A 63,391-nucleotide genomic window follows, 5' to 3' on the forward strand; every position below is an offset into this window, starting at 1 on the left:
CTTGCTGTGTCTCATTATGCCAGCAGGTGGCAGCACGTTAGTCGAGTCGTCTGTGTGGCTGCTCCGTCCACGCGCAGAATCATGTCAGGAAAAGTCGGAAGAAAGCGCCAGAGTCCAATTTGGGATTACTTTGAATATGACTGTGTTTTGGATAAAGCAAGTGTCCTGTAGTGGAAACAGACAAATCATGAGGGACATTTCTAAAGGGAAAAAATCCCACAAACCTTAAAGTGCACTTGAAAAGCTCACACAAGAAGGCTAACCTAGCTTACCTTGAGAAGGTAAGGGAGCACACTCAACCCTCATCCCCAGAAAACAGAAGCTAACCCCAGGCAAGGCAGCGTGATGCATCCCGAGACAACAGGACGGGGATATCTACACAACTGTGTGAGTCAATTACCTTCAAAAAGTTTATCAATTCACTTGAACCACAATTACGAACACACGGTGCTGCGAGAGTTAATAGTCTCATTGGGGCCAAGATATACATTTTATAGTTGCCTGGTATCAATGGTTGTTCATCTGCCTTTATTTATTTATTTATTTAAAGAACCCATAGGTGGGAATGTGAGTTGTCTGTCTCTGCATGTTAGCCCTGCGACAGACAGGCGACCTGTCCAGGGTGCAGTATGGTAGCTGGAATAGCAACATACCCAAGGATGAGCAGAATGACTGATATGATGAAACTGGGATTTTGTTACACTTAATTATTGCAAACACGACTAAAACTATAACTGAAACTAATCAAAACTAAACTGAAACTAAGGATTTTCAAAAAAATAAAAACTAAACTAAACTAGCAAACAATTGGTAAAAACTAATTAAAACTGATATAAAATTGAAAATCTGAAGTCAAAACTAAATAAAAATAAAAACGAATGAAAATTGCAAAACTATTAAAACCCTGAACTGAAGAGTTCATTTTGTGGAGGAGCAGCAAGACTTTCAGTGTTACTCTCAGGAGAAAGCCTCCCAAATGTCTGTTGTCTTAATAGTGGAATTATCTGGAAAATGAACCAGTTCTTATAAGCTGCTTTTCCACTTCTTTTTCTAACAATGACACTATGATGGATGCATCGGAGAGCAAGTCGGGGTTCCATGTCTTGCCCAAGGATACCGTGGCGTGCAGACTGGAGCAGCCAGGGATCAAACCTCCAACCTTCCAGTTAGTAATTCTACCTGCTGAGCTACAGTCTGCACTGTTAACCTTTGCTGTATTTTTCACAGTAAAATACCACAAAATGCCCAGTAACTTACCTGAAAACATTTCTACAGTTAATTACTGTAATTTGCTTTGCATTATGGGTATGTTAAGGTTATTTACATTTACTTACTGTATTTTTTAAAATTGCGGTAGTAGTTATACCTACCGTTAACACATTAGCAGTAGTGCTACTGTATTATGTGATTTGAATGGTTCATCATACTGTTTGTGTATTTTTACTCTTTCAGTGGTTGGTTGCAATAGTGCATTACATTTTAACTCTTTCACTGCCAACCATTTCCAGATTTTCCTCCAACCTATGCCATTTGTCAGTATGATACCAGTGAAAGTATTATGGTTTTGACTTTTTAGGGGACTTGCCTGTGTGTAAGGTTCAAGAATTCTGATCATCTAATCTGCTGCATGCAGTTGTATGCACATGCACAGCTGCTGCAAATGTGTGCTTGCCACTGCGTTGCCATAGAGATCAATTCAAGTGACAGCTGCTCCTGGGGAGAGGGAAAAGAATGCAGAAAGGCCTCCTTGTAGGGAAATTTTATAAAGCAAGGTTCTCCAAATCTCTCCCAAAATTCTGTGTTTTCTTAATTGACTTCCATTCATATGTAAAGACTATAAGGTTAACTACAAATAAAAAAAGCAGAATTCACATTGCTGCATCTCCATCACTTATCTCTGATTAACCCTGAACAAGATTCACACTTCCTTTTGTTAATTTCTTTACTTGCCACTATTCTGTTGTTGGATTTCACTTAGGTTGTTGCTGCTGTCTGTTTTTGTGTAATTTTGTACTTGTGACAAGTAGTGAATAAAGTTATTTAAAAAAGACGCAGAAAGGCGAACTTCAGTTAGTGGAGAATATTGTAATAATTTGGCGGAGGCTTCTCAGTCGAGCAGTAACTGAATTGCTCATTTACTGAACGTGCAACATGTACAGAACTCTTCTGGGAACTAGTCAACCCAACTTAGTGAAACACACACTGAATGCATGCTGGCCCCGCCCACCCACCTACCTCTACCAACCACCACTCCATATCCTGACTGACATGACCTGTGATTCAGTGATTGACAGGAGAGGAAAGACAGGCCAACTTTGTTAACTCTTCGTTACGATATGCTCGAGAGGACAAAAGATTTTGCACCTCGTTATTGTTGGACCTCTGTGTGAAAACTGCAAACGGGACGTCATAAGGTAATGCAAAGGACTCTCCTACCTAACATACTCGTTTATTAATTTTTAAGAGCATATATATTTTTTGTGTGTGTGGGGGGGGGGGAGGGGGGGCTTAAAATCGGTGTTAGCTTGGTCGAAATAGCACATTAGCTGAATTATTCTGGAAAAAATAGGTTGTGTGTGTTTTTTTCTTTTCTTATTTAAATATATATTTAGATATATATTTTCCACGGGGAGGGGCGAGGAACACAGGCGCAACGACAGTCTTTGTCTTTTTCCCGCCAAGTGTGGTGCATTGTCCTCCTGGCTTCTGTTCTATGAGAAGCTGGCCATGCTAACAGTGGGACATTTAGCTTCAGCTCTTTGAAAGACAGGACAAAGCAGCAGGTAAAAATACACATTTAATGAGAATAAAGAAAGACAACTTTTTTTTGGAAATTTAGAGACTGCTAAAACAATCTTATCCAGTTTTGAGCTTGCTCATGTAGGTTAGCCTGCTTTATTTAATTTTGTGTGAGCTGCAGTACACAACATTAAAAAGTTAATATAACATTAGGTTGGTGGCGCGAGGAACTCCAACCTAAGTTTAATATTTATAATTTTTTTAAGTGGGAAGGGGTGCATGTTTTTTTTCCTTTAATACAATGTCTTCCAGGGTCTTTTTCATAGGAAAACCATGTAACATCTGTGTTAGGTTGGTCAAAAGAGCAATTAGTTGAATTATTCTGGAAAAGATGGGTTGTGTGTTTTTTTTCCTTTTATTTACTTATGTAAATATATTTTTCAAGGGTTAAATAAATGCAACATTAAATTAACAATTGTCTCTCTGTCTTTTCCCGCCCAGTGTGGTGCATTGCTGTCCTCCTGCCCTTGCTGGCCGGCTGACAGTGTGATGTAGCCTCAGTTCTTTGAGAGACAAGACAAAACAGCAGGTAAAAAGACATATTTAGTGAGAATAAAGGTAGACAACATTTTTTTGGAAATTTAAAGACTGCTAAAACAATCTAACCCAGTTTTGAAGTTTCTGATGCAGGTTAGCCTGCTCTAATCTCAACTGTGGTTTATTGTTTCATAGGTTCCATTTAAAAAGCAAGACAGTGTAGTGGTCTGTAAATTAGTCGCAGTTAGTTGCAGTGCCATTGTTAAGGGGTTTAACGTCAGCTTGACAGACCCTCCAAAATTTTTCCTCCAGTGTTTCAGGGTCTGCATGGTTTAAGTTAATAACATTGATCTATAGATAGTTTTTCTTTTAACTTTTTCCCATTTTTTGATGCAAACCAAGCAATGTAGATCCCTTCTTTAATAATAGAACAAACAGATAATAGATTGAGATGTTTTTCAGTCACTGTTGTGTTGTTGCCATGCTCTTTGCAAATTAAAAGTTAAGTCAAATTCAGACACATGCAGCCATGTACAGGTGTAAATTTTGTGGTGTTTGTAGTTCAGAATTAAGACAATTTTGTTATCGTACGAAGAAACATCAGCACACAGCTAATTATCGATTCACATGTGGAATAGAGCAATGTCCTTCTTCCTATCGAACATTTTCTGCATTCAGATCCCATATTTACAGGAACCACCGCTATCGCAGGGCTCAGACTAAACACACCCATTTTAAAGGAAATCTTGCTTGTGGAGTTGAGGCATGTTTCTATGTGGCAGAGAATTTTTCAGCATTATGCACTCACTTGAGATTTCATATTAAAGATGGCAAGAAAGTTGTCTGTCCTTATGATGACTGCCACAAACATTTCAGAGTGCGCTCATCTTTTGCCACACATTTATCCATAAGCATAAGCCAGTGATAACAACTCAGGTGTCAACTCTCCCCGAAAATATAGACTGTACTGAGCCTTCTGAGGAGAATCTGACTCCAACTCCATGTGATCATCTAGAGGAGTGTGACAATCAACAAGAGACATTTTTACATAATTTGGCTCTTTTCTACCTGAAAATGCAAGCCAAGATGCTGTTGCCAGCGAGCACAATACAGTGTATTCTTGATGGATTTCAGCATGTCCATAGCAGTTCTTGAAAATAATTGTAAATTAGTTATTTTGAGAGTTATTTTGAAATTGTACTTTATTTTTCAATTCATAGTTCATAAAAAAATCTAGCTTTCAAAACTAAAACTAGCTTTCATTGCCATTGGTATTATTTCTCCAACACTCTTGCTTTTGTGTCTCATATAAGAGTATTACTCAATAAATACTCCAAAAAACCCATCTGTACATAGTTAATGTGGAATTGTTCTGCTGTGTTTATGTGTGTGTGTGTGAATATCGACGACCAAGTGGAGTCTGGCTCTTCAAACAACCCAAAGGAACCTGAAACCACCTGCTCAACAACTGTGCAAGTGCCACTACAGGGTAATTCACTCTGTTCTGCACAAGCATCAGGTCAACTCCCTTCCACACAACCAAATGTAAGCAACACCTCCTGGATCAGCAATTTTTCAGTTCCCTGGGAGAAGATGCCAACAAGACTTTCACAGGCCTTGGCATCTGGTGGAATGGCTCACCCAGAAGACAGGAGAATAATGATTAGGACTGTTGTAGAAGGAATGCGAGTACACTGCCCCAACCCTAACAGAGCTGCTTGTGGGGAGGTAGCTAGAGCTATTGTATCTAAGTATCCCGCTACCTTTGCAGATAAGACTGCAGAAGGTGAGCAATTAGGCTGTGGTTATTATTCCCTACTCAAACAGCTTAAAACAAGAGTTGAACATGTAAATAGAGACAATGTCAGCAGCAGAATCCGGGAGCCAAGGAAAAGGTCTACCAGGGAAAACAATGAGGGTGATGTTGCCATCAAAAGGGGGAGATCTGAACTTGATAGCTATGGTTGCATCAACTGGCAACCCACAACCCTACCAGAAGGAGAAACGACTGAAACTTTGGAGACAAAAAGACAGACTATGTCAACTGTCTTCAGATCAGCAGGTCCTCAAGCAATTGAAACAACAGATGTAAATACTTATATGTCTTTGACTTATATTTACCAGAGGCACATGCTTAATTCTTGGCCTGCCCCCACCTTATGTGAGGTTCAAGAGCATTGGCCATTTCTTTTTACTAAAAGAGGCCTCTACACTCACTTCCACACACTCACAGATATTGAGGTAGAGACACGTCTCAGTGAAGCCCTTCTTACGAAAGGAAGGAGAATTTTGAACTTCTTTCAAGGCCAGAGACTTCAGTGGAACAAGGAGATTGAACATCTGCTACGTGAGTGCGACAGTGCAAAGCTGAACCACAACCAGATCGCCACAGCAGCCATCCTTCTTCTGATGAAGTACTTCCAAGAAAAAGAGGACTCAATCTTCATCTTGGCTGATGTAATTATATTTAAAATTTTACACATGCACTCTCAATACTGTCAACATAAACAAAGGAAAAATATTTCAATGATTTTGGGTATCATCATTCAAATCAGTTCCTTTTGTGTTTTAAAGGCTTTTTCCACCAAGATGTCTGTTGAGAGAGAGATGACCTTACCCATCACACCAAGGGTAATAGCGCTTGGTAAGTAAATAGTTTCAATCCTCTTGTAATATTTTTGTAAAAAATCTATGTAATTATTGTGGTATTTGTACCCACAACAACTTACTTAACAGGGGTTTGTCTGTTTTATATTGTATAAAAATAGAATACACACAGTTTGCTGCTGTTTCTCTTATTATTTATTATACACAATGACCAACAGGAAAAAACAGCCTAACATGCCAAAACATTAGGCAGTTTTTTCCTGTAATTGATCATAATTTTCATTACATAATAAATAATAAGAGAAATAGCAGCAAACCATGTGGATTCTATTTTTGTACAGTGTGAGGCCTGCTATCCAGCATTCTTGTGGAAACCTTATTTGTAAGGGTGAGCACATTGTCTTATTGGACTCTTGTCTGTTTTTAGGGAATAATTTCATGTCTGCAAGCCGCTGGATGATCAGTTTGGAGGGCAAGGTATTTTATGAGCCTGAGCAGATGCATGACTTTGCCAGCACCCTTGCTGTCTTCTTTGCGTCATACTACGTTTTCAACCTTGAGTATCAGGAGTCAGCGTCCATCACACTGGAGATGATACAGAGGTAAATACTTTACACCATTAAAGCTTACACCATTTAAGAATGAAATATATATGATAGCTTGACTACAGTTGCAGAAACATATAGGTGATTGCTGTAATGTATGTTTTAATTTTGAAATTAAAGCAGACTTTTTTCCGTTAAAAGGTTCTTTGTGAGGATCAATCCAGACATGGGAACAAAATGCCCTGCAAAACTTGGTACAAGCTGCAAGACAGGTCGTGTCGTAAAGAGGAAGGTTACAAGCATCAGCCCTCGGATCACCACCTTCCTCCAGCGGCTCTCTGAGTTTGAATGGAGGACTTCCAACTAGGTAAGAATACAGAGATGATAATATTTTTTACATAGCTGATAATTATATACATACTGTACACACATCCATACAACAGTATGAATGATCTCAGACAGATGTGAACAAGTGAATAACCTGAGCAAACATGAATATTGATGATGTGTCTTTGACAGGTGGTGATAAAGACTACGCTGAACCTGACCATCCTGGTAACGGAAATCTAAATCCCATGTCACATTCTATTTCCTGGGACCCACTGATAATTATTACATTTTGTAAATGATTTTTGTTTTACAACTGTAATAGTTTATTTAATGTTCATGCTGGTGGGTTTGTCCTGTTTTTAGTGGAATGAAAAACTGTTTTCCTTAAAAAAATCAGACACAGAAAGGTGAAGGACTGTGTAGTTTTCATGTACGCTTCTATTTATTTTGGTTATTGACATTGTTTTTATTCAGTTGAAAAATGTTTTTCTTGTTAAAATTTTTTTATCAACAATAAATGTTGGTTTAATTCACTATTCTGAGACTACTTTATTGAATTATATTGTTTTTTGTAAATGTTCTTATATTGAATATGAATGTTAATATTATTTTATATGCTGTAAAACATAATTACAGTCTACACAAATTATACTGTACACAATTACAGTGTTATACCATAAACCACATTTGCAGTACAGTGATACTATAAAACTTAATCACGGTAAGTCTTTCTAACTGTAAACCACGTTTACAGTAAAGCTGCATTACCGCAAACAACATTTACAGTAAAGCTGTTATACTGTAATATATGTTTACAGTAAAGTGGTTGAACTGTAAAACATCACAACAGTAAAGATACTATAGATCAGTAATTACAGTAACTTACTGGCAATAGTGTTGCCAGTAAGTTAATGTAAAAATACAATAAAATGTCTAACAGTGTGTACTTCCTGAACAACACACCCTCCTTTTGTTTCTTTATTTCCAGTAGCAACCAGGACCATAATGAACCCTGACTCAACAGACACTCAGGATCCACCTGCCCAGTAAGTCACCCGCTAACTGTAACTATCAGAGCCCTGACCTTCTGCAGAGACGAGTCACACTGAACACAGCAAGTCTCCCTGCTCTCAGATACAAAACCTGCCTTTAAAAGTTCAGAGTAATGAAATTAGCAGTTCTGATTCTAGAATTTGTAGTCTCACACACTTGTGCACTTTTGTTGTTTTGGTTCAGAGCTGCAGAGTAAACCGGTGGTGTGTGTGCAGCTCTTCTTCTGGAACGTCCTGGACCTCCTCCGGTATGCACCGCAGGTTTTATAAGGACGCAGCTGCATTTGAACCCAATAATGTAGTTTTACAGTGATGCACAAACACATCGGCTTTTCAAACTTCAACTTTACTTTGATAAATCGTTTTAAAAGCACACAGGATGCAGAGCTTTAAGAAGCTTTTAGTTCCTTACAGTTGAACAGCACTCCCTGGACCTGACCTCTCAGCATTAATGTAATTATTTTACTAATGTGTCAAACTATCTACATTTTTAAACCATGACGTCTTACTTTCCCTCTAAGCAGATACCCAGGGCAGGAACCCTCCCCCTAAACAGCCAGTTTACATTCCAGTGTAGGATCCACTGATATCAGGTCGCAGTGGAAATATTTTTGGTTATTTCTGTGAAAAAGAAACCACTTTGTGACATGTTGATACATGATGTTTGATTTGTCTGCTAGATGGAAAATATTAAGTTGGTGATGTCTGAAAGGGACACGCCGTAGTTCATGAACAGTAACAGTAGTTATTGATAAAGTTATAACTGCACATACGCAAGAAAGGAGAAAACAAATACTTATTTCATTTAATAATAATCGAAAAATTAAGTACATTAAAAAAAAACAGGGCAACCAAGCATATCTGACTGGAGCTTTAATGAGTTTTCATTATTTACACCAGCGGTCCCCAACCTTTTTGGCACCACAGACCGGCCTTTAAGGTGTTGCAGATAAACACAACAAAATGAAACCAGTACCGAAGATTTATTCATAACACAGGAAAAAAACCAGAGTAACAATAAAAACCCTGAAAACCACAAATGTCAGAGCGGAGCCTCAAACGACTCATGCACCGGCCCGTGACCCGGGCGTTGGTGTTCTGGTTCATGGTGATCACCATAACACCAGGCCTGAGGAGGGAGCGTATTTACACACACACATAATACTAATATTAACAATGATGATGTGTGTATCAGTAGAAGGTTATGAACGTGCACACACGCTCACATCGAAATATTTGAAGTGCAAACATCCACATTTGTTCCAGTGTTGTGGACAGACTGACTGTTCTGAAGGCAGAACTTCAACAATGTCTCTAATAATAATAATAATGATAATAATAATAATAATAATAATAATAATAATAATAATAATAATAATAATAATAATTAGGGATGCACCGATACGATACTGGTATCGGGTATCGGGGTCGATACTGTAAAATGTGTGTGTACTCATACTCGTAAAAGTTAACCAATACCATGAACCGATACCGACTTATTTCATTAATCAGAGGGTGGCTGGTCATTTCTGTTGTTGTTTTTTAGATTGGCCACTAGGGGGATATCCCGCGCTAAACAGGCACAGGGTTAGGCGAGTGAGACTGGCGGCTCCAGATAAAAAAGAGAAACTGGAGGCAGCTGTAGCTAGGCTAAACAAAATGTCAGCAGTGTGGACCGGAACAGCCAACTTTAACTCAGGTTTTGGAAAAGCGAAGAAAATGTCAAGAGAAAATCAGTTAAAATAACAGAGGCTCTGACTCATTTTATCGCTCTGGATGACCAGCCAATGCCGGTCGTGGAAAACATAGGATTGAACCGTCTTCTCAGCATACTCGAGCCGCGATATGAAATTGGACACTCTGCAATAATTTAAAAGTTTATTTTATTCCAAACAGAAGTGTTTATTTATTATTCTGAAAGCTCGAGACAGTGCCAATAGTTCAGTGATATTTTGTTAAATTACAATGTGGAGACTCTGCAATAATTTAACAGAAGTGCTTATTTTTCACTTGAAATTTTTTTGTGGTCATTTTTATTAAGATATTATTTATTATCGGCAGAGAATAAAATAAAACCTGTCTTCCAATTCATTGCATTTGTGTGTGTGTGTGTGTGGTAGAAGTATCGGTTTTTGTACTCGGTATCGGCAAGTACTCAGATCCAAGTATCGGTATTGTATTGGTTTGAAAAAATTGGTATCGTTGCATCCCTAATAATAATAATAGTAATAATATCCTTAATGCCGTATTCGTACTAGACGTGATGATTTGAGTACATTCGTAGTTCCAGTGGATTTCCAGATGCAAACATTGTTTCTCGTCCAATAAGTTGTGCCTGTGGTTTGATGACAGGTATCCTCACGAGCTGCTGTGTGTCATGGAGAAGCTGTCCATCACCATGCTGTGGACACGCTCTGGATCCCCTTATACATCCTCACAGTCATCGTTGAAGGTGTTAAATCATCGAGTTTCCATCTTTTATTCCAACAAACTGAAAGCTGAGCTCATAAGTACTTTGACTTCTCAACATTACGAGGTTCATTGTGTGGTCAGAGTGTTGTGTAAGGGAAGTGTTGGGAGCCAACAGGAAATGGGTTAGCCAAGCAGAGCTGATGATATGAAGCCAGGAAATGAGCACAGTGCATTCCAGCTGCAGTGAGTAACCTCTGTGCTGTAAGCAGAAGTGCTGGAGGAACGTTCTGTATATCAGCGACACACAGGCCAATAACACTGTGATAGTGAATGAAGTAAAAGCACAGCAAGTGAAGCGTTTGTTCCCCTTTTTGTTTCTCTCTCAGCTGCCACCATCTATCAGGCGCTGCCTTATGTTGAGCAAACGGCCTCCCAGTCGTGTCCACTCAACTCAACAACAGCTCCAAACAGCCACCTGTCCGTGGTGCTGGCGCTCTACCTGCCTGCAGTGTTGGGTAAGTTACTTTAAAATAGTAACTTAGTTACATTACTAGTTACTTCTATCAAAAGTAACTCAGTTACTTCAAGTTACTCGTTACTTTCAAAGTAACTAGTTACTAGGGAAAGTAACTTTGGTTTTACTCAGAATTCTCTTGTTAATGTGTTGCTTCCATAACTTTGCCAGTCTTCTAGCTTGCTTACTTGCCACAAGTGCACTGTGCCACCTACCAATAGAAAGGAAAAGATAATGTGCATATTTCCACAAGAGAAATCCCACGCCTGGACCGTCACTGACTGCTGCCATGATTCTAGCCTACGTCACACCGTCATGTGCGCCTTTTACATCCAACACAAAAACTGCAGTCGTGGTGCTTTCGATTGTACTCAGAACTCAGAAATTCTGCCTTCTGAATAGGAAGATGTAGGTAACACCAGACTGCAGATGAGCTGCATACAGGGCTGGACTGGGACAAAAAAATCGGCCTGGGCATTTTGACTAGAAACTGGCCCACCATTATAGGAAAGATCATAAAGCCTTTGAATGAAAACAAACGCTGTTGTGACAGTGATGTACACTGTTTTGATGGTATATATGCATCAATCTATCAATCCTTTGTTGTAAGATTCAGATAATTTTTTTTTAAAAGCTAGACATTTTAAATGAGAATAAGAAAGAAAAGTATTTCTTTGTGCCCCCCTCTCCCTGTTAATGCCCAACCTGGCCCCCCTGGCAAAACTTTGCTAGATCCGCACCTGCACAGTTACCAGCTGTCAGCTACCTAAAAAAGGATCCTGGGGTTATCTGTCTCTCAGAAACAGTTCATAACTTCCCTTCAACTCATTCCTGTCACCTAAAAGGTAAACCTGTTTCTCCATCACCTGTTCAGCTCTGATGATTCAGTAAGGACATCTCCTGGTTTCATCTTCATGTTTCCCTCTCACCAGATAACCAAACCGATATCATGACCAGCAGCTTTTTTGCAGCTGTGGCTCCAGCAAACATCAGCTGATACTAGAAATTAATATTAAATAAATTCTAACAACAGCTGATCAAGCTTAAACGTGCTGCTGTTGTTTAGCGCGACATTCGCTAGTTTCCTGTTTCTGGCGCAAAGTGGGCGATAAACAAGCAAGAGAGCCGATCAGCTGATCATTGATCAGTTTTCATGATTGAAGTAGAAACGGGAGAGGGAGGGGAGAGAATGAAAGAAGAAGAGGCAGCTGTGCAGCGTAAAGACAGAATAACTCCAGTTTTGTGTCTTTTTCATTGTAGCTGAAGTCCGGGACAAACTGTTCCTTTTCACCTCAATAAGAAACGCGTAATATTTTCTCTGAATACCAGACGGGACGGTTGGCAACTCTAATAACTTATGGACAAAATAAAGTTCAACATCATTAACTTCATAGCACCCACCCAGCTGTATAGAAACTCCGTCATGCTAGCTAGTACGCAGTACGGAAAAAGTCAGCACAACGAAAATAAACTCCACCTAAACTTGGTTTATATCTGACCCAGATAGACTGCAGGTCATAACTTCTTACCTGAAGTTCACACTTGGACCGGCGGCTGCCTCGGGTCTCTTTTCCTTCTGCGTCCCCTTTCCCTCATCCACCTGCTGGCCTCCACCACTTGCTAATGTTACAGAATCTGTGGAAGCTCCGCGATGCCGCCACACGAAGTAACGAGTAACGACCCTATCTAAATCCCAGTAACGACTAACGCGTTCCTGATTTTGGCATAATAACTAGTTACCGTGCTCGTTACCACAATAATAACGTAGTTACTGTAACGCGTTACTTAATAACGCGTTAGTCCCAACACTGCCTGCCTGTCCTCACTCTTGGTAAGACGGAGAACAAGCCATTGTGACATTACAGTCACCTGATGGACGTGCTGCACAGGAGCACGTTTGTTTGAGTCCAAGCTCCTCCTTTACATTTATGGTCACTGCAGTCGTCTTCAGTCAGCCACTACTTTCATTAGCTTTGGTTGTTTCAGCTTCTGCGTGCAGCCACGTTAAAGTTTTTCTCGATAAATCAGACTCACTTTTGGTGAACACTGATCTGATTCTGTCCATATTTACACACATCTTCCCTGTGCAGCTCTGGGCCTTTTTACATTGGAGTCAGTTTGACTCTGACTAGTTGCTTCATGTAAATACAGAACAAATGATACTTAAAATGACTGAAAGCTCTGATACCAGTGAGGTTTTCTGAGTAATTATGTGGATTAAACTTAATAAAAGCTGTAAGATAGATTAAACTATACATTTCATACTTGCAGCATAGGCCACTGCAACGTTGCAGAGACAGTTTTACTTTTTTCTTTAGATACTGCATAATCGTTACATAACTAAGAAATATGTTACCACTATTAGTTTTTTAACATGAGGTCACTCTTGTGGTCCTCAGTCGCTCGTCCTTGTATGTTAAAAATGCTGGTTGGATGAGGGTTAATGAGACGGTTAGTCGTGCCGTTGTGAGGCTGATGTACAGCAAACACGTTTAGACGAGAACCTTAACTGAGACAAAAAGATGTTAGACACAGAGGTTGGTCGCTTCACTAACATGACCTAAATCCAGCTGAACTAGAACAGACTGAAGGAAAAGAACACAAAACGTTCTCAGGTTCTCCTGATTTGTTACTGTTGGGAAAACTACGGGTGACAGTTTCCTGAGGAAGACTAGGACGATGAAGAACAGTTACAGGCCTCACTGTCATATCATCATAGTTGGTGTCCGAGTTTTCTGACCAGGTCTGTGGTGACAACACTGAGGAGGGTCTTCTATCTGGGGATGTTAAATTGGTGTCATGAATGAAGTTACTGTGTAACTGTAGTGTAACTGTAGTGTAACTGTGGTGTACCTGTGGTGTAACTGTGGTGTAACTGTGGTGTAACTGTGGTGTAACTGTAGTGTAACTGTGGTGTGACTGTGTAACTGTAGTGTGACTGTAGTGTGACTGTGTAACTGTAGTGTGACTGCGTAACTGTAGTGTGACTGTAGTGTGACTGTGTAACTGTAGTGTGACTGTAGTGTGACTGTAGTGTGACTGTAGTGTGACTGTGTAACTGTAGTGTGACTGTGTAACTGTAGCGTGACTGTGTAACTGTAGTGTAACTGTAGTGTAACTGTGTAACTGTAGTGTGACTGTAGTGTAACTGTGTAACTGTAGTGTGACTGTGTAACTGTAGTTTGACTGTGTAACTGTAGTGTAACTGTGTAACTGTGTAGTAACTGTACTGTAACTGTGTAAATGTGTAGTAACTGTAGTGTGACTGTGTAACTGTAGTGTGACTGTGTGACTGTAGTGTGACTGTAGTGTGACTGTAGTGTGACTGTGGTGTAACTGTAGTGTAACTGTGGTGTAACTGTGTGACTGTGTAACTGTAGTGTGACTGTAGTGTGACTGTGGTGTAACTGTAGTGTGACTGTGTAACTGTAGTGTGACTGTAGTGTGACTGTGTAACTGTAGTGAGACAAAAAGATGTTAGACACAGAGGTTGGTCGCTTCACTAACATGACCTAAATCCAGCTGAACTAGAACAGACTGAAGGAAAAGAACACAAAACATTCTCAGGTTCTCCTGATTTGTTACTGTTGGGAAAACTACGGGTGACAGTTTCCTGAGGAAGACTAGGACGATGAAGAACAGTTACAGGCCTCACTGTCATATCATCATAGTTGGTGTCCGAGTTTTCTGACCAGGTCTGTGGTGACAACACTGAGGAGGGTCTTCTATCTGGGGATGTTAAATTGGTGTCATGAATGAAGTTACTGTGTAACTGTGGTGTAACTGTAGTGTAACTGTAGTGTAACTGTGGTGTGACTGTGTGACTGTAGTGTGACTGTGTAACTGTAGTGTGACTGTGTAACTGTAGTGTGACTGTAGTGTGACTGTAGTGTGACTGTGTAACTGTAGTGTGACTGTAGTGTGACAGTGTAACTGTAGTGTGACTGTAGTGTGACTGTAGTGTGACTGTGTAACTGTAGTGTGACTGTGTGACTGTAGCGTGACTGTAGTGTGACTGTAGTGTGACTGTGTAACTGTAGTGTGACTGTGTAACTGTAGCGTAACTGTGTAACTGTGTAGTAACTGTACTGTAACTGTGTAACTGTGTAGTAACTGTAGTGTGACTGTAGTGTGACTGTAGTGTGACTGTGTAACTGTAGTGTGACTGTAGTGTGACAGTGTAACTGTAGTGTGACTGTAGTGTGACAGTGTAACTGTAGTGTAACTGTAGTGTGACTGTAGTGTGACTGTGTAACTGTAGTGTGACTGTGTAACTGTAGCGTAACTGTGTAACTGTGTAGTAACTGTACTGTAACTGTGTAACTGTGTAGTAACTGTAGTGTGACTGTGTAACTGTAGTGTAACTGTAGTGTGACTGTGTGACTGTAGTGTGACTGTAGTGTGACTGTGTAACTGTAGTGTGACTGTGTGACTGTAGTGTGACTGTAGTGTGACTGTGTAACTGTAGTGTGAATGTAGTGTGACTGTGGTGTAACTGTAGTGTGACTGTGTAACTGTAGTGTGACTGTAGTGTAACTGTGGTGTAACTGTAGTGTGACTGTGGTGTAACTGTGTGACTGTGTAACTGTAGTGTGACTGTGGTGTAACTGTGTGACTGTGTAACTGTAGTGTGACTGTGTGACTGTGTAACTGTAGTGTGACTGTGTAACTGTAGTGTGACTGTGGTGTGACTGTGTAACTGTAGTGTGACTGTAGTGTGACTGTGGTGTAACTGTAGTGTAACTGTAGTGTGACTGTGGTGTAACTGTAGTGTAAGTGTAGTGTAACTGTAACTGTAGTGTAACTGTGTAACTGTAGTGTAACTGTAACTGTAGTGTGACTGTGGTGTAACTGTAGTGTGACTGTGTAACTGTAGTGTGACTGTAGTGTAACTGTGGTGTAACTGTAGTGTGACTGTGGTGTAACTGTGTGACTGTGTAACTGTAGTGTGACTGTAGTGTGACTGTGTAACTGTAGTGTGACTGTAGTGTGACTGTGTAACTGTAGTGTAACTGTAGTGTGACTGTGTAACTGTAGTGTGACTGTAGTGTGACTGTGTAACTGTAGTGTGACTGTAGTGTGACTGTGGTGTAACTGTAGTGTAACTGTAGTGTGACTGTGTAACTGTAGTGTGACTGTAGTGTGACTGTAGTGTAACTGTAACTGTAGTGTAACTGTGTAACTGTAGTGTAACTGTAACTGTAGTGTAACTGTAGTGTAACTGTAGTGTAACTGTGTAACTGTAGTGTAACTGTGATGTAAAACACTGCTTGGTTTTCAGGAGCCTCGCTCACAGTTGGGCAGCTGCTGAAGGAGAGGCACCACCACCTGGAGAAGTGGAACAGGAAGAGGAAGTAACATAAAGTCACAGCTCGTTGGAGTTACGGATGAAGTCGAATTTAACGATCTGCTGTAAAGAGAGAAAAGGATGTTCTAGACCCAAAATGATTTCTGTTGCACTTTTATTGACAGCACAGATTCCTACAGTACAGTTACTGTCTAACATTAAACAGCAGCTCAGACCGGCAGCCGTGTGTGTCTTTGTGTACGAGCAGCAACGCCTGAGCAGGACACCGAGGCTCCTCTGGGCTACCAGCCGTACGCTCTGGTCCACACGGCTTTCTTCTTGAACTCTGCAGAGGACCTGAGTGCCAACAGAGCAGCTGAAAGGAACCACAGGAGAAATCAGAGAGATCAGAGGAATCAGAGGAATCAGAGAAATCTGGCTGTTCTGAAGACCAGATCATTTTTTCAGCATATCCTGCCTGTATGAACACTGATGTTTGAGTAAACCTTTCTTAAAATACCACCTGCTCTTTCCACACCTTCTTTTCCAACAGTGCTGTCAGCTGAGTGTCTAATAAACATGGTGCATTAGTTCTCATGTAAAGACTGCTCTGTCTCTGTGATCACTGACAGAAATATTTCAGCAGAAACTACAAACTTCATGTGTCTGAGCTGAAATTCAGGCTTCTAACCTGAATACACACATCTGCATCCACAGCAGTGCGATGTAAGCACAGAAAGCCGTGCGTGGATGAGTATAAACCGCTCAGAGAAGAACAGTGCTGCATAAGAACCAGTCCATGAAACACACGATGCATTTCACAAGGAGACGCGAACATACAGGCTTTACCACGAAGGTTTAGCTTCTGGGGCAAAACCAGTAAAGAAGAAACCACAGCTGGTGGTGTACTGGTCACTTTAGTGAAACCTATGAAAATACACTATTGGCAAAAGTGTTCGCTCGTCTACCTTCACACACGTGAACTTCTCTGACTTTCCATCCTGAATACATATGATTTAGTTTGCAACTATAACAGCTTCAGCAGGTCAGGTTGATGTTGGATCAGAAGGTCTGGCTGAGTCCTCGCTCCAACTCATCCCACAGAGGTCAAGTTCTTCCACACAAACCCGTTCACTGTGCTTTGTGCGCTGCAGTACAGTCGGGCTGGAAGCACGAAGCTGTGTAAAATACCACACCACAATCGCCCTCTCCTCCAAGCTTTAATGTAATGTAATTTAATTTAATGATGTGAGAACCTGACAAAACTCAGGCCAGGTCTTAATTTCAATGAGACCTGCACAAGGATCGTAATAATAATAATCTATATCTAATTAAACTGTTTAGATGTGATTTCATGAAGTAGTTTATGGAGACAACAGTCTGTGTACTGCTGTGGTTCAAACAGAGTGAAATATTATGAAATGTGTAAGTAGGAAAAAGGCTGCTTTGCTCACCTCTGGCTGTGCTGACCGTTGATGCTGACACGCTCTGGTCAGGAGCTTCCATGATGCTGAGAAGCCAGTCTATGAACTGAGACACACACACGGGGTCATCCCTTCTGCACGTTTACAACGAGTGACATTTGAGCTAAAGTTCAAAGTTCACAGCACAAACACTGACCTTGGGCGTTTGGCTGCTCCAGGGCTCCTTGTCCAGGAGCCGAGGGAGGCTGTGGGACATCGCTAACAGGCACCGGGACAGGGCGCCGTCCACCGACGACTCCTCGCCATATAGACCGTGTGTTAGAGCCTGAGGCTTGGGGTCTGGCTGCCATGGAAACCACTGGACCCGGATGCCAAAGAGGAGTGGCATGATGTGGTCGCTCCAGGAAACTACTGCAGCAGCAAAGAGCTGGAACAGGAAGTCGGTGGCCTGCAGAGCACACTCAGTTAGAAACACACGACACAGAATCTGCTTCCACCAACTCAGATACACAGAAGAAGCAAACAGCAGCAAGCTTTGCTCTACTGCTGATGCTCGAGAGCAGCCTCGCTGTAGTTAACACGGCACCGTCATGGTGGACCAGCATTTAGCTAAGCTCAGCTGCTGGGAGGAAGAGGAGGATGTGTGGGAGTCACATGGCGGTCACTCAGAAACATACCGATCTGGTGTCTCCACGCTGGACGTCTGTTACGCCGTAGGCAACATTTCGGATATGTCCCATCAGCTCCAGGAGCCACTCCACCCGTCTGGAGATGCCTGTGACAAAGATGCTGACTAAATGAAAACCATCATGGTAAAACACACAGGTGTCAGTCGTCTGTTAGATCAGGAGAGATCCACTTTCCACGCAGTAGGAACGCCTTCCTGTCTCACCTGTGTTGATGCTGGTTGCCAGGCGACACTGGTAAAACGTCTGCAGGAGGAGCCACCCCACTCTGCGGCTCGGCCAACCACGGAGGACCCCAGCAATGACATCATTAAGACTAAGGAGGGGCACTCGTCCCTGAGAGGTCAGGTAGGCTAAGACGAAGCAGGTCTTCTCCATTTGAGTCTAAACAGAACGCAGAGATGTTAAAGCCACAGCGCACGCTGAGCTTCAATGAACCGTCACAGACTGAATGACAGGCGTGACGTGATCACCGCACGTGTGCTGAAAGGAAGCCAGCAGAGGATCAACAACGAGGGTCAGCAGCAGCTAAGAGGCCTTCAAACTACACACCTGTCACCATTTCATGTTTAGTTATCCTGTCTTCTTTCTCCCACCCCAACCAATCACAGCAGAGGCCCCGCCCCTCCCTGAGCCTGGTTCTGCTGGAGGTTTCTTCCTGTTAAAAGGGAGTTTTTCCTTCCCACTGTCACCAAAGTGCTGCTCATAGGGGCTCATATGATTGTTGGGGTTTCTCTGCATGTATTACTGTAGGGTCGACCTCACAGTATAAAGCACGACTGTTGTTGAAGTGAATAAAGTAACCATGTGAGGAAGATTCCTCTAAATTACTGAAAGCTTAAATCACTATATGGTTACATTTGGTCAAACTGAACGTTTACTTAAAGTGCTCCTTTTAGAAATACACACTTGTGTAGTGGGCCCCCTGCTGGGCATTAGGAAGAATGCAGGTTTTACTGTCCACACACTGACAGCTATAAGTAATAAAGCAATATGAGCTACAGGTCACTGGAATTACTTCCATTTCCACTATGAGACCAACAACATGTCTTTGAACCTGTAAACCAAACGTACTTCTGCCCGCGCTTCAGCACATGGAAACAGTGGACGTGGTCCCTCTGTTCATTTTCTGCTGGTGTTATTAACACTGTACCTCAGAGACTTTCATGATCCTCTCAATCTCTGTGTCAGACATCTCAGACAGACACTTGGCCACGCCCACATACAGATCCACTTCATCATCCTGAAATAAATGTACAAGAAATCAAACACAAACATAAAAATTGTTATTTTTTAGTTAAAATATGTCATTTAAACACCTTTGAACCTGTGTTCATGTGTTAAAGAGGCAAAGCTCGATGCCAGCAGGGCCCAGCAGCAGCACGAATAAAAGGCTTTAACTGTTAGACTGCTCCACACAAAGGTTTCAAAACAGACAAAGACAGCAGGTTGAAGGAGATCAGCTGATTTCACAGAAAGGTGAACAGAGCACGGCTAACAGGTTCAGCTATTAGCAGCTGTTAAACTCAGGGAGCCAATGGTAGGCGACACACACCAGCGCACATATCATCAACTAAATGATTCCAGCCATTCAAAAGCTGAAATGTAGCATCAAGTACCATGAAACACGAGCACTGTGCTGTTCTTCAGACTGATGAGATTAATGATGTCACAGGTTCAGAAACATGCTGCTCAACGTAAAGACTGCAAAGGATTTGGACAAAGGCTAAAATGAGTCTAACTGCCCGTGATCCTCACACAACTTTAGCTGTTTGACTGTTTGCCTGTTTCTATTATTGTACTTTGAAAATGCTGGTCGAGATCACGCTGGTCGAGATCACGCTGGTCGAGATCACGCTGGTCTAGATCTCGACCAGCGTGATCTAGGCCAGCGTATGAACGATGGGCTGAAGCTGCTGTGGTGATGAGAAGAGCTCATTTCCAGCCGAGCTCCGGTGACTGAAGCTCTGCTTTGAATAAAATGGGTTTATGCTCCTGTTCGTGTCTCTGGGTGGATGGGAACATCAGAGGATATCACGATCCCCGAGCGTAAAACCAGGGACAGAGCCATGCATCAAAGAAAAAGCTTCTACGTGTCAGTGATAACAGTCAGCAGCTACACTGCACCTGGATTCGGTCGGGCAGGAAGGTGAAGATCTTCTCCGTGGCAGAGCAGAGGATGGTCCAGCAGCTGCTAGAGGGGTTTGGGAGGGCCATGGCCTGAGCCAGGCCCCGCAGCACAGAGCGACACAGGGACGCGCGCTGGGGTCGGAGGTCCTCCTCAAACTGCTGCACCCCCAAACTCTCCACATACACCTGCAGCTTGTCCTCAGTCACGTGCTTCATCCACGAGCCCAGAGTCTCATAGAGGTGGGCCCGGGTCTGGTACTGGGGGAGACAGACAGCCAGTAAGGATCTCTGAAGCCTTCATCATTGTACTGGACTCAGCACGCTCTCCTACAGCAGAGACAGACTGGATGTGTGTCGTGGTTAAAGAGCATCTGTTCAGCTTTAGAAGCCAAACGCTGATTATTCAGACATTTCTTCAGCTGCTGTACGACTGAGAAACAGCTGAGCTCAGAGGTGAGGCAGTAGATGCTCCTGTTTCTGTTAAGAACACCTAAAGAAACCTGTTCAAATATAAGCTGGATATCAAGAAACAACAGATTAAAGTGGACCAGCCTATAAACCTGATGGAGACTGAATATCAGCTGTCACAGCGCTAATACCCAACTGAACTTACACTGAGACTGTGGACCAGGGGAGGCGACAACCAGGAGCCCAAAAACAGAGCAGCACTGTGGGAGGACTGGGTCTGACAGGCTGCCAGGACAACACACTGATGCTGCACATCCTCTCCTACAAAACACAACAACAACATCGACTGAACAGGATCTGTGGCTTCACGGACAGCACTGAGCGACAACTCTTACCAAAGCTCATCCTCATTAAAGGAGAAAGAGCGGCGCTCCAGTTGATGGGCGGATACTGGAAAGAGGCGCCGACTGACGCCAAAGCGGTGAGAGCGGTCTTAACCAGGCCTGGATGGGAGGACTGAGGACCTGCGCCCAGAGAGAGACGATGTTACAGAGTTACAGCTTCAAACACAACGACCTCTGTAGATGTCACAAACCTTTTTGTCCAGCTTCTGTGACGAACTCCGTCGTGGATCTGACGACACTTTTCTCTGAGAGGTAACTGAAATCTGGAGGAACTGGGAGTTGGATCAAAGTAGTTAGTGCCCAGTAGATCATTTTAAAGTGTTACTAACACTGCATCCAGCTCTGCTCCGCCCACTGACTCCTGTGTTACCTGCTGTGTGACTGTGACTGCTGGACATGTGGGCCAGGTGCAAATGTCCCAGCAAACAGGCGCTGTTGGACTGCAAACCGATGGCTCCAGAGAACGTGATGATCTGCAACCAAAGAGCCGACAAGTGGCTGAAACAGACGCTCTGAGGAGCGAGCAGAGGGGAGAGTATCGTGTGTAGTAATGAGAGTAAAGTAATATGTGATAAGTAAACTCTTACCTGTGTGACGGCCCGAATAACTTCATTCAGCCTGTTCTGCTGCTTGGACACGAGCTCCGTCTCGCTCTTCAGCTGCATCAGAGGAGAATGTGAGATTAGGTTAAAGAATATGACCCCCTTTTGCAGTATATTCGTATAGTATGTTAGACCAAATGTCTCAATATATTTTGTTAGTAGGATAGACAAAAGTTCAAGTATATCTCTGGGGATTAAAAGAATTTGACCATCTTTGGGTTCTGTTAGACAGGTGGGCGCCACCATTTATCTGCTGTGAATGTTTTACACTGTTTTCTTGTCATGTCAGACTGCTTAAATCATTCTCTGAGAATGTTGTGTGCAAAAGACCTTGTGCCGATAATAGCAGAAACAGACAACATTCTGTGCCCCCACCCTTGTAGGAGGTAGAAAGACAGGGAGCCCGAGGTCATAACTTAGGCGCCACAACAGATAAGAGAGTGTGAATGTTTAGGTTTACGACCAGGTGGGGGCCAGTAGAAAAGTATAAGAAGCTGTGTAACACATCGCCATTTTGAGACTTGCTGTGACCCTCTCTGCATCTCTCCCCATCATGATGGTTTATGCTCATTATGTGAAAATTGTATGGAAATAAAGGATTGTTGATTGAGCATTTATACACCGAGTAAGTGTCCTTCCTTCAGCCCAAAGATTCAAAGAACTGGGAAAATTCAACAACTTGTTGCCGGTGACCCGGATCTTTTGGTGTGCTGAGGAGGGGCAGATTTGGCCCTTTGTGAGATCGTGCGACAAAGCGAACGGAGGACCGGTCCAAACATCAAAAAGGTAAGCACAGCCTGTTGTATTATGAATACCAAATGTGCATATTGGGCTTTCCAAATTAATCTGTTCGCTGGGTTACACGCATTTTCACATTAAATTGTCGGTGTCTGGTTTTCGGCGCAAGATACTAACAGCATAAGTTGAGGCTGAATTCAAGTGTTAAAGGAATTTTCTAGCAAGATACTAATAATATTCTACGTTGAGACTAGAATTCCAGTGTGTTATAGGAACTGGCTCTAGCAAGATACTAATCACATTCTACGTTGAGACTAGAGTGCAGCCCACTTTTACCCTACATAATTAATTTTGTCTATGACTGGCTTCTGTTGCAAGAAATGTGGAAAAACTTTCAAAATGCGGCCAAAGTGTAGAATATGAAATAGAGGTGAAATAGAGTCTGGCTGATGGTGCGCTTGCATTTTCAAAGGTGAGCTCAGAGGTTTCTGTGTGTGTTTCTGCTGATGAGACGCGCTTGCTGTGTTTCTGTGTATTACTGCTGATGAGACGCAATTGCTGTGTTTCTGTGTGTGAAATATGAACATGGTGACAGTGACGGTTGATGTGTGAATGGGAGGACATTAGAGCAAAGACACATTTTAGGATCAAAGGTTGATGCCTAGTGGACCTGTGGAAATTGGTTTTGTTCATGGTGTGGCAACCCTCCTGCCTGTGGACGCGTAGTCAGGTCCAGCGGCGTCTGGTTAGCCGAGGTGGTGACTTGGGAACTGAGGACTCCCGCATAGCTACAGAATAACACTGAAACGTCTGTGTAATCACGGTTTACATTTATTCTGGACTAGAGCAAGACACATTTTGTGAACAAAGGTTGAGCTCTAGAGTAGTAAAAGACAAAAGGTTAAAAAGGTTGTATTCCTCGTTTCAGTGGTTGAAATTGTTGTTTGCCTGTCCCCTGACGAGTGTGAAATTAAATAAAGAGGGCATTTGGAGCCACATAGAGAGAGAGACGGGCTGAATTAGGTGTATTACTCTGTGGTGTAAAAAAAAAAAAAAAAAAAAAAGAGGAAGAGAGTTGGAGGTGTGTAGTTTGTGTGAAAGCGCCGTTAGAGTCGGCGTCTTGTCTGAAGTACGGGAGTTAATTAAAGTAACAGAATAATTTGTGTCTAAAAGTGTTTGTGTTGTGCAGAAATTGCGGCAAGAGGCTGTGTCGTGAATTGTTGCAAACTGTGAAGTCATTTTGGAGGGTTTAAAGGTGTGTAGTGGTGTGAAAAAGTTGGGGTCTAAGTCTAACATAGAAAAAGGGGGTGTGCAGGGTGAGTGGAAAGCTTTTGAGAAGCAGAGAGAGGAGTTGTTGAGGGCGCTGCAGGTCATGCGACCTGGGAGTGCGCCAGAGAAAAAATTAGAGGTTGCAGCTGTGGCAAAGGAGAGTAAGGAGTTGTGTGATAAAGAAGGAGTGATTGTAAATATAAGACGTCTTTGTAAATATAAGAGAGAGTTGAGTGTGAAACGAGGCTGTGTGTGACGACAGCGCGCTGCGAGCTAGTTTAGACGGTGTGTGAACATGCAAATGAGGTGGCTGCTGTGAAGCCCACAGAGGACTTCCTGTTTAGCGTGTTATTGAGTTTTATAAGTATGATTTGCAAACAATGATACATGCCTGTAATTAAAACGCTGATTTTGTTGATTATAATATTATAAATACAGTTTTTGAATGACTGCGGTGAATGTTTGATGTTTGGCTGGGTTTTGATGTAGGAGAGATGGCTTGGCGGCTGCTGGGGGTGAGTGTCTGTGGCCGGAAATCTGCATGCCCATAAAAGGCAACTGCCTGACTGTGTGAACTATGCACCGAGAGAGAGAGAGTAAAATCTAGGCAGATGAACCAAATGGATGTTTTAAGAAAAATAGTAAATGAATGTTTTAGTCTCTTAATACAGGTGGATTTCTCTCAACCAGGAGACCTGAGTACAGCAGCAAAAGGATAGACTAACAAAATTGGGACGACAGACAGGCCAAGCTCTGGCTCAAAATTTTACGGCTTGACCTCTTACGTTGTCCTCACCCTGAAAAGAAGCTTAAAGGACATCTTCTCCTCCAGTTTTCGGTTACCATTACTGGAAATGTTCAGGCAAGTTTTTCACTGAATTGTTTTTGGCACCATGTGTCCCTGAATCTCACAAGCAAGCTCTAATTCCTGGCTGAAGACATGGAATGCTGTTATTTAAGGTGGGAAATCAAAATTTGGGAAACAAAATTAAGAACACACACAACTAGAGAAATGCCTTGTTGGGGAAAAAAAAAAAAAAGAAAAAAAAAAGGTTAAAATAACCCACCTACAAACGCACATACACGCAATGAAGAAACAGCTTACATTCATGAACACGTGAAGATTTTCCAGCAAGGTTAAAGCAGCAAAACTTAACATACACATGTTGTTAAATGATAAAGTTTATCCACTACTAACAAATAAACTCTCTGGGTTGCAGGACAACAACTTGACTTCAAAAAGACAGACACTGGTATGATAAACCAGTGATGAAATAATAAATTTAGTGGTTAAAAGAGTCAAATTGTGACATGTTTTCTTCTGATTGATTAATACAAGTGATTATTGAATGAAATAAAATTCCTTTTTTGAATTATTAAACATGATCTTAAGAATTTTAACGTGTACCTGTGTTGTCCTGTCAACTTGGTGGGTTATGAGTTGATTATATAGTGAAAAAAAACAAAAAAAAGGGGGGGAGAAGGCTGACACAGGGCCTGGCCCCTCTCTGAATAACACAGCCAAAACAACATCATTTTCCTGTTCGTCTGTTTTTGTTTTGTTTTTGTTTTTTCTCTTTATGCTTGATTACAGGCTGCTTTGTCGGCCCGGAAAGCCGAGGCTGACCTGGACTCCTGCTCTCCCCTCTACTACCTTTGCTCTCCCTTCTACCATCTTTGATGTGACCCTGACCAAATGCTACAGCAGCTGGGCCCACAACAACAGCCTGAGAATGTCAACAGTGCTGCAGGAAAAAGATCTCATGCAGCGGAGACGGAGAACGTTAAATCCAAGGCCCGTTTCACTACACGGGGGAGATTTCCAGACGGCTTCAGCTGACAGAGCTGTGATGAGACGCCTATTAAGCCCGGATGAAAGGTGAGGCCGAGCAAAAGAATGCTGACCTTAACAACTCTGCATTAAAACTGTGCAGGACAGTGACGGACCAACACGGAGGATCGGGCAGCAAAAAGGGCGTGCCAGAGACACGAGGAGTGACTGAGGTCAGAAGGCACCTCAGATTGGACAAAAGCAGCAGAAGAACATAAGCTGAAGGCACAGGTGTCGGGGCTCAGCCAGGAGCTGACCTCTGAGAAGAGCCGAACAGCAGGGCTGCAGAAGGCCGTGGAGCAAAGCAAGGAAAACATCAATAAACTTCAATCTGACGTGTACGGAAAAGACTCTGAGGTTTCTGCCCTCAGTGAGAGCTCAAGACATCAGAGCAGAAACTGAGCATGGCTCAGGAGGAGCTGGACAAGGAGAAGATGTAGGACACTGGAGAAAAGGACTGCCTCAATTGGGGCCAGAACCAGTATGGATAGAACTTTGGGCAGCAGCACCAATGGATGCAAACGGACTGAAAAGGAGGAGAGCAGGACCCCAGAGCACGCTTCAGGCCCTGGTTTACCCAGAACATCAGAACAGGAAAGTGATGAACACAAACACACACACAAACACACACATCTACATACACTGACTCAGAATTAAGAGAAACACACATACGAACACATATCCACTCATTGATTGACTGAGAAATGACACACACACACGCACACAAATCGAAATGCTGATTCAATTCACTGAGAAGTGATCCACACACACACACTCACATACACATGTTTGTGCAATGAAGAGTGATACACACACGCTGATGCAATGAAGAATGCTTTACTAACAAATGCTATGCTGATACGCAAAATGCTGCACACAAACGTCCAAATACAGAATTTGTTACAACAACAAGAAGCCATTGATTGTTAATTGGTTAAATGCATTTCATGTCACCCAGAGGGCATTTGTGCAGATTTAGGGGACTGGGTCTAAGGCAGTTTGGTTATGAAAACAATGTCTGTGAGTGATGTCTGTTTATGGCTCAAGGCCTCGACTGAATTGTTTACTGTGCTTCACACAGCCTGATAAGGAGCAGTGGTACAGAGTGAAAATGATGAATTAACGGTGTGAGCCTTATTTCGGAGCACCACATTTTTGTGATTGAGATTTAATTGAAGGAGGAACACACTGAAAAAATAAAAAAGAAAAAAAAGAAAAGGGGGCCAGCCCTTGGATTTATGTAAGTATCCCAGGTGTATTTAACACGATTGCCTCAGGCTTTAAAGATCTGTACAAAATTCAACAGGAAATCATAGCTTCCCTGTATTTCCTATATTGTTGGCATGCTGGTGAGTGCTGTTGCTCCACAGTAAGAAGGTCCTGGGTGCAAATCCACAGTCTGGCTAGTTTGCAGTGGTTTCTCTCTGGGTATTCTGGTTTCCTGCCACAGTGAAAAGTCATGCAGCTGTTAGAGCTAGGTTGATTGATGATTCTAAATTATCTGTGAATGTAAGTGTAAATGATTGTTTGTTTCTAGGTGATAGACTGGAGACCTGTTCGGGGTGCACCCTGCCTCATAACCTATCACTTTCTGGTGAAGTTTCGGTTGATTTTGGGTTTTGCTTAACACTAGGTTGATTTTATCAGTGAGGTTTGGATTGTTTTCTTTCTCTAAGAGAGAGAAAGGTGGTTTTATGCTTGGACAGGTTTCTAAGGGTCCCAGTATTTGGTATTATATGAGTATTTTATTGGTTACGTTTGTTTTTGCTTTTGTTACAGTGCACTGAAATAAGAACATCTGAGAGGAGTGATCCACCGGTGGTGATATTTTGGTATTTTGTGAGTTCCTGATTTAACAAATCAGCTCTTTAATCCAGGCCTGAGAGATTGAATTTTAAAGCGCTATAAAACATTCTTACTGAAAACAGTCGCAAAGTATTTTTCTCCACATTAAAATGGGCTCAGGAGAAAGCCACTTATTGGGGACAATTAGAAAATGAGAGTCCCTGCCTAAAAGGATTCAGCGAGGTAATCCGACCTAAAGTTCTTCTTTTTCTTTTTGAAATGACGTCATTTTGCTGAGGGTGGAAATCAAATGCGGCGATGGTTTCCACTATCAGCAAAGAAAGAAAGAATGGATGAATGAATGAATGAATGGAAATAAAAACAAACTGACTGACTGGTAGAAGCTGACAAGACTTGACCACGACTCAAAGTTAACCTCCACCTAGACAGGCCAAAAGGGTGGATGAATTTATGTGTTTCTTTTTACAGGAGCAGAAAGATGACAGCAACATCTGAGGTTGTGTGATGATTTAACCTTTTAAATGCCACTTTCTGTGTTTGTGAATCTACCAGGGGTGTGTTATTCATGGGCTTGTGTTATTCATGGGCTTGTGTTGTGTGTTGCTCACAGAGATTACTGTGAGAAAGTGTGTATACACCTGCGCAGCGCTAACATTTGCATTTTCTTTTCTACAGCATTACAGTTCTTCATGTGATTTGATGATGTGATTTATAACAGGACAATTGATTGATGTTTGTTTCTCTACTACAGGATTGAGGATGCTGTTACACTGTGTTGTTGGGAAAATGTTGAACGTTACTTTGACGATGTAAATAACGTGAGAAATTTCCTGTGTTGAAACCAGTGTCATTCCTTTTACAGCAGGCTTAAGTTTATGGCCTTTTACGGCACCTCTGGAACCTATCGACCTGCGCCTGACCACCAGGATTGTCTATGTGTGCTCCTAATGTCTGTTTTTTCTTTAAGAGTAGATGTAGAGGATTCAGCAGAAAACAGACCAGTGACATGAGGAAACAAATAAGAGATGCAGTGTTTATGGAATAGTTGAATATGAGCTCATTAGCTGGCCACTACTGAGCTCATAGTGATAAAATGGGTGGAGTGACATTGTTTAAGGGAAGTCACAGATTAAATTGTGGAATAAATTGGGATGATTCATGATTTGGGACAAATTATGGTAATAATAGTGATTTAATGATTGGAGAAAACCTGCACATGATACTTGTCTTTTATGCTGAATACTTTATCACTCTTATGATCTACAGTTGGTTGCAAATGTGAAGTTTGATTTAACAGATTTGTCTTCCAGGATACAGGCTCCAGGTGGAGCTGGGAGTTAAATAAGCTGAACATGTAACTGCTGATTAATGTTTTTACACAGGGTTACAGGTTGGAGTATGGCTGCTCCACGTGGGAAACCCTGGAGATTTTTAGAGAGAATGTGCAACATTCTTGTACATGTCTCATTGGGGAGTTGACACATGGTGGAAGCCATGTGGGGAAAGGAGTGTTATTTTTTAATCTGTAGATGTCGTGAGGTGCCATGACGAGAAGGAGTGGCTGAGAGGATCGTCCACAAGATGGGAGCTGAGGCCAGGAGAGAGGCTTCAGGAGGATCGGAGATCATCTTCAGCACAGCAGACATCACACAGAGAGCGGTTCTACTGAGCTACCAGGAGATCAAGAGGAGACTTCCCACAGCAAGATTTTAAATAAAATGAGAGATTCATCGTTGACATTGAGGAAGACAACTAAGGTGTACGACGTGCTCTGCCTTAAGTCTTCAGCAGCGTTGGACGTGACAACTCGAGAGCGTGCCAAGCTCTAAAAGTGACAGCGCAGAGGAAATCCAGCGATGGAATTGTGTTTTTGTGTGAAGCACAAATACTAGGAGACTGGGAAAGAGTTGACACCACTTTTCCACCCTAGAATGTATGTTGTAAGTGATTTCTCTAAAGAGAGATCAAAGGGGGAATTGTGAGATTAGGTTAAAGAATATGACCCCCTTTTGCAGTATATTCGTATAGTATGTTAGACCAAATGTCTCAATATATTTTGTTAGTAGGATAGACAAAAGTTCAAGTATATCTCTGGGGATTAAAAGAATGTGACCATCCTCTGGGTTCTGTTAGACAGGTGGGCGCCACCATTTATCTGCTGTGAATGTTTTACACTGTTTTCTTGTCATGTCAGAGTGCTTAAATCATTCTCTGAGAATGTTGTGTGCAAAAGACCTTGTGCCGATAATAGCAGAAACAGACCACATTCTGTGCCCCCACCCTTGTAGGAGGTAGAAAGACAGGGAGCCCGAGGTCATAACTTAGGCGCCACAACAGATAACAGAGTGTGAATGTTTAGGTTTACGACCAGGTGGGGGCCAGTAGAAAAGTATAAGAAGCTGTGTAACACATCGCCATTTTGAGACTTGCTGTGACCCTCTCTGCATCTCTCCCCATCATGATGGTTTATGCTCATTATGTGAAAATTGTATGGAAATAAAGGATTGTTGATTGAGCATTTATACACCGAGTAAGTGTCCTTCCTTCAGCCCAAAGATTCAAAGAACTGGGAAAATTCAACAAGAATCAGCATCACTGTCGCTAACTTCAGCTGCAACTAAAGGTGTGTTTGCATCTCTTTATGAACACGGGGACGCTTCACATGGCTGCACAGAAGACACAGATCTGCATCCATCACATCTTTTTAAATACTGGGTTTGCCAGTGTGTTCCTATGGTAACCATGGTGATTCCTCAAACCTTACAGGGTCACATGAGCTCGATCATCTATGGCTCCACATGCTTGAAACCACGAAACAAAGACATCCTCAGAAACACAACAGCAGGTGATAACATGAAGCTGCAGGCGTCTTACCTGAACGAGGTAACTCTCTGATCCCACCAACGCCACCAGCCCGTTGACAGCAGCCAGCCGCTGCATGGTGGGACAGCCCTGTAACACAAAGGTCAGCGCTGGGACCCCAAACATCCTTTCACCTGATTGGACATCGTTTACATGAACATTTAGGCTGAGATGTAGAAAGTGAGGTTTTGTACCTCAGCCAGTAAGATTTTGATCCAGGCTGCGAGCAGGTGAGGGTGGATGTGCTCTGCTTTGCCGTGGCCGCACACCGACAGCCCGTGGACCGCTAACCCCAGAGCCAGGGAGAAGCCCGGGGTCTGGGGACACAGGGTCATCAATGAAACCACAAAGAGCTGCTGGAGCCAGAATGACCCCATCAGCTCTCCTACTGACCTGCTGGCTCTCCTCAGTCAGGCTGCGCAGCGTGTCCGTGACCTCCTCGGCCTTGGCGGCGTCAATAAGACCTGCGCTGAACGCTGAGACGCTCACACACGCCACAGAGTACGCCAACACCTGCACACACACATGTGAAGGTCAGTGAAAACTTTATACGGCACAGTTTTCAACCTTCACCCCACACTGGCCGTGCAGCGTCTCCACCTTGGACAGTAAACAAAGCTTATCTGTGTTACACACTTTTTATTTGCTCTACAAGGTCACGACGACACGTTTTCACAGCTTATAGAAGCCGAATCTGTTCCAATCGTACGGTAAACATCATAAGATACACATTTTAGTGCTTCGAGGTCATAGGTCAAAGTTCACACATCAGCATCAGGCTCAAAGCTTTAGCTCTTGTTTCATGTTCATGTAGCAGAAACTGTCTTTAGTAGATAATTCATCAAAACGACTATTTCAGCTTCTTCTGTCACAAACGTGTCTGAGCAGAGTTACAATCACAGACTTGTTCCTGCGTCAGAGACTTCAGGACCTCGGCTCTGGCGTCAGTGTGCGAGTCGTGTGCAGGGCTGCTGTACCTCCTGCACCATGCGTCCTCGTCCACTGCAGTCTTGCAGGTTGGCCAGCAGCTTGTCGAGTGTCAGGCTGACACGGACACGTCGACTCCTCTGTCCGCTGCTGCAGAAGGCAGACAGCACTAGACCCAGACCCAGTATACAGCCAGTGCTGAGGAAAGAAGGCGAGAACATGGAAGAGCACATTTAATATGCTAACCCCTGTTTCACTGTTGAATATTAACTCCTAACAAGCTTCCAGATGTGTCTGTTGAAAAAGAGTAAATGTGCCAAACGAGCTCTTTTATTGAGCAGCAGAAATGCAGCCTTGGTAACGGCTGAATCTTCCAGCTTCCTACCAACCATGTGATGTCAGTTTGCTCTCTGCAAACACGAGAGGACGTACTTGTATTCCAGGTTGGGGTTGAAAGAGGAACTTTCCAGAGCATCCAGAGGGCCGAAGAGGAGATCAGCATCCTTCTGAGCAGACTCATCACTGACAGAGGACACAGGCAGTCAGTAAGCGTTACGCTGTTGGTTCACATCAGAATCTCCTCCTGCAGACTCTGTACCTGAGGCGCTGGTGCAGCAGGGTGGACAGCACCATGCCGAGACCGAGCCCGGAGTGGAACTGGACGGCCTGGGAGTCGTCTGCGGTGGGGGAGCCCGGGAGGCCGGCCCGCAGTGCCGACAGGATGTGGGTCAGACCGTCCCGCTGCCGCACCACGAGCACGGAGACGAGCAGCGACAGGGCGAGGCTCGCACAGGAGCGCGCTATGGTGCTCGCTGTGTTCTCACCCGAGTAGGAGCGCTGAGGAGGCAGCACAGGGTGAAAGTAATCAATGCAAGAAAGCAACTTTATATTCACAACAACTGTGCAGCCAACAGCAACATGTGTTAGAGAGCAAAGACTCGCTGAGCTGTGAGAACCACGTTTACTGGAATATTGATGCTAATACACTCCAGCTGGTTTACGTGTCGATGCAGCGATGTTTCAGGCTTGTTTTGCTTCTTTTTGTGAGAAAGTCATCAAAATAAAGTTGTTTTTGGTTCACTGCATGCTCGGGATAAAGTGCAGCTTCAAACATCTCTGAAGCCATGGGGATGCATTAGTGCCGCTAGCACGTCTGCACGTCTGGAAAGGCACCGAGTGCTGAAAGTGTTAGCACAGGTGCTAAAGACAGTCAGCGGCTCCCCTCACTCACACTGATGAACACTTTCAGAGCTCAGAGTGATAAAAGCTGCTCCACACTAACAAATCCAACAGTGTTAATCTGACACACACGCTGGTGTTGCAGCTACAGCAGCCACATCAGCGTCTCTGAACCACAGCAGCCAGCAGGCTGCAGTTAACAGACGGACAATCACACGGAGCTCGTGTTTATTTAGAATAACATGTGGTTTATGGGGCAGGTGAATCACTGCATGTTTACTTTTGAGGGTCAGTAAAGTGTTCATAGTGTGAGGCTCAGAAACAGCTGATTCTGTTTCATCACGTCACTGTCACGACTCTTAAAGAACTCGAATCATCTGCCAATCACGGTTTCTTATGTAAAAGCTGATGAAACTCACGTGTAGAAACCAGGGGAAAACTCGTCCTTTGGACTTGAAGCTGCTGCTGCTGATGCTGAGCAGGGTGTCCAGCACCATGGTCAACCAGCTTCCTGTGGCCACGAACTCTGGTCCAGCCTATCGAGTCCAACAGCACTGAGCTCAGCATCTCTATGATGATGAAATAGCAAACACACTGTGTAACAGGACCCTGCGGCGTCTCACCCCCAGGCTGCCGTCACCATCAGTGGGCAGGTTGCTCTCATACTTCGCCAGAACAGCGGCGAGGCCGCTCAGAGCCAAGATGGCGTTTCCCTGAACAACAGGACTGTCCCTGAAACGACCCACAGAAAGTCACAGCGCTCACATCAGGTTACTCTGCTCACCAAACGTTTCCTATGAAACAGAGCGAGCAGGGGACTCACTTTGTAGCAGCTTTGATGACATCTGCCAGCTGATCTCTGGCCCTGTGTCAGAAAAATAATAACAACACATTAAAAAGATGAAGAACGTGATGAAGATGGTGACCAGTGTCTGTTAAAGCAGTGATGCACATCAGCACTTTAGTCTATTTACAACCGTAATACCAAAACATCAGGACGGCGTCTCACATGTAAACGAAACAGGATGATTTACAGATTAAATGTAATCACATGTTTAAACTGAGAAAAACTAACATTTTAGGGGAAACTAAGTCTGGAGAACGTAAGTTTGATGGTGTAGCGCTGAGACAGACGCCGTAGCATCTTTGTAACAGTCTGTAAATGTCTTCGACTGGACCTTGGGACAGGAATGTCCTCCTGTTCTTGTCCGAGGAGCTAAAATCCTGGATCAAAGTCCTGGGTCTTCTTTGGTGGATTGTTTGCTTCCCTCCATGCTTTCTAAATAAGTCTCCGCTCCAATTCATCCCACAGATGTTCTGCTGGGTCAAAGTCAGGACTCTTTGTAGGCCAGTCAGGTTCTTCCTGTGCACACGTTCATGTTGGGAGCAGGAAATCGTCCCAAATGTCTTGGTATTTGGAAGTATTAAGAATTCCTCTCAGCAGAACTAAGTAGCTGAGCCCAACCTCTAAAAACAGCCCCACTATCATCCCTCCACCACCAAAGTCAGACGAGTATCAGTCTCCTGATAACTGCTGAACCAGACTCCTCCATCGGACTGCGAGACGCAGAAGCGTGAACACGACATTTTCCAACGATGCTTGTTCCGATCACGACAGCGTCCAGGAACTTCCTGAGCTCCTGACAGCGAGCCACAGACTTTATACACCTGTGACTGACAGGCCTGAAAACCATGATTCACTTTCTTCATGGTCAGGAGGGAGAGCAGGTCGTCTACTGGTCAGGAGGTTGCTGGTTCAGAACCAGTTATTTTGGCTACATAGTGCAGGTGTTACCACAAAGTGTTGATGTAAAGTTTGGTCCACACAGCAGGGAGGGAAACACACACACTACAGTCATTACAGTAAGATTAGAGACCTTGTACAAAAGCACTACCATTTATATACACACAGTCTACACATATACAAGCAAGTATGAGTGTGGTTCTCACCACAGCCAGGCACAGTGATACTTGTACTGCAGCTCCTGTGGATCCTCTTTGCCTTGTTTCTGGAGCATCTCTAACTCAGCACGTCGACCCTGCCAACAGAAACCAAACCCTGAGAGGCCTTTACTGTAAGATCAGAGGCCTTTACTGTAAGATCAGAGGCCTCTGAGGCCTTTACTGTAAGATCAGAGGCCTCTGAGGCCTTTACTGTAAGGTCAGAGGTCTCTGAGGCCTTTACTGTAAGGTCAGAGGCCTCTGAGACCTTTACTGTAAGATCAGAGGCCTTTACTGTAAGATCAGAGGCCTCTGAGGCCTTTACTGTAAGGTCAGAGGTCTCTGAGGCCTTTACTGTAAGATCAGAGGCCTCTGAGACCTTTACTGTAAGATCAGAGGCCTTTACTGTAAGATCAGAGGCATTTACTGTAAGATCAGAGGTCTCTGAGGCCTTTACTGTAAGATCAGAGGCCTCTGAGGCCTTTACTGTAAGATTAGAGGCCTCTGAGGCCTTTACTGTAAGATCAATTCAATTCAATTCAATTCAATTTTATTTATATATAAATACTCTAGGAACAACAAGTAGGCCTGCAGAGTGGGAGCGAAGTGCTCTAATAGGGTGATATGGTACTACAAGGTCATTAAGATAAGATGGGGCCTGATTATTTAAGACCTTGTATGTGAGGAGCAGGATTTTGAATTCAATTCTGGATTTAACAGGAAGCCAATGAAGGGAAGCCAAAACAGGAGAAATATGCTCTCTCTTTCTAGTCCCTGTCAGTACTCTTGCTGCAGCATTTTGGATTAGCTGAAGGCTTTTCAGTGAGTTTTTTGGACATCCTGATAATAATGAATTGCAGTAGTCCAGCCTGGAAGTAATAAATGCATGAACTAGTTTTTCAGTGTCACTCTGAGACAGGATATTTCTAATTTTAGAGATGTTGCGCAAATGGAAGAACGCAGTCTTACATATTTGTTTAATATGTGCGTTGAAGGACATATCCTGGTCAAAAATGACTCCAAGGTTCCTCACAGTGTTACTGGAGGCCAAGGTAATGCCATCCAGAGTAAGAATCTGGTTAGATACCATATTTCTAAGCTTTTCAGCACAGAGTACAATAACCTCAGTTTTATCTGAGTTAAGAAGCAGAAAGTTAGTGGCCATCCAGGTCTTTATGTCTTTAAGACATTCCTGCAGTTTAACTAATTGGTGTGTGTTATCTGGCTTCATGGACAGATAGAGCTGGGTGTCATCTGCATAGCAGTGAAAATGTATGCTATGTCTTCTAATGATGCTGCCTAGGGGAAGCATGTATAATGTAAACAGAATTGGTCCTAGCACTGAACCCTGTGGAACTCCATAATTAACCTCAGTGTGTGAAGAGGACTCTCCATTTACATGCACAAATTGGAGTCTATTAGATAGATATGATACAAACCACTGCAGTGCAATACCTGTAATACCTACAGCATGTTCTAATCGGTCTAATAGGATATTATGGTCAACAGTATCGAATCCGACATTGTCCGAGATCAGAGGTCTCTGAGGCCTTTACTGTAAGATCAGAGGTCTCTGAGGCCTTTACTGTAAGATCAGAGGCCTCTGAGGCCTTTACTGTAAGATCAGAGGCCTCTGAGGCCTTTACTGTAAGGTCAGAGGTCTCTGAGACCTTTACTGTAAGGTCAGAGGTCTCTGAGGCCTGTGGAGGACAGACTGGCTGACATTTGTGTTGTGTAGGTTCCAGTTAGGCTGCACATCACCCAGTATGTCTTACTGTGTCCTGGTGCCACATGGAAAGGGCAGAACTACCAGCTGGTGAAGTCACGCTTCATGATGTGCATTTTAGTCTACTGAATTCTTTGTCCACACCATTTATTTCTATGAAGCACTCAGTGCTGCTTTTGTAACACCTGCACAAACCTCCATAACGGCGTAGAAAGCTCGGCTCATGAAGCCCCTCCAGGCCTGTGGCAGGAGGAGGGCACGGTGCCACTCAGAGGGCTGGATGTTGACCTGTGCACCAAAACACAGAAGAAGGAAACAGTTCCTCTTTCAAGCTCTGCGTGCACGACAAAGAACAAGAGAGAAAGCAATGGAAGAAGACAACACGTACTTCATGAACGAGGGCTGTCAGCGTCTGCTGGTAACTGCGGCTGCGGCTGACGAGGAAGCGGCTGATGGGTCTCCCAGCACGATCGGTCTGCACAGACAGACTGTACGACAGAAGCAGCCCAGCTGCACCACAGACAGAGAGGGTGAGTTATAATGGTGCTTCCAACAGTGACGTGTTGGTACAGACACACTGTTTGAAATCTCCACCATGTCCTGGCTTTATGAGAACCAAACAGATTAAATCTGCAGAATATCTTCATCTTCCAAACCTCTCCTCAGAAAGACGTCCCTTCCTGTAGCTCCACATATTCTCTCTTCCTCACCAATTTAAGAAACACAACTTTGATATGCTGACTGACAGATTTTACAGAGTTTAAAGGCAAAGCAGCAACATGTTCATAGTGATGTTCAACGACACCACACAGTCGATATCACTGACACCAACTAAATGAGAGGTGTCACTGGGTCACCTGCCAGTCCTGGCTTCAGCCCAGGCTGCTTGTTTTTCTCGTAGGTCTTGAGCATGAACGACGGGATCCCTGCCACCGTTTTACCCTGGTCTGAGCGGAGGTTACCCCCCCTCAGGGCTGAGAAGTAGATTCCCCGTGGCATCTGACTCATCTCCTGCCTCACCAGTGACGTCAAGAAGAGCTCGAAGGCTGGAAACATAAAAGAAACACCATCAATGCATCATCAGCATTACTCAGTATCACACGCAGATGTGACAGATCCACGATCTCTCCAGCAGGAAACACACCAAACACCTGATGTCTGTTTCTGTGCAGCTCAAACAGCTCAAACAGCTGATGTTGATGGTTATGAACAGTTGTGCTAAACAAAAATGTTGTAACATCATGCAGCGTACATGTGTTCCTAAAGTATCTTAGCGGTCCCAGGACTGCACTCTCCTGGAAGCTGCTTTCAGGGTTACAGCCTCTAACGCTCCTACTGCCACTAAGACCACTTTGTTCTTGTTCTCCAGTCGCTGCTACTCTGGAAGTTGAAGCACCCCCGACCCTTACTCCTACTACCGGCTCGACGGGGCTTCTAGTCCACATGTGGCGCGGGTGTTTCTATACACTACAGCTTCCTGGTTGTGCTTTGAGTTTATGCTATCCCAGCTTGCATCTTACATCCTGCTACTACGTGGTGGAAAATGTCCGTAGCACCTTTGCACAGTCTGCAGCCGTGGTAGACTCCCTCCTACCACAGCTCACCTCTAAGCATCTGGATCTTTCTACCATTCATCGGGCTTCTCAGCATCTGTTTCAGCATCTGCACGGATTTGGCTCTGACTGATCTTCATCCTGCTGGCCTCACCAGGTGGATCTCACTGACTCCTCCCATACAGCTTGATGTCATCTACAGGATGACATTTGATGACATCACCTCTTAGTGATGAGCTGGCTTTGGGGATTGAAGCCTTTGCAGACAGAAGCTGGGACACTGCACACTCCAGTACTGTCTCCCACAGTTCCTGATGAATGTTATCAGTGCACTGAAGCACAGTAACAAGCAGGTCAGTGTGCATGAATGGGGCATAGAGTCAGGTTGGTCTGCCTAGTCTTAAGTGCTCTTGTACTGTCAGAATGACACGATAGCAGCCCTACGAACCAGCAGCTGAGCTTTTGTGTTGTTTCTAATGCTTTTCAGAGTTTTGCTCATGTACTGGCTCATGTGCCTCCACAGCTTCAGTAGCTCCTGTGTCGTGGAGAGGCGAGTTATCGGGCCGTGGTTTGATGGCCAGGACGGTTCAGTCCTGTGTTCGTGCCTTTAGCATTCCCCATATCTACAGACCGCTGATCACTGAACGCTTCTTAAACAGTAGACGTGGATTATGTCGGGTCCCGCTGTTGTCCCAGACTCATTGTCTCGAGAGTAGATCCTGGATGGATCTCTAGAAGCAGTTTATTCTGTCGGGACGACAGGATACGACCTGTTGGTTTGTTGGCTGCTCCAGTTTACCTGGAAGAACAGACGAGGTGGTGAGAGTCATCAGCTTCACATAAGATGAGCCTGGGACGGAGAGATCCTTCTCATCTTCCTCCTTTTCTTTACTCTGTTCATCTTCTTCGTTTTCAGGGAGCTTTGCAGGTGGTCGGGCCTTCCAATCAGAGAGAAGAGAAGAGCTGACACACGGCGGCGTATAGGGACGTTTCTGAACACGCTAAAGTAACTGAAACATCAGCTTCCTCATTAACTAGTGCCTCATAGTTACACCTGACTAACGTCTGAGGACAATTAATAAAGAAACATTGCAAAATGATCTGGCTAATATGTTAGAAACTGTTCTGATGTTGTTATGAGAGTGGAGCAGGACTCTTAACTGCCTCAGGAAGGTGGTTGATGGTGTGATCTGTTTCAGGAAAGGCTGCCAAAGCCCTGTAGCCACAGCTGGCCACCTCTGGATCCTGTTACAACACAAAGGTGCAGACACATGTTTCTGTTTCCTACAAGAGGATGAAACTTATGTGACATCACAGCATATTTGTGCATGTAGGAGTCATCATGTCAGCTGTGTGTGGATACAGTATATACAGACCTCGCTCAGAGCATAAGTCCAGAGAATGCTGACCACCTCTTCTTTTAATTTCTAATGACCAAAATAAGAAGTGAATTTAAAGCACATTTAACACACACACACACACACACACACACACACACACACACACACACACACACACACACAGAGACACAGACACACACACACACACACACACACACACACACACACACACAGCAGAGAAGTTTGTGTCTGACTCAGTGACTGCAAGGTGCTGCACAGGTCCTGTGGCTGCAACCCAAAAGCATCCCTATCAGGCGTCCTGTGCTAATACGTATGTTTGGTTTTGGCCTTTGGTCTTGTGTTTGTTTAGATGCCACTTTGCAAACCTAAGCTGTACTGCCATATCATTGTTAGAGAGGAGGAGAGCTTTCCAACAAGCAGCACTGCATGGTCTAGGATTCATCTGCTGGACGGCCTCTGCTGCTGTGTTGAATCCTCCAGAGCAACAAATTACCAAAACGTCTGTTTTTAAAAAGAGGCTCACACTCGCTGATCCATTTATTAGTTACTGTGAAGTCCGAGCAGAGCAGGACTCTGAGGACTGGACCCTCACACGTCTGTACTTTGTGCTTCTACACAACTTTACATTGATGTGCTAACTTTAGCTACCAAACACAGTGATGTAGAGATGTGACTCTACAGTGAGGTGATACAAACAGCTGGTGAGAGTCCTGTTTACAGACAGAACCACAGAGAAAAACAGAACCTGGTGGAGTTCCTGTGTCACTCTGTTAGCTCCTCAACACAGAGGAACATGAACGTTACGACGCACCTCGTACTGCTCTGATTTAACTGTGAGCTGAGGCACCAGAGCCAAAAGCTCAGCGATGGCTTGAACCACCTCTGGCTGTGAGTGACAGCTGAGCTCAGGCCAAACAGTTCTCCATGCTGAGATAATATCCACCACCTGAGAAAGAAACATTTCTTTTAAGACCAGAACTTTGGAAAAGATTCAAAAGTTATGATGCAGAAAAAAGATGATTCCTGAATTTAAAGAGACAAATGGAGACAGACGAGGTACCTCTGCTCGACACAGCTCCTGTAGTCCCTGCAGGACGAGAGCAGCCGGGGTTGCCAGGTCTGGTCTGTTGCACTGTTTTAAAGTGAGTGAAATGGCAGCCACCATGTCCCCTGCATGCTGGTAAGGCCTGGTTAACACACACATCAGCGTGGACAAAGTGGAAAATGTGTTTCTTCTCATTTTGTTACCATTTTTATTAAAAAGCATTAAAAGTGCCAGGACACGTGTAAGTAAGTAAATGCCACACACAGCTTCTTATCATTGCAAACTCTTCTGGCTGCAAATGTTTTACAATAAAAGCAAACGTAAGCATTTGTGAGAACAAGAAACCGCTCAATGATTTGCTAAATTTGTACTGTAGCATCCATCCAGAGGGTTTCCCAGGTTTTCACTAATGCTAACAAAGCTGCATGTACATGTTAGCAGGTGTAACAGGCCCCGGGACGATGAGCAGTGTGCACCAGCTGGTTAGAACAAAGGAAATAATCAAATAAAATCATTGTTTGATTTCATCAACACACATAAAGGCCAGTTCACAAACACTGACAAGCATTAGCTAACAGCTAACATGTAAAGGACGTGTGCAGGAGCCTGGATGCAGTTTGTGGAGTTTATATGATCAACATAGTTTTTGGGTTGAAGGTTAAAACTATAAAGTTATGGCTCACTTGCTTAGAGTTGTATTATATGGGAAGCAATGCTTACAGACTGACATAATAATAGTTTGATTTCTTTTGCTTCAAATGTATGCTTTTATTTTGATAGTCTGGCAGAGACAGGAAGTTAGCTGCCTCTCAGTCTCTCTGTTTGATCTGAACTTTGTAAGACTTTGATCCTTCTGGATTCAGTCACGTGTAGCTGCTCTGAAAGATTTCAAACTGGACTCCTGCTGATTTTTGGAGAAACAGGGACTCAGTGGAGCGTCGAGCTGAGGCTTCATTCACTGCAAAGCTACAAAGTGCATTCATTTATCTTAACAAGCAAAGTTGATGTGACTGAAAAAACAAAGATTTTTCTGAACTTTTATCAGCTTGTTGAGCAGAAACATCTATGAAGAGTCCAGTCAGTGATTATTACTCATCAGAAGGGAAGATGAAGAGTCCTGGTGTTGGAAGCTCACACTGTCTGCACTGTGCATGCAAAGTCCACTGAATGAATGAACCAGTGAATGTAGGAAGTGCCCACTGTTTCTGTAAGTATGGGAGGACCCACCTCTCTCTGCAGATGTCCCTGACACAGGCGGCCCTGGCCAGGATCTGCTCCCACTGGGCGTCCCTCCCCAGCACCACCCTGCTGTCCTGCTGGCTCATTAGACGCTGCAGCTCTGGGTAGACCCGGTCCTTACAGACATGACCAAAGCAGCACACAATCAAAGACAAACAGAAGCTTTGAACACGTGAATATGACATTTATAGTAATGCGTTATTATTGCAAACCTGTTTCTTCCACAGAGCGGTCATGAGGCGCAGTCCCACTGCTCTCAGCTTGGGGGAGCCGGCCAGCATGTGCAGACTGTGCAGCACGATCGGGAAGCAAAGCTGGAATATTACAGCACATATGATCAGAGCCAAGTTTACAAGAGAAACACACGGTTACAGCTGAAGAAGGCAGATGTTAGACGATGACTGCTGGTTTGGAGAGTCCAGCTCACTGACAGAGTGCTTTATACTACAGAGCACTGCATCTATCCCACACAGAGGCTGCTGTGGTCCAATCCCAGCTCCTACAAACTGGGTACAAGAAACACTGTCCGTGTTGATCTCAGTTATTCACTGTTATTGGTGGATTGTGCTCACATGCTGGTATTTGGGACACGCGGCTCACTGGTTTTTAAACTCTAGAAGCCTCCTGGATGAAGAAAAGCTCCTCAGACTACATGACCTGGATGACCCCACAGATAAAAGCTCATCTGATGGACTAAAACACACTGTGAGCGCTCGGATGAAGTAGAAAGGTGCTGCTGATGTTCCAGCCCCGTCTCCAGACGCTCACAGTCAGTACAGGTTCTTCTTAGTCGTGCTGCGTACCTTATGAGTGCCGAGGTTTGGCAGGCTTGTGAGAACAGCGTGAGCCAGGACGGGACTCTTTTCTTTGGTCAGTTTGAACAAAAGAAGCAGCACGAGGGGCGGGACCTGCAGAGGGAAACGCCCACATCAGCAAACACACCAACCAAACATTAGGGGTACAATGAAACAATGAGGGGTAAACTTCACACTTCATCTGCAGCTAGTGACTCCAACACAAGTCCAGAGGGAAGTCTGTCCCCTTAGAGCACTCCCTAACCACTCCCTTTATACGGCAGCAGATTAGCAGCAATCACACAGCAGTGACAGCTTTTATCTTCCTGCTGATCTGAACCATTTCAAAGTCATGTGTTGGTGCCAAAACACCAGGTTATCAACATGTGTTTACTGCTCTTAGAAAGACAAACACGAGCTAGCTGCCTTACATACAACATATCTACATGTCAGAGGGAACAACATGCATTACTTTATATTCAGGCCACAGATTTAAGAGAACCAGTTGTGTGGGTTATCTACCTGGCAGGGGTCGGCAGCAGCGACAGCCTGGCTTGCTTTCAAAGCCAGCTGGCAGATGTTTTCCTGACCCATGATGATGAGATAAGTCACAATCAGGACAAGAGAGGAGGACAGGCGCTGGCTGGACGACAGGGCAGAGCGGACCGCCAACAGCCAATCGGTCGCTGCTGCTGGATTGTTGGCCACTTTGCGCAGTACCGACAAAGACACGCTGAGCTCACTATACCAGGAACTCAGAGACAGAGGCAGTGATGGGGCAGGCTGAGGGAGACAGATTCATGAGAAACAAATGAGAAAGAACAAAGAGCAAAGCTACAGATGCACCATGAATGTTAATGAAGTGTAATTTAAGGATCAAGCAAAGCATCCCAGAGGAACAACACTCCAGAGACTGGATGCTGACCCTGAAGAAGAGGCAGTAAAGACAGCCCTGTTGCTATGACACTGAGAGGGAAACAGTATTTTTGGATGGATGTCGTCTGTGCTCTAATGCTCTGTCCACTCAGCACCTAACAGCTACCTGCACTATTGTAACAGTGTTTGAATTACGTGGCTACACCTCAAAGAAAGACTCCAAAAACTGAATGTGAGAAGCAGGCCTGGGGTTACCTGCTGGGCTACCTGCTAGGCTACCTGCTGGGTTACAGGCTGGGTAACCTGCTAGGTTACCTGCTAGGCTACCTGCTAGGCTACTTGCTAGGCTACCTGCTGGGTTACCTGCTAGGCTACCTGCTAGGCTACCTGCTAGGCTACCTGCTGGGTTACCTGTTGGGCTACCTGCTGGGTTACCTGCTAGGCTACCAGCTAGGCTACCTGCTAGGCTACCTGCTGGGTTACCTGCTAGGCTACCTGCTAGGTTACCTGCTGGGTTACCTGCTGGGTTACCTGTTGGGCTACCTGTTGGGCTACCTGTTGGGTACCTGCTAGGCTACCGGCTAGGTTACCTGCTAGGCTACCTGCCAGGCTACCTGCTGGGTTACCTGCTAGGTTACCTGCTAGGTTACCTCCTAGGCTACCTGCTAGGTTACCTGCTAGGCTACCTGTTGGGTTACCTGCTGGGTTACCTGCTAGGCTACCTGCTAGGCTACCTGCTGGGTTACCTGCTGGGTCACCTTCTAGGCTACCTGCTAGGCTACCTGCTAGGCTACCTGTTGGGTTACCTGCTAGGCTACCTGCTAGGCTACCTGCTAGGCTACCTGCTGGGTTACCTGCTAGGCTACCTGCTAGGCTACCTGTTGGGTTACCTGCTGGGTTACTTGCTAGGCTACCTGCTAGGCTACCTGCTAGGCTACCTGCTGGGTTACCTGCTAGGCTACCTGCTAGGCTACCTGCTAGGCTACCTGCTGGGTTACCTGCTGGGTTACTTGCTGGGCTACCTGCTGGGTTACCTGTTGGGCTACCTGCTGGGTTACCTGCTGGGTCACCTTCTAGGCTACCTGCTAGGCTACCTGCTAGGCTACCTGCTAGGCTACCTGCTGGGTTACCTGCTAGGCTACCTGCTAGGCTACCTGTTGGGTTACCTGCTGGGTTACTTGCTGGGCTACCTGCTGGGTTACCTGTTGGGCTACCTGCTGGGCTACCTGGTAGGCTACCTGCTGGGTTACCTGCTGGGCTACCTGCTCTGTTACCTGCTGGGTTACCTGCTGGGGTTTATCTGCGGGCCTGCTAACTCTGAGCAGCAGGCTGTGAGCCAGCCTGTGGTTGGTGCTGTGTGTGTTCTGGTCAGTCAGCGGCTCAGTGAGACCCAAGCAGGACAGGAGCTGCAACACGGGGAGAATCAGGACCGGACTCAACCAGGGCGACGCCTCCGCTTGTTCAGGGACCAAACTCAGTGCTGTGTTGAGAGAAAGAATATCTCATGTAGGACACAAAGCTCTGTGAGGTTCCAACCATGACCTGCACACACAACCTAGTTTTGTTCCCACTAATTCTTTCACTGCTTCAAAGTCTCTTAAAGGAAGCTAAAGCCAGCAGAGCTTTGTCCAAAATAATCACTTTACCAAGTCTGAGAAGGCTGGTCAGCTGATCTGAAGGGGCTTCCAACAAGAGCAAGGCCACGCCCATCATCAGCTCATCCAACAGCAACTCCTGCAGAAAACAAACAGCGATGCCAACAGGTCAATACAGGCCGCAGAGGCCCGAGGGCTCACACATCACAGCACTGACAAGGTTCACAATGGGGGACATTTGACCCACATGTGTAAACCTCTATAGGCCAGAAGGCATCTTGTTCCATATACTGACATCACCAGCAGACTGACAGCTAATAAATAAGTCAGCATGTTTGGTTTTGTAGGCGTGGACAGGATCGATGGTCAGGCTTCCTCTCAGAGAGGCTCCAACTGCAGGATGTGAATGATGTTAATAAGGTGAAACGTGTAAACAGAATCGGTCCCAGCATGGAGACAGTGTGTGAAGAAGACTCTGTATTTACATGAACCAATCACCACTGCAGAGCAGTTCATTTAATCCCCACGTAAGAAGATCTGTGTAACCGTCACTACAACTGTTTCTGTGATGAAGAGTTTCAGTCAGCTTTAATCAGCTGTTTGGATGAGATGCAGCGCAGAGACCAACAAGTGCTCAGCATCACTGGGAACAAACCACTTCAGGTGACCCATCATGGAGCTCATCCAGAGGATCAGAGCAGCGATCAAAGCAAAGGGTGACGAATCTAAAACGTGCTGAGTTACTTCCTTCCACACGTGTTCATAGTTCTGATGGCTTCAGTGAGAATTAGTCTAAACTAATTTTTCACACTAATTCTGGTCACACAGCGTCTCCAACACTGCTTTCTTTAATGTGACTGTAGCCTGAGGGTGCACAGCCTGACTCCATCACACAAGTGAGTGTAAACAAATCTGATGACGGCCATGAAAATGAGCAGAGGCAGAGACCCGCTTGATTTTCAGCCATCATGGAGGACAAAAGGTTTCACACCTGTTCAGGCCTTAAACTCAGGTGTGCTCTCCCTGGTAGGAGCAACAAGGCTTTTATGAAAACACTGAACCAAACAATGCTACATTTCTACAAAGTGTCTTTGAGTGTCAGATATTCACATGTGTGCATGTCCATGTCAGCTCGCTGCAGTGAGTGAAGAAGCTGATCAGCATTAATGCCAAATAACCCACTGCTGTGAGTCCAGGCTCAGGTTTGGAGCAGAGATATTTGCACATGTAAAACAAAAAGCATCACTTTTGTTTACTTCCATATTTAGCTCATGTTAACCAGCACAGCAGCGCGGCTTCTTTATCTTTGCTGGTGTCTGATTGTCTACAAACAGCGATCACCTGACAGGCTGGAACAAGCTGCTGCATTAAGCCGATTATTGGTCTGCAGTCTCCGTTGAACTCGAGGCATCGCCGACACGCACACAGCAGCTGCAGAGCCAGCGCCGCTTTCTCTGGTTTCCACTGGTCTCCAGAGGTCCCAGTTAGATCTTGGAGCAGAGCGCCCACAAACGCACACAGCTCCAGGACTGCCTCCACGCTGTCCACTTGCAGGACAGAGAGGAGAGGCTGACATAGCTCCATCCTGCTCTCTGTATTAGTTACTTCCTGTCAATCTGAGCGTATGCAAATAAGAGAGACACATTTAAATGAACGATGGTGTAACATACAGAGTGGAAACATGTTGACGTGTCTTTGTACAGTTACCTAACATAACTTCAGTGTGTTACCTGCATGTGTGGAACCAGCTGACAAAGACAGAGCAGCAGCCTGTCAGACACTGGGGACAGCGTTTCCTGCTCCTTGTTCTGGGGGGCGGACCTGGATCCTCCCTGAATGGGCAGCATCACCCTAAGAAGACTCTGTCGAAGGAGCGCGTGCTCGGGTTGCCTGTGAGGTTGGCAGTATAGGTACCGAAGGAAGGGGGCCAGCATGGTGATATAAGCCGCTTTATCTCTGTAACGTACACACACACTGGAGTCATAAGAATCTCTGAGAATATATCATCTCATAATGTCCAGTTGTCTTCAAAGTAGTGTACAACATAACAGCTACGATAGGAACCAGTAAGACTTACCTGTCAACAGCTTTCTGGATAAAGTCATCGATCTCGAACAGCAGAGCCGGCCAGCAGTCCACTCTGTTCTCCAGGGCTGTGACGTACGGGTGAGGGCTGCTCCTGCAATGGACGGGTCAGTGTCCCAGCTCTGATTCAAGTTATGGTCCCAACAAACCACTGAGTCAGTCTATTACAACGAAGACAAACTAAGAAGGCCAAAGTCTGTTGGTGTTTCAGAGCACTGGCAGACAATTTGGACAGAGGAGATCTTTCTGTTGCACCGCTGATTTTTATACGGATGTTCACGAGTGTCTTTGCCTTTGAGGTGAAGTCTGCATTCATCCACAGGACAGATTTTATACACTAAAAAGAGGAGAGCTCACTATATTGTGACCAAAACATCACTTTTAATGTTAAAACCTGTTCGTTCTTACAGCGGCCCCATCACTGCAGCCACAGCACCGTCTGTCACTGTCCTCACTCATGAACAACACCCACAGATACTTAAACGCCTCCAACTTGGGCGTCAGCTCGTCCTTGACCTGGAGTGGGTGCTCCACTGTTTTCAGCTTTGAACCACAGCCTCAGACTTGGAGGTGCTGATTCTCATTCCCAATGTTTCCCACGCAGCTGCAGAATTACTCAAAACAGCATCGATAACAACACCCACCAGGAATAGATCCGACAGTGCTGGCAAAACGGACCAAGCTCAAAAAGTCTTGCTCCATTGCCTCACCAAGCTCCTCGTACAGCTGAGTTTTTGCTTCAGCTACTGCAAGAGTTACACTCATCCTGTCGATATCTGCCAGACGATAGCCAAGCCTAACAGGACGCTTCAACCTGCTGCTCCTGAACCTCCAATGTCTATCTTCTGGTTCAGAGATTGCCCCCACCACATTAAAGTCCCCCAGCAGGACTATGGAGTTGCTAGATGGGGTACCCACCTCACCCAGCAACTCTAAAAATGACTCTAAACAACTGTTAGTCACATGTGAACAAATGACTATCGGCACCTGTTCCCAACATGACGGCACAGGGAAGCAACCGTCTTGTCCACCAGGGAAAACTTCTAAATGCTGCCATCAAATCAGGGAGATACAAACGTACCCATTCCCTGTCTGCCACCTCTCACTCTTTACATGTAGTCAGTATTTTTCAACCTCATGCACCAGTTTGGGATTCTCATGCTCCAAGAGCCAGTTTATAGCTGGGACTGAAGCACCAGGGCCTTTGACTGCCACCAGACAGAGCACCGGACCCCTACGGCACTTCAAGTGGGTGGTGGACCAATGCTGCTTCTTTGGACTAGCAGTAAGCTACAAGCTATATGTAGCTTGATAGATTACACAAGACAATATGTTTGAACATCTCTAGATATTAGACATGAGATACTTACCTGATAGAATACGGACAGGTGAAGTGTCCATCGCTCTGGTCAGCCTGCATCTCCAACAATCGCCGAATGACTTTTATCAACCCTTGAGTGTGTCTGTTGGACATCAGAGTCAGAATAACTGAAAAAACGAACAGTGTGAGCGTTTTCATTGCTTCAAATGTTTTCAAATAGTTACATTATGCTGCACAACTAGGTTAGCGTCCAGATTAGAGAGCATCCAGCTCTGAACTGTGGAACAGTGACCTTTAACATTTTCATGTTTCCAGTTTGAACTTTCAAAGCTATTTTCTTTACTTCACATGAGCCCTGATGGAGAGCAATGACATGGTGGATTTATCCTCAGCACAGACTAAGCTGTGACCTCCATGTGTCTAACTCAGTTTGTAGACTGTCAGTCGGGTTCCTGAACTGGAAGCATTGACTCCATGTTACACACTGGTAGCTGGAAAAGAAGGCGACTGGACTTGATTAAGTTTTAAAGATGTTTCACTTCTTATACAAGGTGGAGAGACTCACATATTTAAACCCTACAGGGCGTTTCCCTCCTTGGAGATGGTCATCGAGCTATTTGTCATGTGCGTCATCACATGAGTATAAACAAAAGCGTAGGTCATTGTCAACACCAAGGGTTAAGGGTTGAACCACTATGAGACCTCACCGCGACCCATCATGTGACCTTTGAGGTCACCTGAGGCGAGGTGTGAGTGGGCCTTTAAAGGGATTTAAAGACTGAATTTGTAGGTGACGATGGCCAGTAACAGTGGACATACACGGCCTTCTTCATACCTCTTCTCAGTTCACAGTGTTAGCATTCTCATGCTAAAGAGAGCCTTCTTTGTCCTGCTGATACACAACCTCGTCCTGCTGAGGTCTATCTTTCATGTTGTGCCTTTGTGCAGCGGCTGTAACGCTGCATGGATGCAGGTTACAGAGCCTCTGTCAGACTCATTGACAAACAGCTGAGCTGAGCTTTCTGAGGCAGGATCGTGGCGTCCAATAACTGCACGTTGCATACCTTGCAGAAGGCAGGAGGTTGAGGACACCATTGAGGATGTAGTCCAGGTCTGCATGGCCCTGGTCCACCAATAACACCAAGGTGTCACAGCACGCTGAACACACCACAGCACAGTCACTGCAGCACTGCTGCCACAAAGCTTCCAGTGCTGGGCCCTGAACAACAACAGTGATGCAGTCAGTGTTTCAGAAGTTTAACAAAACGATCTGTGCCATTTCCACACATGCACTGAAGCCCTGAATGAAAACGGACAAAGACAGAGGTGCACGTGAGAATGCAATCTGTCCCACTCAGTTCAGCCACTCGGGCTCAGCACTGATTCAATCCCAACAAGGTTTGATTCAATTTGGACTCAGACAGTCAGAAATATTATAACTATGATCGTTTATCAGTGCATATCCATATTTTATATCTGTGTATAAAAACAAAGCTGACACTGTGAGATCAGAGGTGTCAGCCTCACAGCAGATGTGTCAAAGTCACTGAGGATAAAACACAGGACCACATGAAGCAGATGTTCCTGCTCTTTTATACTTCATGTAACTAAAGAAATGATCATATGTGACTCTTACAGGAACTCACCTGAGCACAGGACCAGGTGATTTGCCCATCTGACCCTTTTTCCTTTAAGACAGCTGCAACAAGACTTCTCACCGTCTACAACACAAGAAAGTCACACTTCTGTACCATTATTCACAATAACAATGAGAGGAAGAGAAACCAACACTACAGAGTGAATGAATGAATGAATGAATGAGTGAATAAATGAGTGAATGAATGAATGAATGAATGAATGAATGAGTGAATAAATGAGTGAATGAATGAATGAATGAATGAGTGAATGAATGAATGAATGAATGAATGAATGAGTGAATGAATGAATGAGTGAATGAGTGAATGAATGGGTGAATGAATGAATGAGTGAATGAATGAATGAGTGAATGGATGAATGAATGAATGAGTGAATGAATGAATGAGTGAATGAATGAGTGAATGAATGAGTGAATGAGTGAATGAATGGGTGAATGAGTGAATGAATGAATGAATGAATGTGCCTACAGGGACCTGAGTCTGTGTGTGTTCAGTAAAACCTGCCTCTCCTCTACATAAACATATTAAACACACGAGTGTGAGTGACTCAGAAACCCTCGTGGTTGCCAACAAACATACAAAGTAACTCTGTGTCTTGGATCTTGTTACACTGTAAACTCACCTCATGTCTCTTTAAAATCCTCCAACAGCTGCACACATGTATCAGTGCACCTTACAGTCATGTTACTCTATCAAATAGTTACGTTACTCTTTACTCTGTCTTATCAGGAGACTTTTTTATGAGTATTGCTGAATTCCTGTTAATGGTAGAGATTTTCTGCCTGTGTGAGCTGCTACTTAGTTTACCTCTATCATTAACAAATCACTCGTACCTGTGGAATCAGACAAGGGAAGGATCATTGGTATCATTTGGATGGGAGGAGTCACAGAGCAGAGTCCGCCTCTTACCTGGGCTTGTATGACAGGGCTGGGGAACTCGAGCCGCGTCTTTAAACTCTCCATCATGTCACTGGATCATACCTGTGAACATCCAGAATCTCCATTAGAACAAGAGGAGGAGGTTTGATCAAAGTAAAGACAGCTCTCCTGTTAAACTACAGATGATCACATATCAGGGAAATCAGACTTTAGCTCAGGGATGTGACATCGAACCCCTGACTGATCCAAACAGTTTATTCTTCCTCTCAAACAAACATTCCCAAATGTTTGTCCCAAACAAAGGAAACCAAGATTACCCTTCAGCCATCCACCCACTAACTAAACAACACTTTAGGTTCAGGTAAAGTTTCTGGATGAAACTTTATATGAACTTACATGACGTGTACATTGTTGTTTCTAAATGCATTTAGCTAAACTATTTTAGTGCTGTGGCAGTGTGTTGTCATGTATATCTATTAATAAGTGTTCAAACAGAGATGCTAACAGTGCCTGATTACATTATCTTATATAACAAATACGTAGCTTTCAAAGAGAACACATGGTGATAGATGATGAAGTCTCCCAGCAGCCCTCCTACTGCAGTGTTACTGGGATACGCTCAGAGACACCTGATCCAGTTCTAACAATAAGCTTTAGAGAAAAAACACAAACACTAAATGGGGAGTCTCATGAATCCAAGCTGGGAGCTGGTCCACAGGAGATGGGCCACTGAGAGACAGCTGAAGGCACTGCTGAAGGCACTGCCTCCTATTCTACCTAGCAACAACAAATAAGGCTGCAGTCTGAGGAGGGAGTGCTCTATCAGTATAACTTTGTACTACAAGCTTTTTAAGAGACGACAGAGGCTGATTATTCGAGACCTCGTCTGTCAGAAGGAGGATTTTAAATCTTGGATTTAACAGGGAGTCAGTGAAGAGGAGCTAATATGTGACAAACATGCTCTCTTTCTACTTCCTGTTGGTACTCGTGCTGCAGCGTTTCAGGTTAACTGGAGGCTTTGAGGCTTTTCATGGCACTTGTCTGATAACACTGACTCACAATCGTGCAGCTAGAGTCACTCTCAGCTTAGTTCACAGACCTACATGGTTGTTTGTGCACACTGAATGATATATTCTGCTCAAAGACTCCTCACAGCTTCACTGGAGCCACGATGATGCTGTTTCTAAGAGTTTTAGGGCCGAGCACAACAGCCTCTGTCTGGATTTAGAAGCAGGAAATTAGAGGTCACCAGGTCTTTTAGGTCTCTGTGATCAACCAAATCACAACAACAGTCACTTGAAGGCACAGACCACGAAGTACAGAGAAAATCCCACCAACCGGTCAACCCCAATGAGCAAGGCCTTGGCCACAGCGGGAAGGAAAATCTCCCTTTTAGCCGAACCAGACTGGAGGACGAGCAGACGTCTGACCGACTGGTGGAGAGGGAGGGACTCACATGGTGGATACTCATCTCTCACAGACGGTGAGAGGACAAAGACAAAAGTGTCACCTCATATCAGGCGGCACCTCCAGGGCTGAAAACTGAAACCTGTGCAGAAGTGCCAAAAACTGCAATTCCCCTAACGGCCTCTGGAGGCTGCATCCAAAAGTGAGACAACCCCAGCAGCCCCCTATATGAGCACTGTTACAGTTTACAGCTGTAGCTTTTTACCAGGCCTCACCTCTGCCAATCCAAGTGACCCACCTGTGTCACACACACTGTGAAGCTAAGCAGTGTGTCACAATGAAAGCTCCTGCTTCTTCCATGGTTTATATACACATGCTGTGTGGATCTGTGTCTGAAGGAGCACAATACATTGGGACGCACACTCATTGTGTCCCAAGTGTCACTTTCAAACTATAAAATACAAAAATAAAATCAGCAGCGTTTGCTCTGTTGGTCTCTAAAGAGGACATCAGGCTAAATACATCTACTGTTGTTAAATTAGTGCGACACACCATGATGAGCTGCACTCACACTGATACAGCCACGTAGTACGTGACAGCTCAAATAATTAATCAAGAATAATCCCCCAGATATATAACAATGCTCAATCTGGAAATGGCAAAGCCGACCACCCAAGACAGAGCAGCGTGTTTATGAAGTGTCCCACAAGACACTGGACACGTCAGAGAAACCAGGAGAGGAACTGTGGTGTTACATGATGAGTGGGTGAATACAGCTGTTAAGGGTCACTGAGTGAAGGATGCAACAGGAGTTAGACCTGCTCTGGTGTCTGTTTTGGAGATGGTGACAATGACTTCAAATTAAAAACTAAAACCCAGCTGGATGTGTCGTAGTGGAAAATGTTCAGTTTGTCTTTGAGAGTGACTGGAATGGACGAGGAGGGCCAGCTCAGGGTGAACCTGAGACCAGGTGACAGACCTGGATCCTCGGGACCAGGTGAGAGGAGGCAGATGAGTTGCTATGGAGACACTAAGAGGAGAAACCGGAAGAAGGAGAATGAGCTACTATCTGTGGCGTTTCCGTCAGAGCCGCTGCACAGATCTACCCTGCAGGGCTTCCGTCGTGATGTTCGTGGCAGGAACACTGCATTGTTTCTTGAAACTACACCGTTAGCTGGGTGACATTAACGGCGAGATGTGTGAAAACTGCAGTTTTCCAAGTGACAAGACTTTTATTAATGAAGTGAGTGAAAATAAGGTTGATTTGTTAAAGCGGTTTACTGCGGTGCGCAGCTCGTCCTGATGTTTCCTACATTTCCCACAGGCCAAAGCGCTTCACCACGAAGCTTCCGTACACACGAGGCCATCCACAAATATCTGGTGATCGGAGGAAACTAAACTGTAAAGTCGTCCGGACACAACTTAGCGCTGAACAGGACCTGCTAATAGCAGCTTAGCATCAACACAAGCTAATGCTAACGTTATACAGCTGACGGCAGGTTCACTGTAATAGATACGCGGCTGTAACTGTAACTGCAGCAGGCTGAGAAAGACTAACGAAGCTCAGTTAAAGTTATACATGCTGTTCAAAAAACTTTACCTCCTTCATCCAGCAGAGCCGCACGGAAATACGGCGAGCAGCGAGGGCCAAAAAGGACAGGAAACCGCCTTTCTCACGCGATTACGTCACAGACATGCACAGCACGCGCAGGCTGAGTTCATGTTTTCAGCACATTTAATAGAGCAATGCAATTATTATTATTATTATTGTTGTTTCTTGTTGTTAATATTATTTTATGACAAAATGTTGACACACTGTGTGAAATGTAAATAAAAATTGAATTAAATAAAATTAAATTACAAAAATTAAATCTCAATCTTATGAACCCATACTTTATTCATAACGCTGTAGTGTGCAGCTTACTCAAATACCTGGACCACAAACAGGACTTGCGGTCTTCCACTACAAAACCCTGCTGTTGTGTGCAGCTTAGCAACATCCTCCTTAAACATGTAAAAGACATCATCTCCATCGGAGCACATGCTGCTCTAAAACCTGTGTATATAATTCAGTCTTGGTTCCTTTCCAAATGTGCAAGGTGCCACTTCCATAGGCACTGATCTAATGCCAACCATCACAGATGCAGCCTTTTTAAACACTGATAACAAACTTCAGCTCAGACATGTAAAGCGTCTCATTACAGACGATTCAAAAGCCTTCAAAGTCTTGGGTCTGAGATGAGTCCGTAAGAAACCACGTCGGCCGGTCTGGAAGCACGTCGCGAGGCTCCAAATGCTCCACCAGGCCGCCGACAGGTCTCGCACGCCACAGCCGCTCTATCACGTGACACATACTGCTCCTATGAGCTAAGGTCATGTGTTGGGTTACGCCATGTCGCAAGTTTTCTGAGGTGCTTTTGTGATATTTAGTAGATCGGATTACATCTTTTTTTATTTATTACTTATATATGATCCAGTAATTAAGGTCAGTATCGGACTGATACCGATACGCAACGTCGGATCGGTCCATCTCTAGTTCAGATGGCTTTTAATGAGCCTTATAAAATAAACACAGTTTAAAAACATCTAGCAACTAAATCAAGGGTAGCCTGAACTTACAGTCACTGAACACAGCAAGTGTCCCTGCTCTCAGACACAAAACCTGCCTTTAAAAGTTCAGAGTAATGAAATCAGCAGTGCTGATTCTATCATTTCTAGTCTCACACACTTGTGCATTTCTGTTGTTTTGGTTCACATCGGTTGATTTTCTGCTGTAAACAACTAAAGAGAACATTTTCTAAAGCTTTGAGTGTCCATCAGGATCCTGTAGAAACAGCTTCCATGTCAAAGATCAATATTCTGGATTCTGTTTAGAAAGAAAAAGATTTTTAGAAAATTCTCTAAAGAATTCAACATCTGTTTTATTTTCTACTATTTATTTATTTTTTTAAAGTCACTCTAGCACAGATTTCTTTAGTCACATGTCTTTCTGTGTCTTCCATAAAAAACATTAAACATGCAAACACTCAACACAGCAACACTGAAAGCATTTGAGTGTAACTTTCATTCAAATCAAACTTTATACACAATTACAAAATGGAACAAAAGACAATCTAAACATTAAAACACTACAGCCACTGAAGAAACAAATCAAACCAATCACAATCAACATCAAAATATGATAACAGAAAACTAGAAGAAGAAGATGACAGCTCCAGCACCCCCCACGACCCTGAAAAGGAGATGTGGAAGCAAACGGATGGATGGAAAAATAGAAGAGACATATCATACAATTCATATACGTTCATGTGATATCTTTGGGTTCAAAAAACCCAATAACCTTGAATCCTTCTTTTAAATTACATTTACATTTCAGCTGGTAGCAAAGAAATTAATCAGAAATTAACCACAATTAATCTGCAGCTTCATCGATGTGATGCTGAGTTTCTGACTGAAATTCAGTCTGAACATGTCTGACTCTGTTAAACAGTCAGAGTGTTTCTCTAACAGCAGGAGCCTCTTTACACTCAGCTTCACACAGACGAGCTGAGGAATGATCGAGCAAACTTCTTCTTCTGTCATTTTTAACAGCAGCTTGCACCCAAAGATGTTGCACTACTGCCATCTCCTGGCTTTTACTCTTACTTCTCTTCCAGATCCTCAGATCCTCTTGATGACATCAGTATTTCTAAAAAATGAAAAGCCACTCCTTTCACCTCATCATGACTTAACTGATTAACCACTTTTTCAAACGTAAGTTTCATTTCACCACCAGTTCCCACCCTCAACACTCTCCTTTGACTTCTATACTTCCTGCAACTAATAACCACATGTTCAACCGTCTCCATAGCATTACACCATCACATAACCCAGTCGGATGTTTCCCCATCACAACAAGAGAACCATTCAGAAAGCAATGACCTGTTTGTATTCTCCTGCTGCCTATTTAACCCACTACTCCTCTTAACTTCTATTGTGTTTTGTACCCCATGTCTCCCTGTTGTTCCATTATCCCATGCCATTCTCCAGAAGTTCTTACTTTGTGTCCAAACTATTCTTTTCCCTCAGATTTCAACAATGGTATCTGCACATCTATGTCTACTTTTTTAACAGCTGCTTTAGCCAACCTATCTGCTCTTTCATTACCCACAATACCTCTATGAGCCGGAGTCCACATATTACTATATGTTTACTTTATGTTTTTATTGTAGAAAGATGAACCAAATTTAGTTTGACTCTGACAAACGATGGCAAGATAAAAGTAGTTTGTTAAAAAAAGACACAAAAATGGTAACAATGAAAACAAATACAAACAACAGCATATCCTGATATGAGGCTCACAGATCAGGATCAATACAATACGTAGCAACCGACATTGATGTTGCCATGGTGACCCCTGCCATATATAGTATTTCTGTTACCTCACTTGTCTTAAAGATCAACGCTGGCTGTTTTTCATTTTACTAATGAGTCCACCCTCTTCACTCACTTTTGTCTCTTCCTCGTGTTTGAGCTCCTCTCAGAGAGGATTTAAGAAAGAGCTTTGATGATGGCTGTAGCTCAGGAGATAGAGCAAGGCATCTAATGATCAGAAAAAAGTTTTCCATGCTAAAACACAGCTCCACCTCCTGCAGTTCTCCCTCTGAACCACTAGATGTCTCTGTTATCTAAATGAAGACGTGCAGCACAGCAACCACAGCAGCGCTCAGATCACACGTGTCCTGTTATTATGTATAAAAGCATGAAACAGGTGAGACAGGTGGGATCAATATTAATGTTGTGGAAATATATGAAAAAGCAACAGAAGAGTGAAAACATTTTGTGTTTCTAGAAAGATCTTTCAGCTCATAGCTGCTCACAGACTGTATTTACAAGTGACAAACTGCAACTCTACAGTACATCTACAGTATATATCAAATATATTCTGTATTCAAATCTATTGAGTGATGTTTGAAAGTCTTTCCAGGTGAGTTTGATCCACGAGGGTCTGAAGCCAGAGTCAGACAGAGACTGTGCAGAGACTGTAGAAGGACAGAGCAGCAGCAGAGCAGTCCAGATACACTGATGATCCTCTGTCAGATCCAGAGGGACACACAGGGATGATGCTGGACTCTACATTGTGTCTGACAGTGGAGCTGTTCTCAGAGCAGTTCACTCTGCTGCACTGACAGTCATCTGCACTTCTTCTCATTCCTCTGTCAGTCACTGCTGGATGAAGCTCTCCTCTCCACCTCCCAGTAACATGGCCCAGTCAGAGCGTCTCTACACACAAGCTGCTGCTGCTTCAACCTCTCTGGATCATCAGGACACAGCTCCTCCTTTCTCAGCACACACACTGTCCTGTTTACCATCATCAGCTCCACCTGCAGAGAGAAGAAGGAAGAGCAGAGGAGATAAACGAGTGTTTCCAGAGACTCTTCATCAGCTGTCAGTCAGTGATGCAGCACATCCAGTATAAAGAGCAGCAGGGACTTCAGTGCTGGGACTGTACTAGGACTCATTGTTGCTTCACTTTTTCTAATCTTTGGATTTTTATTGAAGTTGATGAAAATGTTTTTCCCTCCTAGTTTGACTTGGGACTTTCATTCATTAGAAGAACCTTGGTGTGTCCACTCTGAGCTCTGTAGGAACCCCAACAACAAGCCCAACAATCCAGATGGACGGTTCAAGCTGTTAACTGGAGGAATTCCATCCAAACATCTGCTCTCACAAAATTCTTCCTCACCTACAGACTGTGTTCTTCACTGCTTTAAACTTGGAAATGAATGTAGTCATTGGTCTGCGTGCTGCTTTGTTCAGAGAGCTGATTGGCTGTTGACAGCGTTTGATCAGAGTGTGTCAGCCGTTACTATGGTGACCATAAAGGTGAGACACAGGAAGTGTTTGTGTCCAATCCTGAAGCCTGTCACCATTCTCCTCTCACAGCTTCATTGAGAAGCTGCAGCTTTACAGGAAACACTGGATCTTTGTTTCATACTGACTGTTTAGTACAATACTGCTGACAGCACCACCCACTCACTCCATCACTCTACTTACACCAGAGTCTCCAGTCTGTAGTCTGGACTCTGCTGAAGATCAGACAGCTGCTTCACATCTGGTTCCATCAGGTTGTTCCAGCTCAGCTCCAGCTGTCTCAGATGGGAGGGGTTGGACTTCAGTGCTGCTGCCAGATAATCACAGCTGATCTCTGACAAACCACAGTTCATCAATCTGTATAAAGAATGAAAGATGTAAGTTTATTAGACAAAATGTGAGCTTGAAATCATTCAGTGTTTCATCATCTGTTCAGAGCTGAAGAAGGTTCAGAATGTAGAAGTTTAGAAAATGGAAACTCCAAACAGCTGAAGCCAACAGGAAGCAGCTTCAAACAGGAAACTGTGCAGAGTTTCAGACTATATGTCCTGATGCAGCTAGTTGGATTTTGGAGATTTGAATCTCTGTTCTGTGACTAAGTCCTTGAATCATTTCTTCCAGTTGGTCCAACAAGACAGACTAAGTATTGGACATGTGTTGTGGCTGCATTAGGGGAGCTTCTAAATGTGATGTGATGGCCCCTCTGGGTCTGTCAGGTCACAGGACTGAAGAGAGCTCAAACTGGGCACACAGTTGTTCCAGTCTGGACCAAAGACTCTATACTGGGACTGAGGGACTGCTTTGACTGCACCCACTGGGACTTTTTAAAGGCTCATGTTCTCACTTAGATCATCGATTTCTAGTTACATTTCTTTCTGGGAAAAATGGGGATTACTTTTAAAACAGGAAGTATTTTCCCCAATAAGCAGCCCTGGATTAGTAAATCACTCCAACATGTTCTCAGGTAGAAGAAGCTGTCTTGTTATGAGGGAGAGAAGATGTGATGCTGAATCAGCAGAAGACTTGGACTCATTTGATTCCAGCTTTGATATCATTGATTTCAATGAAGAGCTTTGTGATTGTAGCAAAGGGCTGGTAGCTCTGAGAGTCCCACTGATGACGTGTTTGTGTGGAAATCTCTTAGTGGGACCAAAGAGAGAAAAAGCCCTGGTCCTGATGCTGTGGGAGGGAAATGATTGAAGTGTGCTGTGAGGAACTGACTGGGAGATTTTCACACATTTTCCAGTCCTCCTTGGAACAACAGGAAGTTCCCAGAATATGGAAACAAAGGTTAAGTGTCCTATTGCACTCAGTGATGATGGTGCTGTGGCCCCACCACCTCCACCTCTTTGTAAAGGAGCTAACTGTAATCTGAAGCTTCAAATGGAACTAAGACTTCCTCCACTAGGTGGCAGTGTCTGATGAGAAAGTGTTAGTGGAGCTGGCCTGGAGTCAGAAACAGGAAGATGCAGGATTTGGGCTGAAATGGGGAAAAGTGGTTAGCACTAGTGCCTTAAAGCAAGAAGGTTGTAGGTTGAAGCTTGTTGGCCTTTCTGTGGAGGTTGGATGTTCTCCCACAGTCCAATGAAATGCTGCTTAGGTTCATTGGTGCTTCTAAATTGGCTGTAGGTGTGGATGTGAGAGAGTGCTTCTCTGTCTCTCTCTGTTGGCCCTGTGATGGACTGCTCACCTGTGCAGGTGGACCACGCCTCCTGCCCTATGACAGCTAGGGCACAGGCTGCAGCCCTGTGAGCCTAAGCTGAATAAACAGTTAGCAAAAATGATCCATAGATGGCCTGAAATCCCCCAGTTAGCAGTTTGGTAGATAGCTATGACATGCTAATCCCATCCAGCAGCTGTATTCTACCTGTAAGCTGATCCCTGCTGAGCCAAAGCACTTTTTCATATACAAATTACAACCTTTAATAGAAACCTATTGGTCAGCATCTTATTAGCCTGCTGTTAGCTTCATTCCACAGAACACTGAGAGAAACTAACAGAGTTGATAAAGAATAAAGAGAAATGTGCTGATTTAAAGCCTTTGAAGTGCTTCAGATGATCTCTGTCCACTTGTGTCCACTCATTCATTCATGTAAGCTTTCTAATGCAGCTTTGATCTTCACAGTCTGCTTTATGAAACTCATTCTAACCCTGAATGTCAGAGTGTTCCTCCTTCTCTTTCCCATCATTCATGCTGGCAGTGGAGGAGATTTGGATGTTGGACTGTGTTTTGGATGATGTGTGTATGTTTGTGTTGGACTGCTGTCTGTAAAGCAAACGGACATTTTGCTTTGGATTTCAGTGTCAGACAGACTTTAAGGTGGAATGAAGAGTTTGAGAGTTTCACAGTGAATTATCCAGTGGAGGATTTTTCTTCTTCTTTGAAGGTTTGAAATGTGAACATTGTTCTGCTGCAGTCAATGGACTAAACCAGAGAAGAACAAAACAGACTTTACCATGAAGATCCTCAGTGTGGATCAGTATAATATCAGCCTGATGTCTGCAGTTTAGTGTCAGCAAAACTTTCACATCATATTCATCTCAGCACAACTAAAACATGCTGACTGACCTCAGAGTTTCAAGTTTACATCCTGGACTCTCCAGGAAACCACACAGATGCTTCACTCCTGAATCCTGCAGGTTGTCGTTCCAGCTCAGGTCCAGCTCTCTCAGATGGGAGGGGTTGGACTTCAGTGCTGCTGCCAGATAATCACAGCTGATCTCTGACAAACCACAGTCCCTCAATCTGTATAAAGAATGAAAGATGTAAGTTTATTAGACAAAGTGTGAGCTTGAAATCATTCAGTGTTTCATCATCTGTTCAGAGCTGAAGAAGGTTCAGAATGTAGAAGTTTAGAAAATGGAAACTCCAAACAGCTGAAGCCAACAGGAAGCAGCTTCAAACAAACACAACAAGAGAAAAAACTCTGAATGTTTCACATTAAAGTCGTACATTTATCATAAAAACAGGACAAAGACTTGAAAAAGTTGTGTTTTTCCTTCCAGGAACCACAAGGCTTCACTTTTAAAGGTGAAGTGTGAAAGAAATGGACATATTTGAAGTCCAACACCTTTTTCCAGTCACATTATTAAAGCAGACAAACTACAAGCTCATTTTCATTCCAACAAGTCATCTTCTGACCTGGACCAACAACACTGGTCTCTATGTGCAGCTGGCTGTGAGACCAGTGCTCAGGGAGCGTCTACAAAGTGCAACACTGAAAGAACATCACACACTAATTTGCCTCCAGCACTTTCACACAAACATCTACTGTCATTATTGTCACCAAACTCTGTGGATCCTTTATTGCAAATTCAAATGGGATCAAATGGTCAGACAAAAGAGGGTTATGAGGAAATATGATGAAATGTTGTTTATTAGCAGCAAGTTATTGAATCATTTTCATCAGAAACCAAACAGAATGATTGACAAACATGTTTTTACAAACTCAGTGTTGGACTTAGATCAGCAGGATAAGCTGATGTTTAAAGGCATTTTAGTCTCGCTGTATGAGAGTCCAGTTATTACTCAATATTTATGGATGATGTTCTTTCAGTGTTGCACTTTGTAGACGCTCCCTGAGCCTCACAGCCAGCTGCACATGGACCAGCTGACATTACCCAGCATTAGAGGCGGGTGTAAAAAAATGGATTATCCTATTTAAATGGTTTTAATTTGAATAAAGCGATGTTGATTCATTCAATCCTGAATCGATTTTTAATATAAATGTATTTTGCCAGAATCTCAGGTTAAAGCTCCCAAAAGTATTTCAACAACAACCAAACAGATAAAACAGTAAATGAGAGCAGCTAAAAACACAAAGATGGAAACACAGAGCGTGGATCGTTCACTCGACGGCACGTACACGGACACGCCGTCGGGGCTGAAAGTGGACAGCTCACAGATCCTGAAGCTGCAGGTTTCATCTGTCTCCAACCAAAACTGACTGAACCAGCAGCAAAAGAAGATCCAAACTACGCTTTACGTTTGATGAACATCGTCATGAATTCTCTCTGACTTTGACGTTTACTTCCTGCACAGCTCTCTCTCTCGCTCAGTGTACTTCAAGAACAGTTTACCTTCAAAAACCTGTTTTCTGCATTATTCACTGCTTATTACGCACCAGTCTGCTGTTATGTTCACTGCTGTCGGCCTCCGAAAACAAAGCCTCATTTCTGCTGTTCAATACTGAAGAAATTAAAACCTTTTAAAATGATGACAGATTACAAACTCTCAGCTGTGTCTGTAATCAAACCTCTGTAACTTTGCTTCACTTCAGCAGCATCAGGTCATGTTCACATGTTGATTCATGGTTTGCTTCAGTTTTTGATGGACTGCAGAATATTTTGAAGGTTATCTGCTATAAAAAGCCAGAACAGGAAAATCTGCTTCATGTGTTTCTGTTTGATCCTCAGTGACTTTGACACAAAGGCCTCTGCTGTGATGATCACACCTCTGATCAAGTCTCACAGTGTCAGCTTTGTTTTTATACATATGGATATGTGCTGATAAATGATCACAATTATAATATTTCCCACTGTCTGCTGTGTGCCGTGACCTTTGACCTGCTAAAGACAGTCAGCTGTGGATTATTCATTGTTGTGTCTGATACTTAGAACTGTGAGGAAGAACACTACACAGTTAATCAGGGTCCCCTCTCTCTGAATCAGGAAAGGTGGGCAGGCCGCGTGTGGGCCGCGGGCCATACGTTGAGTATCACTGTTTGAAATGTGAACATTGTTCTGCTGCAGTCAATGGACTAAACCAGAGAAGAACAAAACAGACTTTACCATGAAGATCCTCAGTGTGGATCAGTATAATATCAGCCTGATGTCTGCAGTTTAGTGTCAGCACAACTTTCACATCATATTCATCTCAGCACAACTAAAACATGCTGACTGACCTCAGAGTTTCAAGTTTACATCCTGGACTCTCCAGGAAACCACACAGATGCTTCACTCCTGAATCCTGCAGGTTGTTGTTGTTAGTTGAAGACCAGTAGTCATTACTCAGGTCCAGCTCTCTCAGATGGGAGGGGTTGGACTTCAGTGCTGCTGCCAGATAATCACAGCTGATCTCTGACAAACCACAGTTCCTCAATCTGTATAAAGAATGAAAGATGTAAGTTTATTAGACAAAGTGTGAGCTTGAAATCATTCAGTGTTTCATCATCTGTTCAGAGCTGAAGAAGGTTCAGAATGTAGAAGTTTAGAAAATGGAAACTCCAAACAGCTGAAGTCAACAGGAAGCAGCTTCAAACAAACACAACAAGAGAAAAAACTCTGAACGTTTCACATTAAAGTCGTACATTTCTCATAAAAACAGGAAAAAGACTTGAAAAAGTCGTGTTTTTCCTTCCAGGAACCACAAGGCTTCACTTTTAAAGGTGAAGTGTGAAAGAAATGGACATATTTGAAGTCCAACACCTTTTTCCAGTCACATTATTAAAGCAGACAAACTACAAGCTCATTTTCATTCCAACAAGTCATCTTCTGACCTGGACTAACAACACTGGTCTCTATGTGCAGCTGGCTGTGAGACCAGTGCTCAGGGACCGTCTACAAAGTGCAACACTGAAACAACATCACACACTAGCTGTGTCCTAAAACGTCGGCTGCATCATTCGGAGGACCCGGTCTTCGTGGTCTACGTGAGCCGGGTCTTTCAAAGACCGAACAGGCTGGAAGTGTGAGGTTGTGAAATGGGACGGTCTAGCCTTCAGATTTGCGTCACCGCTGTCTTGGTGGAGTTTAATAAACTCGGCCGTCTGC

General features: G+C 44.0%; 3 protein-coding genes across 5 annotated transcripts; 1 reads left to right on the top strand and 2 right to left on the bottom strand.

The window, feature by feature from the left end:
* The first annotated feature begins 3,278 nt into the window (after positions 1–3,278).
* LOC148105857 (uncharacterized) lies at positions 3,279–7,024 on the top strand. 3 transcript variants are annotated; one of them, XM_087838998.1, is made up of 5 exons: positions 3,279–3,328; positions 5,851–5,920; positions 6,311–6,485; positions 6,630–6,795; positions 6,948–7,024. In XM_087838998.1, exons 2-4 carry the CDS (start codon positions 5,866–5,868, stop codon positions 6,793–6,795), a joined length of 396 nt encoding a protein of 131 aa, XP_087695124.1. In that variant the 5' UTR covers positions 3,279–3,328; positions 5,851–5,865; the 3' UTR covers positions 6,948–7,024. The 3 variants fall into 3 exon arrangements, with proteins under 3 accessions (XP_087695124.1, XP_087695121.1, XP_087695122.1); XM_087838996.1 differs by lacking the exon at positions 3,279–3,328 and adding an exon at positions 4,702–5,733; XM_087838995.1 differs by lacking the exon at positions 3,279–3,328 and having other exon boundaries at positions 4,636–5,920.
* Positions 7,025–16,268: 9,244 nt separating this feature from the next.
* LOC148105858 (focadhesin-like) lies at positions 16,269–44,558 on the bottom strand. The gene is made up of 36 exons (XM_087839048.1): positions 44,471–44,558; positions 44,111–44,304; positions 42,471–42,731; positions 41,958–42,062; positions 41,367–41,468; positions 41,143–41,270; positions 39,931–40,057; positions 39,682–39,816; positions 38,886–38,936; positions 38,671–38,754; positions 38,309–38,447; positions 36,814–37,002; positions 36,345–36,466; positions 36,152–36,244; positions 34,240–34,328; positions 33,113–33,154; positions 32,913–33,021; positions 32,709–32,825; positions 31,709–31,947; positions 31,543–31,632; positions 31,161–31,308; positions 30,577–30,696; positions 30,378–30,500; positions 30,196–30,273; positions 21,663–21,734; positions 21,446–21,548; positions 21,267–21,347; positions 21,067–21,195; positions 20,877–20,992; positions 20,261–20,521; positions 19,287–19,376; positions 18,340–18,517; positions 18,125–18,222; positions 17,644–17,895; positions 17,478–17,553; positions 16,269–16,399 (listed from the first exon to the last, which is right to left on the bottom strand). Exons 1-36 carry the CDS (start codon positions 44,535–44,537, stop codon positions 16,326–16,328), a joined length of 4,482 nt encoding a protein of 1,493 aa, XP_087695174.1. The 5' UTR covers positions 44,538–44,558; the 3' UTR covers positions 16,269–16,325.
* A 1,395-nt stretch (positions 44,559–45,953) lies between these two features.
* LOC148105859 (focadhesin-like) lies at positions 45,954–53,435 on the bottom strand. Its single transcript, XM_087839019.1, has 8 exons — positions 53,367–53,435; positions 50,390–50,461; positions 49,472–49,546; positions 48,890–49,044; positions 47,875–47,967; positions 46,497–46,598; positions 46,150–46,375; positions 45,954–46,035 (listed from the first exon to the last, which is right to left on the bottom strand). The coding sequence occupies exons 2-8, from the start codon at positions 50,444–50,446 to the stop codon at positions 46,021–46,023; spliced, it is 723 nt and encodes a 240-aa protein (XP_087695145.1). The 5' UTR covers positions 50,447–50,461; positions 53,367–53,435; the 3' UTR covers positions 45,954–46,020.
* Positions 53,436–63,391: the final 9,956 nt, after the last annotated feature.

This window comes from Neolamprologus brichardi, chromosome 3, assembly GCF_056152115.1.
Source record: "Neolamprologus brichardi isolate AB-2024 chromosome 3, ASM5615211v1, whole genome shotgun sequence".
Lineage (NCBI taxonomy): Eukaryota > Metazoa > Chordata > Actinopteri > Cichliformes > Cichlidae > Neolamprologus > Neolamprologus brichardi.

Bases quoted from the DNA above. Each gene is read 5' to 3' on its own strand.
- LOC148105857 (XM_087838995.1), top strand. From the start codon at position 4,636: ATGTGGAATTGTTCTGCTGTGTTTATGTGTGTGTGTGTGAATATCGAC. The intron at 5,921-6,310 runs GTAAGTAAATAG...GTCTGTTTTTAG, and splicing joins ACCAAGGGTAATAGCGCTTG to GGAATAATTTCATGTCTGCA. The intron at 6,486-6,629 runs GTAAATACTTTA...TTCCGTTAAAAG, and splicing joins ACACTGGAGATGATACAGAG to GTTCTTTGTGAGGATCAATC.
- LOC148105858 (XM_087839048.1), bottom strand. From the start codon at position 44,537: ATGATGGGCGTGGCCTTGCTCTTGTTGGAAGCCCCTTCAGATCAGCTG. The intron at 38,937-39,681 runs GTGCGTCGTAAC...TTTGGTCATTAG, and splicing joins TTAAATCAGAGCAGTACGAG to AAATTAAAAGAAGAGGTGGT. The intron at 34,329-36,151 runs GTTTGTGCAGGT...TTCTGTTGGCAG, and splicing joins CTTTCTACGCCGTTATGGAG to GGTCGACGTGCTGAGTTAGA.
- LOC148105859 (XM_087839019.1), bottom strand. From the start codon at position 50,446: ATGATGGAGAGTTTAAAGACGCGGCTCGAGTTCCCCAGCCCTGTCATA. The intron at 47,968-48,889 runs GTATGCAACGTG...GATGTCCAACAG, and splicing joins AACCTCCTGCCTTCTGCAAG to ACACACTCAAGGGTTGATAA. The intron at 46,599-47,874 runs GTAAGTATCTCA...CGTCCATTGCAG, and splicing joins ACCTGTCCGTATTCTATCAG to GAGCAGCCCTCACCCGTACG.